This window comes from Bidens hawaiensis, unplaced genomic scaffold (genome assembly GCF_021521415.1).
Source record: "Bidens hawaiensis isolate Kalapana, Puna unplaced genomic scaffold, B.hawaiensis_p1.1 tig00034168_1, whole genome shotgun sequence".
Lineage (NCBI taxonomy): Eukaryota > Viridiplantae > Streptophyta > Magnoliopsida > Asterales > Asteraceae > Bidens > Bidens hawaiensis.
The window spans coordinates 21,054-93,142 of NW_027495886.1; the positions used below are offsets into that span (position 1 = coordinate 21,054).

Sequence of the window (72,089 nt, forward strand, 5' to 3'; positions counted from 1 at the left end):
CCAAACTAGGAATACGACATTTGAAGAGGCTAATGGAAGATAAAGGGCAAAAAAGCTTGAGTGACAAAGCCATTTTCAACACCAAAGTCATGCCCTTTGATTAGGAATTTAACATTTCATCATCATTTCGCATCATCATGAGTAGATAAGTTCTTCATGGTTGCATCAAGGTCTAGATTTAATCTCATTTGATAATTGATCTGAAATGTAAATATACTTATTTCGCTTTAAGTTGTTAAGTGCTTGGCGTTTTTGGTGAACTCATGTGTTTATCACTTTTCTATGTGGAACAATTGTTATCTTGAACACGTTGTATCACTGTTTCCGCTATTTGGTGGTTATCATTAGAGAACAAAGTGGTATAACTGTTAACGTTGAATAATAGTTTAATAGCTGATAAAAACCCCGATCATACAATATGAACCATTCGGTCTAGAATCGTTAGAAGAGTTATTGTTTGATTAAAGAGGCCACTAATTATTCAATATTTGAATGTGTAAAACTTTATTATGTCTATCTAGTGATAAGTATATATGTTACATCAATCATATTGTTAATGTCAAATGTGTTAAATCGAAACTTGGTGTGACTGTATTTTTAATTACTTGAAATCTTATCAGACAATTTTTTCCTTGTTATGCAATTTATTAATTTCAATAAATCAATTTTACATTACGTTTGTCAATCAGTTTAAACTTAGATTGACCAATAACTTTTCATTGTTCAACGCCCTACTTGCATTAGCTAATTAATGTATCTAAGACACATTTCTCTCTATCTTTGATCGGTATTTTAACATCAATCAACCTTTTTTATTTAAAAAAATAAAAACCATAAGGATTCTTCATGTACTTTATTCATACTTCATAATAGTAAAAAAAATGAATAAATCCTAAATCTCCCTTCCCATTCACACCTCCCTCTCAATCACAGTTGATTTGCCCCACCGTCTCGTTTTCGAGTCAGCTTTCAAAAGACTCCAATAACCTATCAAAATACCATCAATTATTAGATTGATGCTTTCCATCTATACAACACCGTAGAAGAAGTTTTAGCTTAACTATATTGTAACAAATAAAAATAATACATAACTCAAATCTGTAACTTTGTAAATTTAGACATCAACTGTGTTGCTACAACAAAATCAAATGAGCTATTTGTGTAATTAACTTGGTAAATTATATAACACTTTAACTCTGTCAACCATAAAATTGTTAGTTTACGTTGTTGTTTCCAAAGCCATATAAACGACGATCGTTGTTATGCAAAGTTTTTGTAACTAAAAACATTCCCAAAATTTAACTTTCACGTTAGACCCTGAAACAGGTAGGGTCACCCTTATATAGCCACTCCAAGCTAAAAATGTAGTTTTATCTAACGCAAGTGTATGTAATTGTACGCTTTCATACACAAACCAAGAGGGATATTGTGGTAACCTACATTATAAAATTTCAATCTTAGATTGACTTACTTAGTTGGTTAGACTTGGTGGTATAGCAAATACACATGTCATGTAGAGTTTAAGGGACATAAGGTCTATCCCCATGTGGTTACAGAGATGTAATATACAAAATAATATGATGCCAACGTAAAGAAAGATAAAAGAAATAGATAAGATTGAATTACTGCCTAACATGACAGACGCAAATAGGCTTATAATGACATGCATTCTTAGTTCCTTATCTTAGTTCCTTACCTATTAGCGTACAAGTTTAATGGTGCGTTTAGACTTTTCAAACCAAAATCAAATTGTTACGAAGTTGAAACTGAACCATTCTGAACCGTACAAAACAAATTGACCTCGGTTTGATTTCACAGTTAGAGTTTATTGGGGATTTAATTAAAAAATTTCAACAAACTTTAAATAACATAAACAAAAAGAAAAGGAAACTATTAATTCATAAATAGGAGTCTGCAAGTGTAAGTAGTTTTTCACTTGTTCATTTAATTGTCTCGTGCATATCATATACCAGAAGAAAAAGAAGTTTCAAAGCATAATATTAGCTCTAAAATATGTTTTAGGGTTTTCTCTAGATTAAATTAGTTTGATGTATCAACATAAGAAACTGACTATTTGAAAACTATAAGGAAACTGAGCACGAAAACATGTTTTACTTGCCATCACCATTTGTCTTACTCAAGTTTCACCTGTTTCCGAATATGCAACTTACATGAAGATTGAGCGTGGTGAAGATTGGATAGTCGAATTACTAAAAATGTTATGTAAAAAAAAAACTTTATAATATATTGAGCATTTCTAATCACAATAAATTAAACGTACATAACAAATCCTAACTTGTATATTTGGCCTAACAATAACTAATAATTTCCATCTAACAGTCTCTCGTAGTCAGAGCGAGAGGAAATCGAATACTCGGAACAGTATGTTTATTTTAAAGATGTTGATACAAGCAAATAATACAATCTCAAAAACACAAAAACTAAACTAAAAACTCTATGGCATCATAAAAAAAGTCCTCTTGTTTTCAATTTTTTTAATTCATTTTTTAAAGTTTTTATTTTCCAATATAATTTATTAAGATTTTCACTCTTTTATTATTTTATGATAGAACGAAATATTCAAAATCTATTTACTTTTTAGAAAATGAGTCTTGGTTGTGTGTGGTGCTTCCTGTTTGCTAGTTTTTGGTGTTTGTACGTTGTTGGTTTTTGACTTTTTTCCATCTTCGTCTTAAAAGTTACTTTAATTAATGAACAGCATACACATAAGATGTTTGAAATCTTCATACCACACAATATATATTTATTTATAGGCCATGAAGACCATCTCGAGGGGGTTCTAAATTAAGTCTCAATCATATTAAACTCTTCAAGTAAATTAGAATTAACAAAATAGCAATCAAAATATGAAATGGTCAAGTAAGAAAGTGGCTATAGTCTTGTTCTTATAATATTTTTTTATTAAAAATTATATAAATGTAATTCTCTTATACGAAAATATTTGCTATTGTCATATGTTATATGTTGTGTTTAAATTTTATACAATTAAAAGTCTCTAGGGAAATCGGCCTTATCGTCCAACGACATAAGATAATGGTTAAGACTTAAAATCCGATTGTTTCAAATTCGAAAAATGATTTAATGAGTTTTCCCATAGTTGTGAGTTTTCTCTAATTTGATGGTGTTACTGAGTGAGTCAAGCCTGAAACATCAAAACTAGTATAGACGGCTGTGACATGTAGTCTCAGAAAGACGCACTCGAGTATTAGGGTAATCTAATCTAACTATACTAATAAAAGAAAATAATGAAGATGATGTGGCAATCCCACATTCATTCTTGACATAATCTCTATTCTCATTCATTTGACTTATCCATAGGTTATGGAGCAAAACCATATTGACAAATGGATTATAATTTTCTTTCTAATTCTCTAATCTCTCATTTAATTCTACCTAACAATCCATGGGTCATGGGTCAAGATAATTTTATCAAATGGGTTATAATTTCATTTCTAATTATCTAATTTTTCATCTTATTTATTCTAACAATCCATAGGTCATGTGACAAAACAATTTTGAGAAATGAGTTATAATTTTATTCTAATTTTCTAATATTTCATCTCATTAATCATAGTTATCCACGGGTAATTGGTCAAAACAATTTATGCAAATAATGTATATAAAAAATCGATTTTATAAATATGAGATTCTAGACTTCTTATTGTTTGTACTATACATTTTATTTTTACCTTTAATTTTGTTCATTTCTTTCAAATAATGAATCTTTTTAATTTATTATTTGACAAATCCCGTGTAATATACGGGTTCAAAAGCTAGTTACAAATATAAAAAAATGAAAGAAATCTTTTAAGGATTCTATAAAGGTTATTTCTTTCATCTAATTGTTGACATGTTTTTGCCTTTTGGGGTTTCTCACCCACGCGTCTTGACCATCATGCCATGGATCTAGTCACGACCAACCACGCCCACAAACGTTTTTGTAGGTCCATGTTTAGGATTAATACGTGGAGATGTGAGTTAAATGTAAACTCGTTTGACACACGTCCATTTTAATATTCATAATTCTTATAGATAAACTTAAAGAATTGCAAGTGTATTTTGTGACATAAATAAAGTACTGAAATGACAAACTTAATCATGAAATCCAATTATGGATCTAACATATCACTAATAATGTTAGTTTGTGATACAAAAACACCACACAAACAAACAATAGGGCAACGACACCCAACCGAAGATACAGATACACCACTACGGTTAGATAATCGGGTCTAAAAACACCACCCAACGCGTCATGGTTGACATAGCATAGATGAATCACCTTCAACTCAAAATCCACTAAGATAAACTTAATACAATATTCTTCATTCATAAACTCACCCCTTATATGGATCTTAAAATCCACTTACTGCTACTTTAAACTCTAAACATGGATTGGCTTTACTAACACATGTAAAAGGAAACAACCGAACAAGAATTTAAAGCACAACTAACGTACACATGCTAGGACTAATGGACTAAACTAAAAATAACATGGGTAATTAAATTGCATAAATAAAAGTAGAAAATAAAACGTTGGATATCTTGTTAATTGTCATGGCTGGTTATGCATGCATGGGTGATATCGGGTCAAACGGGTTGGTGACCCGATATACAACACATTTGGTTTGTGTTTATCTTGTTAATCTTTTTTATATAATGCATATTGTAAGATAATGGTAAAGACCAAATGGTCTAGTATTGAATAATTGATTATGATATTTAATTGAGTAAAGTGTCATTTTCGTTTTTATGTTTTGAAAAATAATGCGAATTTAGTTCAAAAAGATTATTTTTTGTATATGAACCCTCCACGTTTTCCAATTCTTGCTAATTACATTCAAATCACTAACCCTGTTAAATTTATTCGTTAAGTGATGGTTATACATGTCTTTTCACTATTTATTTATTATAATAATTATTTCAGTGAAATGCGGTTTTCGTCCATGTGGTTTGTCCAAATTTGCGGTTTTAATCCAATAGTTTCAAGTTTGCAATTTGCGTCCCTATCAACTTTGCGATTTTTGTCCTTGTAGTTTCGTTTCACTTAAAATTAAACCCAAATTTATTAACCACGTTAAGTCTGGTCGTTAACCTATCTGCGTGGCCCCTCACCTGACGACCAATTTTGTCTTTTTTTCTCTCAAAATAAATCCCAGTCCTAATTCGCTAGCCCCCTGTGTGAGCGCTGGGTGTATTTGGAAAAAAGGACAAAAATGGCCATCACGTGAAGGGCACACTGATGGGTTTAACGACCATACTTAACGAGATTAGTGAATTCGGGTTTAATTGCAAGTGAAATGAAATCATAGAGACGGAAATTGCAAATCTGAAACTACTGGACTATAATAGCATATTTGGACAAACCACATGGACGAAAACCGAAGTTCATTAAAGTAAATATTATAATAAAGAAAGAGTGAAAAGACATGTATACCATTGACTTAACGATTAAATTTAACGGGGTTAGTGATTTGGATGTAATTGACAAGAATTGGGAAACGTGGATGGTCTCATGTGCAAAAAAAATAAATTTTTTGGACTAAATTCACATTATTTATCAAACCAAAAAGACGAAAATGACACTTTACTCTATTTAATTAGTGAATAGAATGCAAACCCTAAATACTTAAGATGGGTTCGTGTGCTAACGCCACCTAATGATTATATAATGCATAAATGCAATACATACTTTTACTCTGGTTAGATGTCTACCACTCACCAGTTGGAAAATACATGTTGATTTTTTAGCTTATGGATAAAAACATTATATGTAATTACCTATAAGAGATGGATAAGTTATTTTGAAACTTTTCTTGTATTTTGTAACATATATGTAAATGCAACGAATGTTCAAGCTAGCATTAACAAAATATAAATGAAAGATAACACCGAATGCATATTGGTTTAGTGGATGTTATGAAAGTTGTCTTAATTACATCCGGTCCTTGATCCATCAAAAAGTTGTTACTCACTAATTTTTCTCACTATTTAATTCTTTGGCAATGCTCACTAAGAAGTAAGAACTTCTCACTATTCAAAGAAACGAACCTTGCTATTCACTAGCTCTCTATCTCTTAACCATCATTATGTTGGTGATTGCAGTATAATCACTATCATTTTTATTACATGGATATACTTATTACCAAAGAGAAATCTGAATAAACAATGATATGATTTAATTAGTAATGAAGAAACATGGATCTAATCCCCAAAGAGGTTAGATCAATGACTCCACAAGGTACGGGTCAAACAATTGCCAAACTAACGATACGAGTCTAATCTCCCAAGTCCAATGACAGAAACCTGCAAGTATTTATAGCCGAAAGGTAAGGGTATGCGATTGGTCCAACTGTCCCTTTCCAGAAGATGCTCTCGTAACAACCTGGGCACGTGTCCGCATATGATAGGACGAGCTATTCTGGCCATGTGCACGGTTATAACAACATTGTCAGCTGTCCTCTATCATTGGCTGTTGAGTTTCGAGCTTCCCAAGGAAAGACCCTTGCAAATCTTTTAGAAAGAAGTTAGTTAATTACAGATGTCCTTCGGACGTCACTTTCTAGTCTCCTTTGCGGGTGGGAACAGTGCCATGTGGATGACTTATGAGGACGCCTGGGTCACTCCGCGGATAGTCTCTGGATTCTTATCTCGTTTCTTCCTCTGACTTAAGTTATGCGGGTGATTTGTACATCCTGCGGGTGACTTCTGAGGGAGTCCTCTTTCACCAGCGGATGACCTTTAAGGATATTTGGGTCTTTTTAGTACCCTACCTCTATAAGTAGGTATGAAGTACTTCTAGTTCGAAACTACTATGATTTCAATACAAACTTTGGGCATTTAAAGGGCAACAACTTATAGCATGGTTCAAGGGGTTGGGTCCATTTGTCTTGAGAACTTGCTTCTAACTAATTGTTTATTCACTATCAGGATATGATCCTTAAGTAGGAACTGAAGCATCATTACAAATTGTTTGATCATTAGTTATTGACTAGTAAAGGTAAAAACAATGGTGGACTCATAAAGTTTTCTCATATGGGTCGGAAAATTTCTCAGTTAACTATCACTATACATTCATAGAAGTTGATCATAACTTTAATACAATAATAGTACTAAAAGTTATTTTTTTTTCACATGGGACAACCAAACCCCATACCACAAAGGTAGGTCTGGCTGTCCTAGTGTAAAAGAAAGCAAATATGCCACTAAAAATTGCCATTCGTATATGTTTCAACCTTCAAATAACACAACCAAACTTTCTGGATGATGACCGTCGTTTGAGTCAATCAAAAACCTAATTATTCTAAATAGTTAGAGCAAGTAGGGTATCGTATCACAAGGAGTATGTGGTCAATGCAATTCGTGTAACAGATTTAATATTATGAAGTGACTGGTTTTTAGTGCTGATCACACAAGCAATTTTTAGTAAATATAGAGAACTAAGCAATGAACAAGTAAACGGATTTCAAACAATTAACAAAGCAAATCACACCCGGGAATTCAAGTAAGCAACCAAACAGTATCTCATGCAACCTAATAGATTTATTATTAACGATTAACTGAAAACTGATCAATCAGACAAAACCTTAGACGTCAACAATCACTTTACACACGACACTGGTTATCAAACGGTCCTTGCCAGTGTGACTCAGTTAAGGGTAATTGTACGTTTTATCATATTCAATCTAACCAAACAGTTATATGACTAATTATCTAGTAACTGGTAACAGATCGTTCAGACCAACGTAAACATAAACCGACCGAACACACAGAAATACTAAACATCAATAATCATATATCAATCTTTCAATAACAAAACATAAGTATTCTTAATCACATGAGAAAAACTGTAAAAGGTTACAAACTATACATCCCGGGTGCGATTCTAGGAGATCAGCCGAGCCGTGACATCGTCAAATCGTCAATATAGATGATATGGATCATATATATGGTCTTGACACGAGCTAGGATGGTGGAATCGCTTATTGAAACTGCTGGAAATCGCCTCTATTCTTCAAAAACGGAGTTAGGGTTTTCAATGATGAAAAAGATGATATTAAACATAATTTCCCGTCTGCACACCCGTCGCGGTACGCGACGGGACCTTCTGGGAGTCTATCGCGTACCGTGGTTGACTGAAAGTCAACCTCATTTAACATCCCATAGCGGTACGCTATGGGGCCTTCAGCAATCTAACAGATTTATTATTAACGATTAATTGAAAACTGATCAATCAGACAAAACCTTAGATGTCAACAATCACTTTACACACGACACTGGTTATCAAACGGTCCTTGACAGTGTGACTTAGTTAAGGATAATTGTACGTTTTATCGTATTCAATCTAACCAAACAGTTATATGACTAATTATCAAACAACTGGTAACAGATTGTTCAGACCAACGTAAACCTAAACGACCGAACACACAGAAATACTAAACATCAATAATCATATATCAATTTTTCAATAACAAAACATAAGTATTCTTAATCACATGAGAAAAACTGTAAAAGGTAACAAACTATACATCCCGGGTGCGATTCTAGGAGATCAGCCGAGCCGTGACATCGTCAAATCGTCAATATAGATGATATGGATCATATATATGGTCTTGACACGAGCTAGGATGGTGGAATCGCTTATTGGAACTGTTGGAAATCGCCTCGATTCTTCAAAAACGGAGTTAGGGTTTTCAATGATGAAAAAGATGATATTAAACATAATTTCCCGTCTGCACACCCGTCGCGGTACGCGACGGGACCTTCTGGGAGTCCATCGCGTACCGTGGTAGACTTTCATTTAACATCCCATAGCGGTACGCGATGGGGCCTTCAGCAATCCCATCGCGTACCGCGATGGGACCCTGCTACAGCAAACTTCAACTATTTCATCGATTCGCGTGCTGGACATCCCGGGTCTTCATTCCGTGTCACAACAGGTCCATATTGAGTACTTTAACGCCTGTGACCTGAAATTCAATAATACACGTATGAAGTATCGATACTTCTAGAGTAAACAATTAAAACTAGATAATAAACGGACTAAAACATATACAAATTAACCGACCATCACATCCCCACACTTATCTTTTGCTTGCCCTCAAGCAAAACTCTAAAGCAAACATCGACCTCCATCATAGGTATGTAGATTATCGCCATTAATACTAGTAATATTTAAGGTCATACCCAGTTTCCCAGACTGACACTGTTTTTAGATTGACATCTCACAGTTACAGTTAAATGTTATAATAAAAACAATAGAGCCGCCCAGACAGGTGTACTTTGTTTCCGGTTATGGCACAGATGCTCATATCACTCGTAATATAACATCTCTCCTCTCGGTTTAATATATGGACTAGCAAAAGATGTGCCAGTATCACTCAGCTCTCAATATCACTCATAAGTACATATTAATCCATCAAACTGCTTTGGCACAAATGCAAATCAAGAGGTCTTTAAAATGGTTGTAACGGGGCCAGGTGTAAGGGTATGAAAGGGAAATATTTAAGTAGCTCAAACGATCCAACCCGGCTTATTTCAAAACATCTAAATAAACGAAACAACTGTACAACTAACTGACTCAATATATACATCAAAATAAGCAAACTATCAACAAACTGATTTCACTTTTTTTTTACTAAGCATAATAACTTGATGCTTAATAATGAGATAAATACAAATACAAAACAAAAGCAAATACAATTACAGATACATATAAACCTAGTAAGCCGGATCGTATCGTAACATAATGTCGGGGTTAAACAAACGAAAAAATGAGTCCAAGAAATGTTTTCTAAGGGACCCAACCCCCTCCCCCCCCGCCCTCACATTAACCACACCTCACATGTGTAATAATGAGGCCCCAACCCCCCAATACCCACACTCACGCTCATCCAGACGAGGCTTAACCTAGTTGCTTCTATCACTTTTGCATTTTACCAACTGTGATCCCGTAATCCATGAACATCAGTGAAAGCACTCAAATGACATGTGTGTACTATATATTATATGTGTATTATATATATTTGGGTCAACTCACACACGTACCGGAGGAATAGGGCTGGCGATATAAACATGTGTACCTGTCCCCATGACTCGTTATTCCCGCCTCAACGACCCCATTTTCAACTTCTCGTTATAAAAACATTTGTGAGTAAGACTAATGAGATGCTGAAAAACCAACCATGACCAGAAACCTATTACTTGGCATTAATGGCAATAATTAACAATTAACAACTTTGGTTTCTGAACACTCTTCGAGGTACTATCGGGCTAAAAATTTTCAAATTCCCCCCATCCCCACACTTGAGGTTTACATTGTCCTCAATGTAAGAATACTTAACATAGTCCTCAAGGTTAAAATAGATAAAACGATTAAAGAATATTTGAGGGATGGAGTTGAAATTGACTTTTTGACTATTAAGCAAGTTTAAAAATTCGGGGCTCAAATGTGGCGGTTCTACTAACAATTATACAATTACACTTTTAACGTTTAAAGTAATAAAAACAAAAATAAATTATGAAACTGAAATCACCTGATATCAACGTGACTGGAGAAGGACCAGTCGGCTGAACTCTCATAACACTCGTATACTCTAATCTCATCCAATTACCAAACTGACAATCGAACCTGTAAAATCTCGAGATGTGTAGAAGCAAGCTTCTCACAAATGTAAGACATAGGTCTTTTAAGAGTTATGAAAATGATTTTCTATTATTTTTATTAAAACAATTACCGAGCCGAATTAAGTCGCTTCATAATAAATTCTGTTAAATTAGTTAAAAATATTAAAAAACTTAACTCACTTTCGTAGAAATCACGATTGCATTTAGCGTATGCAACAAGCCATGTAAACTCCCCGGTAGCCCGGGAGGACGAGTGGGGTCTCGTGAGGGTTTATAGTGAACTACACCCACAAAGTTCCAAATACAACAAAATTTACACGTACACGGATTAACCACAGCAAAAAGAACATGTAAGCACTCTGGATAGCTTAACTGAAACTTCGTTTTCTGATGGTGCGGTATCCTCACACTTAGCTTTTGCTATGATGGTACGCTTGAAATACAATTAGTAATATAAAAACTAAAACAAAATGGAAACTAAAAATATACAAAATGTACTATTACCACCCTTTTGAAACTTGTATGCCATTCAAGGTGGGCGTCTGGCCCGCTCCCGTGCAACCTTCTCATTATAAGCACGCTTTTCTTCAATCATTTGTTGCCAGTCTTCCGATAGGCCAGAATATGTCCCGAACATCCTCAATCTCCATTCTTGATCATTTTGTTTGGGTGGCTGTCTCACTTTCTTCTTTCTTGGTCGGGTACCTTTCTCTTCCACCTTTTCACTCTGTGGTTTCTCAAATCCCTTCTTATCTATCCTGTCAATCACAAAACATTCCTCTTTTCTACGATTCTTGTCCAAGGATACACACTTGTCAACAAGAGGGTTAGTAGAATTTTCAAACAATAATAACCATTTATCACGGTCTCCACACTTGATTCCCAAAACCCCCTTAGCACAATCAATTATTGCATGTGTTGTGGCGAAGAATGGCCTACCCAATATGACTTGTGGTTGTGTATTATTCCCACGTTTAGCATAGTCATGTACAAGAAAGTCAACTGGGTAGAAAAATTCCTCCACCTGAATCATTACATTAGTCACTATGCCCCGGGGAAGTGTATGAGTTTGGTCCGCCAACACCACGGTGGTGTTTACCATTTCTAATAGGCCAAATTCATACTGATCATATAAACTACCGGGCATGATACTAACACATGCTCCAAGATCTAGAAGTGCCCGATCAGTTTTAAATTTCCCGATTTGAATTTATAAAAGCGGCACTCCTGGGTCTTGGAGTTTACTTGAGGTGGTATTATTCTCCACCTCCTCATCTCTCATGTTGGTCAATTTACCATTTAAACATTTTTCACATGTGCAATTTTCACAAAAAGACATTTCATATGTTTTTGGTTCTGATTCATTTTGGAAAATTAATTCATTTTGACCGACACAATCACTCTCACCACTAATATCTTCCACCACCTCCTCAACAAACTGTGGTGGTGAATCCACTTCAACACTAGAAATTTCAAAATGAGGTAAAAGACTTACAACATTGATGTGCACATTGTTTCCCTTCTTGGAGCTTGAGCAGTAATGGTTCGGGTTGACTGTAGTATCACTCGGGAGTTGACCTGCACTCTTTTGCAACTTTGCCATATCTGCTACGAGCTGACCAATCTGCTTTGACATTGCCCCTGCTGACTTATCATGTAACTCAAACTGTTTCTTCGTTTCAGCCTTATGATTTGTCATAAACTTTATCAATGCATCCAACTTTGAGTGCACCGACTCATCCGCATTTCCCGAGGACTCCCTCTGCTGGTCCTGATTACCCGATGAATTTCCACCCCGGTTACCGTCTCTATTATACCCCCGATTCTGATCATACGAACCTAGCTGATAACCGCCCTGGCGGTAATTACTCTACGATCTGTTCTGGCTCGAACCCTGAAAGTTCGGGTTCAAATCCAACTTTGAGTGCACCGACTCATCCGCATTTCCCGAGGACTCCCTCTGCTGGTCCTGATTACCCGATGAATTTCCACCCCGGTTACCGTCTCTATTATACCCCCGATTCTGATCATACGAACCCAGCTGATAACCGCCCTGGCGGTAATTACTCTGCGATCCGTTCTGGCTCGAACCCTGAAAGTTCGGGTTCAACTGAGAAGATGCGTTCCCGTAACGAAAATTCGGGTGATTCCTCAGGCCCGGGTGATATGTGTTAGAATTGAGCCCTTGGCCTTTGGAATCCCCTTAAGCATAACTGACTTCCTCAGTATCATCCTCCTCGTCATCATAAAACTCGGGGCAGTTTTCTGCTTAACTGACTTCCTCAGTATCATCCTCCTCGTCATCATAAAATTCGGGGTAGTTTTCTGCTTTGTGCCCGAGTTCACCACAATCTTCACAAACCGGGAATTTTACTCCAACTTTCCCGACTTCTTTCTTCTTACCCTTTCTGTACCCAGCCAGTTCACGTTCTAACTCAGCAATTCTTTCAGACTCACTCGTGACTGACTTAACCGATCTGGATGAATTAACCCGTCTTCGTCTTTCAGCTGTTGCTTCTACCTTGGAATCCTCACATATGAACTCTAAATATTCCCAATCATCTTCCTCAGGCTGATTCAAAAACTATCTATTACACGAGGCCTTAAGATGCTTTCGGTCCTCGTATGTCAAACCATCAACAAAGCACTTTACCAGTTCCCACAGTTCGATTTGGTGATGTGGGCATTTTCTGATCATATCCTTATACCTGGTAAAAGCTTCATGGAATAACTCACCTGGTAACTGTGAAAAGTGACAAATGTTTGAACAGACATCGGTAGTCTTCGACTGTGAATAAAACTCGTTTAGGAAAACTTGTTGCATCTCGGCCCAGTTTCTGATATTGTGTGTTGGTAACGAGTTAAACCACAATTTTGCTTTGTCTTTTAGGGAAAACTGGAATAATCGCAACCGGACTTCATCCTGATCGTACGTACCATTGCCAATAACCCCGCAAACAGCCGAAAAATCGGGTAAGTGTGAATACGGGTCTTCCGAAGCCATCCCGTTGAAATGAGGAACGATGTTGATGTAAGATGGCCTGGACTTGAAAGTTGGTTGTCCCTGCACTCGTTCCTGTGGAACCAACGGAGCTGCTCCGTCTGAGATAGCCGGTCTGAACCGATTGTTAACACCATGAGCTGGGGCTATGTAATTTCTCCTTTGCCCCCCCCCGGGGTTTCCCATACCGCCCCGGTTAACCGGAATACCACGAACTCTTTCGGGCCGTTCCGCCCGATTTACTCTTTCTTGATCCCTTCTGTGTCTGTTAACTGGTTCAGCCCGTCTTCGATTAACGGGCTCCTCCACTTCATCTTCATAATTATTATAACCCACATCTTCCCGCTCAAAACCCTCGTCCTCGGGCTCAACTTCCCGATTATCTCTAACCCATCTGTCTACCTCATTATCAACCTCGAAACCTTCGTTTCCATTATTATTATTATTATTTCCCCCCTCGTCTTCATCTTCTGTCGGATTACTCGGTTGAACATCATCAAGATCTCTCTAATATCTGCGATTGCGAGTATTTTTTGGAGCTGATGGTCCAGCCTGGTCAAGGTTTTGGTTTCGGTTTAGGTTCTGGTTTCGGGTTCGGGAAGCACGAACTGAGTTGTTTTGGTTATTTTGGTTATTGAAGTTTGGTGGGTCAGGTATGTTGTCTGGGTGAAACATGTTGGTTTGTGGAAGTGGATCTTGGTTTTGGTTTTCGTTCTGGTTTTGGTTCTGGTCTTCCATCTCAGAATTTCTGTTATGTACTCGGTTCTGCCGAGCTAACCTCTCAATTTCGGGCTCGTAAACTAACGGAGACTGTCGGCCCGAATGGCGGGTGCGCATAAACCTGTAATCTGCACAACTAACACAACCCGCGTAAAATGAAAAAATACAAATAAAATAAAGTAAAATAAATTTTAAACTAAAAACTGAAAATTAAATAAAACACAAAAATCAAATAACACGAAAAACACTAAGCGCACTAACTCCCCGGCAACGGCGCCATTTTGATGACCGTCGTTTGAGTCAATCAAAAACCTAATTATTCTAAATAGTTAGAGCAAGTATGGTATCGTATCACAAGGAGTATGTGGTCAATGCAATTCGTGTAACAGATTTAATATAATGAAGTGACTGGTTTTTAGTGCTGATCACACAAGCAATTTTTAGCAAATATAGAGAACTAAGCAATGAACAAGTAAACGGATTTCAAACAATTAACAAAGCAAATCACACCCGGGAATTCAAGTAAGCAACCAAACAGTATCTCATGCAACCTAATAGATTTATTATTAACGATTAACTGAAAACTGATCAATCAGACAAAACCTTAGACGTCAACAATCACTTTACACACGACACTGGTTATCAAACGGTCCTTGCCAGTGTGACTCAGTTAAGGGTAATTGTACGTTTTATCATATTCAATCTAACCAAACAGTTATATGACTAATTATCTAGTAACTGGTAACAGATCGTTCAGACCAACGTAAACATAAACCGACCGAACACACAGAAATACTAAACATCAATAATCATATATCAATCTTTCAATAACAAAACATAAGTATTCTTAATCACATGAGAAAAACTGTAAAAGGTTACAAACTACACATCCCGGGTGCGATTCTAGGAGATCAGCCGAGCCGTGACATCGTCAAATCGTCAATATAGATGATATGGATCATATATATGGTCTTGACACGAGCTAGGATGGTGGAATCGCTTATTGAAACTGCTGGAAATCGCCTCTATTCTTCAAAAACGGAGTTAGGGTTTTCAATGATGAAAAAGATGATATTAAACATAATTTCCCGTCTGCACACCCGTCGCGGTACGCGACGGGACCTTCTGGGAGTCTATCGCGTACCGTGGTTGACTGAAAGTCAACCTCATTTAACATCCCATAGCGGTACGCTATGGGGCCTTCAGCAATCCCATCGCGTACCGCGATGGGACCCTGCTACAGCAAACTTCAACTATTTCATCGATTTGCGTGCTGGACATCCCGGGTTTTCATTCCGTGTCACAACAGGTCCATATTGAGTACTTTAACGCCTGTGACCTGAAATTCAATAATACATGTATGAAGTATCGATACTTCTAGAGTAAACAATTAAAACTAGATAATAAACGAACTAAAATATATACAAATTAACCGACCATCACTGGATACTTGTAAATTTTTAATAGAGCTTTATGGCTTCAAACTTCTTAGAATTAGATGAAAAAGAATATGGCGTACAAATGTGTAATTCTTCTATAATTTATTCTTGTCGTACGTTGGTTTCTATTTGCACATCTTATAGCATATGTAGTCATGTAGAAGAGATCCGTTGACTTGCAGTCTTGTATTATTCCTAACCGGCTCCCCACTACATAGACAAGATGTTGGAATCTTTCAATTGCAAATTTTATTTTAATGGTGAGAATCTTTCTAATTATAAGTACACAAAATTTGTATTTAGTATATTATAGTTTTATTAACTTTTTTGTTTATTGTTTTACATTTGGTTAATTTGTTAGTCATCGGTTTAACGTTTGAGTTGTCAAGGTTGAGATAATATTTATCATATATACAATTACTTTATAAAATTCATATAGTAATATTAGTTCCACTTAAATTTACACTTAGGGACCATGTAGTGGTCGATGTGTTGTGATTGGTACAAATTTAACATTTTATAGACAGAATTACAAATTTTGTCCTTTAAAATAAGACGAATTACGGTTCGTGTCCTTTTCTAAGTTTCCTTGCAGGCGGTGTACTTTAAACTTTTTTTTCCTACAAGTTTTGTCCTTTACGCTAACTGGGTTAGAAAAACTCAGTTAAATACCCTCACGTGAGACGCATGTGAGGGCATTTTTGTCATTTCGTATGTACCTGCAAACTTCATCATCCACCACACCAAAATCAAATCAAAACCCAGATTCAATCTCCATCCAACCATCAAACCCATCTCTCAATTCCCCCAAATCCCCAATTTCTAGGGTTTTTCAAATCTAAATCCTCAAATCTCCAATTCATCCTCCAATTCGATCCAATTCCTCAAATTCAATTAGCCTCGTCAGAGAGGAGGTGGTTTCCGGCGGTGGTGGCGATGGCCGTGAAATGGTGGTGGCGATGGCCGTCAAATTCAAATCTAAATCCTCAAATTCAATATAAGTGTATGTATGTACAGTAAGTTGGTTCATACAAACAAAGCCCAAGTGGCCACTGGTTCGAACCAAGTAGCACAGATGAGTACGGAACCCGGACCCATCAACTGGTTCATTACACCCGTAAGATCCGAACCCAACTGGAAAGGCCGAACAGCTCCGAACCAGCTGTCAATCGACTTGTTTTGAAACCCGTATGCGACCCAACCCGTCCTACGTGAATATACACCGCGACGGCTCGAAATACAATCTGGGGTAGAAACAGATCTGGGAACCTCGTGCGAGTGGAAACTATGCGACTGGGATCCAAACTATTCGCATGCCTATGCGACTCCAATCACCAAACTATTCGCACGGAATGCGATTCAGAATCGTGCGACCCAATTCCAATCGCATCCCATGCGAATACTCTCCAAGCGAATCGTTTGGGTACGAGTCGTTGGTGTGTGAATCGACTGGTGTGCGACTCGTTTGGAGAATCTTCCATGCGACATGATTAGACGCGAATCGATTTGGAGTTTCATGTGGTTCCACCTAGTTCCTGCCCACCGTTGTCAAGTGGCCGGAAATGGAAGGGCCGGCGGCGGTGCAGAGAGTGAAGGAGGAAGAAGGAGACGAGGTGGGGGTGGGGGGCCTTGGGGGACGGGATTTATAGTTAGATATAGGAGGGCATTATGGTAAATACATAATAAGTTTATAATAAAATTACAAAACTTGTAGGAAAAAAGGAGGGATATATTAAAATTACAATTATGCCCATTACATGTCATACTTAACTGAGTTTTTCTAACCCAGTTAGCGTAAAGGACAAAACTTGTAGGAAAAAAAAGTTTAAAGTACACCGCCTGCAAGGAAACTTAGAAAAGGACACGAACCGTAATTTGGCTTTTTTTAAAGGACAAAATTTGTAATTCTGTCCATTTTATATTAAATAAAAAAAATCAATTTCCATAACATCCATAATCTCTATACATTCTCCATACCTTTATAAATCTCCCTACACCTCTAACACGCTAAACGAAATATTTATTTTAAAAAATATGTATTTTTGTGGTTGTTTAATTTTGTTTGATAAAATATATATTTAATAGGAATATTGGATTTAATAATCCCTATTGAATGATATTGGCCGATAATAATTCCTATTCATTTTATCGTCACGGGCGGTCCCAATTCAAAAAAGTTGGTCCCCAATGGTTCCCCGTTAAATATGACTTAACGGCGTTATAGTTTTTTCTGAATTTCAAACTAATGTTTTAGGGCTTTTAATAGTTAGGAGGATACGAGTCGATTGGTGTAAACCTTAGTTCGAAACAGTGCTTCAAAATGTCGAATCAATGCTTCAACTCGGGTGTTTAAACTTACAATTAACCAAAATCAAGTCGTTTGGATCATTGTTTGGAGCAAAGTTTTATATCATTCGACCCGTATCCTCCTAACGATCAAAAGCCCTAAAACATTGGTTTGAAATTAAAAAAAAACTATAACGCCGTTAAGTCATATTTAACGGGGGACCATTGGGGCCCAACTTTTTTGAATATGGGACCGCTAGTGACGATAAAATGAATATGAATTATTATCGATCAATACCATTCAATAGGGATTATTAAAATTCAATATTCCTATTTAATATATTCACCCTATATTATTTTCAAAGATTTCTCTATAAACAAAAGCACTATTCTTTTTATTAAACTAGTTAAAATGTTACTTATTATTTAATGATAAGTTTTATTTAGCTTAAAGAAAAGGTCAAAAAACGGTTGATGTGTTTCCCGGTCTTTTCCGAAGTTGATTTATCCGCTTACTTGTTATTATTATTATTTGGTTTTTGGTTTCATCGAATCATAAGAACCCTAATTCAAGTCTTCTTGTCAATCAACCCTTATAAATAAATAAATTCTCAATCATTACATTTTTTTCTCTCCGTAAGCTGCACTTCAATCATTCTCTTCACGATCATCAACCGATTTTAAGGTATCAACTCTTAATTACATCTCATTCGATATCATTTTATATGTTATCTGATTATTGTTATTATCCTTATATTGTTATTATCATTTTGTGTTAGGGGGTAACAATATTAGGTTTGCATTTTAGGTGTTTGGCTTTAAGTTGACTTTCTGTTTGACTTTTGGAGCACTGTTTCTGAACTAATTTCAATTATAAAGTCTAGGTCAATGAAGGCCCTAATTCTCCCAAATTTCTAGTTATTTCTAATTTCTTCAACCAAAATCGTTGCACTTTTGCTCCGTAAGCTGAAGTTCAATCATTCGTCACGATCAACAAGCAGTTTTGAGGTAACAACTCTTATTTCGTCTCATTTGATCTTGTTTGCCACGATCAGCAAGCGTTCGTTGTTATCAGGCAATGAAGAATGTATTATAATAATTATTATTATTTAATATTATAATTGTAAAATCCCACATCGGTTGAGGAGGAGAACAAAACCTTCTTTATGTGCAGCCGTCACGGACTGTTATAATAATATTGCCTGATTTTATTTGCTAGGATTGATTTTTTTTTTTAGGAATTTCTGTTTGAATTGACTTTTGGAACACTGTTTAAGGAACTAATTTCAATTACAGATTCTAGGTCAACATTATGATCCTTACAGAAGCAAATTATGGTTTAATGACATCAGAATCAGAGCCAGATTTTGTGCACCACATAGCCTTATTTGCAGCACTGCTTTGTGCATGCATTGTAATCGGTCATCTTCTTGAAGAAAGTAGATGGATTAATGAATCTATTACTGCTCTTGCAATTGTGAGTTATGCAATTCATAATTTCATATTTTCATATCCAATTTAAGGCAAGCATTTTATAACTTATGAGAAGATAAAGCTTATGGAATGGTGTTTTGTTGACGAACAGGATGTATTATTTTATTAACTTCTGGTGGTACAAGCTCACATATATTGGAATTCAAGCAGGAGTTTTTCTTTATATATCTTCTTCCGCCAATTATATTCAACGCTGGGTACGTATTTTTTAAAGACTTGAAAAACTGTTATGATTACATACTATCAAATATGGATATTTGGTTAGAATGTAATAATATGTTCCCTTATGTGAGCAAGGCTACCCTGTCTCACAAGCAGTGCAATATTTTCTTTATTGGAGTACATTTTTATATAAAATATCAATATCTCTGTTGTATAGATGTAATTATGTAAATGCCAAATAAAGTGGACATTAGTCTACTTTCTATATCTGCTAAAATGCATATAGTCACAAATTATTATGCTGAATATCTTCAAAGTTTCATACCTAATCTTGTTATGCCTTCTTTCTTAACATTTGTGTTTCAATATATCAAATTGATGCTCTTCTGATCTTGGTTGATTATTTACCAGGTTTCAGGTTAAAAAGAAACGATTTTTTCAAAACTTCACGACTATTACCTTGTTTGGAGCCATTGGTACATTGGTATCCTTTGCCATCATATCTTTCGGTATGTTAAGATGCTTAAAATTTCTTAGATTACAACATTGTTTTTTGTGATTTTATATTGCGAGAATTTATTTTTTGTGATTTTATATTGCGAGAATTTATTTGTTAGATTGGAACTCAACTTTAACTTTCAATTCAGGTGCAACACGTTTGTTTCCTAAACTGGGCATTTTTTATCTTGACATGAAGGATTATCTTGGTATGTTTTCTTTTCTTTTTTGTTTTTTTGTTTTTCATACACGTTTTCTTTCAAACTTCAGAATGGAACTCATGTGGTTGCTCATTCATGCTACAACATCAGTATAATTCACTTATTTGTTAATTTAGATCTTGGTTTGTTAACTTAATTAATTTAAATTGTTGTCTTTTGGTTTAATTATGGGAAGCACTTGGAGCCATATTTTCTGCAACAGATTCTGTTTGCACCTTGCAGGTAAATATGCCTAATTGAAATAGTGATTGTTAATGAGATGGAGAATAAGGACATATATCATTATTTTGATTAGTTTGGCATTTGAACAGGTTCTTAATCAAGAAGAAACACCATTATTATACAGTCTAGTGTTTGGGGAAGGCGTGGTTAATGATGCCACATCTGTTGTTCTTTTCAATGCCATTACAAAATTTGATCTATCAGACATCAACACTTTCACTGCCTTCAAATTTGCTGGAACGTTCTTGTCATTATTCGTATTAAGTACTCTTTTGGGAATTTTGGTAAGTGCCCCCCTCCCTCATCCGTCTTTCTCTCTCTCTCTTTGTCTTGTCAATTTTCGTGTTCGTTCATTTAAATTTAGCTAAACAAACAATCGTACACGAACAGTTTAACGAATGGGGTTTTCTTGTTCGTGTTCGCTCGTTTAACTTCAGCCCAACAAACGATCTTACACGAACTATTTAACGAATGGGCTTTTCTTGTTCGTGTTCGTTGGTTTAACTTCAGAGTTCAGCCCAACAAACGATCTTGCACGAACAATTTAACGAATGGGGTTTTCTTGTTCGCTTAAGAAAATGAGTGTTTTTGTGTTTGTTTATGTTTGTATGTTTATAGCATAAATGAACAGTTCACGAACACAATCTGTCGGGAAAAAACATAACCAAGTGAATACTAATTAATGTTAAACATGAATTTCAATTTGTCGGGAAAAAAATTAACAAAACAAGAATAAATTGTAGCTGGCCTAAAAAATTTAACTGAATTATATAAACAAACTTATCATCATCATCATCATCATCATCATCGTACTCAGTATATCCCACCAATAGCAAAGCTATGGTAGGGTCTGAGGAGGGTAAGATGTAGGCAGCCTTACCTCTACCCCATAGGGATAGAGAGGCTGCTTCCGGTGAGACCCCCGGCTCGATAGTAGTTTTGCATCAAGCCTTGGACATAAGGCACATAGCACTCAATCATCGGGACACCGGCTGATCGGTGCATGTACCCTTATCTTTCAGCTATCAACGCCACTACATGATGCCTGATTAACCGTCCGTCACTTTTAACGTTATTTTCACGAGATTAGTAAAATAACGTCAAAATTAGTGCAATTTCACTTTTGCCCACCCGAGGGTTCACACATATATACATCATATGTGCGCACCGCAAGCAGGGCTATTATATAAACAAACTTAAACGCATGTAAACTAACGAACATAAATGAACGTAAGTGAATGAACATAAACATGACTAAATGGAAAAATATATATGAACGTTCACGAACATAAACAAAAGAGCGAGACATGTGTTCATGTTCATTTGTTTATTAAATAAATGACATACACGAATTTCCTGCCGAATAGATTACGAACGGTTCACTGAACTTTCGGTTTGTTTATAGGCCTATCTCCCTCTATATGTATATCATGTATGTGTATATATATGTTTGTGCATGCGAGTAGATGACACTTTGTTTTTGCATTTATAGGTTGGGTTGCTTTGTTCTTTCGTCATTAGAACACTGTACTTTGGAAGGTATGCAGTTATCTTGTATAACTAACTTTTTTGTCTCAGTATCTTAAATGATTGACTGAAATTCACATGATGTGAATATTTTGGAATTCAACGGATCGTGAAGTCTCTCTTATGATACTCATGGCTTACCTTTCATATGTTTTAGCTGAAGTAAGTGTTCTGTACCAGTTATGGTTCATTTATGACATTTCAAATTTGGTCATGATAATAATGTTATTTTTCCTTCCAGGTTTTTGGATTAAGTGGAATCCTTACTGTATTCTTTTGCGGTATTGTAATGTCACACTATGCTTGGCATAATGTCACAATCAATTCACAAGTAACTACAAAGTGTGTTACATTTGTTCTTACAAAAAAAATGTTTTTTAGGTTTTAATTAAACTGCTCATATGATTTTGTTGATTGCAGACATGCTTTTGCAACAATGTCATTTATTGCTGAAATATCCATCTTCATGTATGTTGGTATGGATGCACTCGATGTTGAAAAATGGAAATTTGTCAACGACAGGTAACCTTTTTCATATAATATTGTTTCCGCGATCATGATAAACACTTTCATTATTTATAACTAAAAAGTTAAATCTGCAGCCCTAGAAAATCTTTTGGTGCAAGTGGTGTACTGTTTGGGCTAATTATGGTTGGTCGAGCATGTTTTGTGTTCCCTATTTCAATAATATCCAACTTAACAACAAAGAATACCGATAACAAAATCGAGTTTAAGCAGCAGGTAACTAACTTTAACTACCTTCTGAAGCTTCTTAGCCCATTAATAATCTTTATATGTATATTATATTAATCAACTTACTTTAATTAATCTCTCACAGATCACGGTTTGGTGGGCTGGTCTAATGCGAGGCGCAGTCTCTGTGGCACTTGCTTATAAAAAGGTAAAAACTAAATTCACTCTTAAATTACGGGCGTGCATGCGTCTGTCTTGGGCTCAAACCGAAACCAAAATCGAAAATTCGGTTTCTGGGTTTTCAAAAACCGTTCGTTTCTATTTTTTCAGTTTTCAGCTTTTGGTTTTCAGAATGGTTTGGTTTTGCTGTTTGGGTTTGAAAATTTTGGGCCGAAAAGAAAGATCTAAAATAATTAAACATTTGGGTCTAAAAATTTTGGGGCTATGCATTTATTTATTTTATAAATTACTTAACATTCAAAATAAGAATTATAATTGATAGATGTAATAACAAAAGTCGGGTTTTTTCGGTTTTTATGGGGTTTCTTGGCTATAACAGTCGGTTCGGAATTTACGGTTTGATTCTATTCTCTTTTATTTTTCCCGGTTTTTTGTATATACAAAACTGAAAGCTAACCAAACCAAAAATTTTCGTTTTCGAGAAAACATAAAACCAAACCATCAGTTTTGGGTTGGGTTCAGTTATGTCCGTTATTTCAATTAGGGATTAGTTATTTCGGTTTCATGCACACCCCTAGGGTGTCAGTCGTGTCGGGTTGAAATGATGAACCTAAACACAACCCATATGTTTAATCGCGTCAAAGACATCAATCCTGGACCACATACACTTACATTTGTGTAACCCAAACACGACTTGTTAATCTGTTTATCTAAACGAGTCAAATGGGCTGTAATAAATGGGCTAGACGGGTTGACCTTTCAAAACACAGACAACCAGAACTTTTATTATTTTAGTATGCTGTCACTGGATTACCGCCCCTAGTCATGATTTATGTTGAAACCAATGCAGTTTACCAGGTCTGATGAACAACATATGGAGCCAGCAAACGCACTTTTAATCACCAGCACCGTTATTATAGTTCTATTCAGCACTGTGGTAATTATCTTAATTTTTCATTTTATTTAATAAATTATCATATTAAACTGTTTGCTGTTTTATTATTTGATAGGTGTTTGGACTGTTGACTAAGCCTATTATAAACTTCCTGTTTCCAAAATCGTCACAACCATCGAGTCCAATGTCAATAATGATGCCACTTATAGGGCATAGACTTGATGTAGAAGGTGAAACAGGAGATGATGATGAAACTAGCTTAGAGACCACAAACAGTTTAAAAGTGATGTTTAGTAATCCTACTAACACAATTCATTATTATTGGAGGAAGTTTGATGATGCCTTCATGCGGCCGGTTTTTGGTGGAAGAGGGTTCATTTCTTTTGTTACTGGTACCCGTGAGGTGGCATTAACATGATGAGTCGGACTATGTTGTACATAGTAAAGATATGTAGGGGGGTTTTTTTGCCTTTTTGGATTAAAATTTTGTCTAGATGAAGATTTTCATTTGTAGTTTAGTTAATGGAGAGGTGTATCCTGTGTATTAAACATGAGTTACCATTATAGAAAAATTAATTGTAGTTAGTTACAAGAATGATTCATGTGTTTAATTTGTTTTACGGAATTATTTATATATTTTTTGTATTTAATACATAAAGTAAATTTGTCAAACCATAACTCTTTTGACATTGAAAAAAAATCCGTGTGAAATATATTTTTCCAAGTGAACTCTAGACTTAGCAGAGTACAAATTGTAACAATGCTTTATACCAAATCCAAGAAAACAGTTTCATGAGCTAACAAGAATTGCTTTAAAGAACCATGTCAAATACATAGCCTTTGCAAAAGACATTTTTTTTCGTACAATATTAACCGTTGAAGTTTTCATCAGACCACAAGCTCTTTCATTTACGTTTATATGAATTTTATGTTAATTTCTGTTGATTCTGTTTCATGGATTTTCTGATGAACAAAGTTATACAAGAAAAAAAAGAAAATGTTACATGAACAAATTCAGTTGTTAAATAAATTACCTAAATTAAGTAAACAAAAATGTGATTCTGTATTCATCTTTTTTATGTTGATAGCCGTTGGGCTGATGATTAATGGGCCTACAATCTCGACCGTTGGCCAATCAAAATGACATGACATAATAAATATTAATTAATTAATTATTATTTAGCTTTTATGCTTCCTTTTTGTCACTATTAACACACACGCTCCTCCACTTTGTACCGTTGTGTGTGTGAAATCAATGTGAACATATGCTGTTGCTGCTTACTTAAATATCACAACTAACTGTTAACAATCATCTTAGAGAGAGCAGCATTAACGTTCTGCATCTGTTCGTCAGGTAAGGTAACTTCCGTTCGCTCAATTCTGTCAGTTTTAAACTTAGCTAGTGATTATTATTAATTTGTATTAAATGTTAGATTAGATTTTGGAGTAACTGTCTGTATCTCCGGTTTTGTTAATTCCTCCAGTTATGGAGTACTTAAGTTATTGATTTCTAATTACGCTTAACTTTACTAAATTGCAACGTTTTTCACCTAATAATATATTCTTTTTGTGAATTTGTATGTAATTAACTTGCATTAAGCTGTAAAAGTAGTGAAATTATAGGTTTTACATGATGACGTCACACTGTTCTGTTTTAGATTAGTAATTTTGATTATTTAAGGGGTGAGCAGTAACCAACAGAAACTGACGAACCTGAACTGAATTAACTGAAAATCGGTTATCTGTTTTCTTTTCTTTTTTTTTTTGGTACCAAAATTAACCAAACTGAACCACTCAATTTCACGTATTTTATGTTTTATACTTTAATTTCATGTATTTACACCTCCATATCATTTAATTGTACCTCTGTTTCATGTATTCTAAAGCTAAAGTTTGTTTTTGGTTATTAAACAAAATTAACTAAACCGAACCGAAAACCTACAAACTATCCGAATAAATTGAACCAAGTAACCAAAAACCAATTAGTTAATAAAATAGATTAATCGACAACTTCGGTTTCAGTTAAGGCTAATAATCTAACCAAACCGTGCATACCCATGAGTTTTAGAGGGAATCAGTTATTATTTTGAGGTTATCGATTATGAAAGTTATTTGATGATGAAGGTGAAGAAGTAATGGAATTGAAGAGCAAGTTATCAGCACAATGGTGGTGGTTTGACAGTCAAAGCAACAGCATCCCTAGAAAATCACCATGGTTACACTCCACTCTTGCAGGTAAATTAGTGTTTGTTGTTATAAAATATTTATAATATATTGTTTGTCATTGATATAAGTTGATCTGAATGTACAAGAAAAGAAAGTCCTAAACTTAAACTATATACTTTTATAGAATTGGATGAGAAGACTGAGGCAATGCTAAAACTAATCGAGGAAGACGCTGATTCATTCGCGAAACGAGCAGAAATGTACTACAAAAAACGACCCGAGCTCATTACCATAGTCGAAGATCTCTACCGGGCTCACCGCTCGTTAGCAGAAAAATATGATCAAGTCAAGTTCGAAAGTGGTAACCGCCACTTGACTCCATGGACATCTTGCCCTTCACCCTTGTCCAAGTTCAGAACTTCCCATTCGGTTAAAGAATCGGAGAAAGGATACGACAGTTATTCCGAGTCTATTGACTTTGATCATGATTATTTTGACTCTGATGATTCTGTGGTGATTGATGATCTTGAACCACAACAAGAACAAGAACAAGAAGACATTAATCAAGTTATCCGATTTTATGAAGAAACTGAAAAAGCTGCGAATTTTGAAGCGGAAATGGTGAAACTGAGGGAAGAAATTGAGAAACTGAAACAAGAAAATAAGATTCAGAAACAAGAGTTGATTCAAAAAGATGAGGAGAAGAAAGAGGCAATAAGACAGTTAAGCTTTTGTGTGGATTTTCTTAAGCAAGAGAATAATAATCTGAAATCAAGAATTGCTAAAGATTCAGCCAAGAAGCAAAACAGCAGCAGCAGTCAGTTTGAGTTCACTAAACTGAAAGGGGTATTTTTGGGAATGTTATTTAATGGTGAAACAACTACTGCTGTGCCTTTATAAGTTTTATACAACTAGTATCACCTACAGGCTACACTTTCAGGTATTCTGTAGTACATTCAGGTATTCTGTGTCATATTCTTTATATTCTTTCATAATAATATGCCCATTTTGTCCCAAAGAAAAGTTCACTTTCACAAATTTTATATTAAAGTATTTAAATTTCATATGTTTGGCACCATTTCTTAATAAATTTGAGTAAAGATTCATTTTGTTTGTTTAAAAAATTGTGAAGTGTGATCTTTTCTTTGATGGGTGGTCATGTTCATGAGTATTTGTGTTCAATCATTTTATGGGTCTTATTTTTCCTTTCGAAGATTGTTATAATTTAAAGTGACGGGGAGGTAGTAGTTTTATTCGTGTTAGAATGGGAATGGTAGTCGTATTCATGTCATTCTTTGTGTCATTATTTTGTATTGTATAATTTATGAATGGATATTTTTTTCAATGGTTCAACTTCAAGGGCTTGTTTTTTTTGCTGTACTTTGAAACTTTCGGGCATCAAAGAAGCAGACATGATTGATAAAGTTATACCACAGCGCAACTTGTTAGTCATTTGCAAAATTTTCATCACAGTGTTTGTAGAGAGATTTAAACCAACAATTTTGACGGTTGCAAAACCCTTAAGCACTACTTTAAAACCTTAATGAGTTAATGGATACCAAATTACCAATCATAACTTCTTTGAGATCCATGGTATAAAATAGGATGACGATTCACAAATGTTACATGAGAGACAGTCACACACATGATTAAATTCTCGTCGTATACTTGTGTGCCAACTTTCCACCATATATCATTAGTAAAATTCAAGTCATGTAAGAATCAGACCTCATGTACTCACCGCAACCTTAACGTATACGGTTACTATTGTCTATTTAATGTGTGAAGTCTACACAGATTTGAAATTATTTTCATGTCTTGTCATTTTAATGAATTTGAAATACATCATCTTCGTCTTACAACAACTAAAGAAGGTTGGTTGGGTAATTTTACTCGACTAATGTCTTTGACAACTTCATGGAAAAGCAAAAGAGTTGGCAGGTCATATATTTTCTTGTATTGCACTTTGTTGTCACCTTATATACATATCCAACTGTTAACTTGTAAGTGTATTTTACAACCTTTTGGAGTATAATGCAACATTAGTAGTCTACGGTTTTGTGACAGAAGACTGGAAAACATTATTTTAGTAATCAGTACTCGTCGCACATAAACACCTAATAAAGTGCTTAATTCGAGTCATTTTTCACCGTCAACTTTTTTATTTCAGTAAATACATGACACAATCAAACATGTTACCAATGTCACATAAATAGTTGGGAAAATTAAAATCGACTAATTAACAACACATGAATAAGACTTTGTGACCAGGGTCACAAGTTCGAATCCCACTTTCAGCACAAAAAATCTTGATGCCATTGAGCTCTCAGGCATAGGCAAGTCAAGGGATTTTACGACTTGTCGGTTTCCTCTTGGAACGGCTTGGCGCCATCCTCAAGTGTCAAATTAACGATGGGCGGTTGAAATCCCGTGTGAGTTACGGACACACCTAGGCTATGAAGAGGAATGTCACTGAGTCTGAATTGTCATCGTCATTCATAAAAAACATGTAACATAAGTTATGGATTCAGATCACATGGGCTTGATTAGTGGGCCTAAATACAGATTTCACGATGACCCGATCGCCCAAAAAATAGAGAGTTGATAAATTGTTATTAGCTTATAACAGTATAACATAACTTAGGTCATGATTAAAAATGCCAAATAAAACTAACATACATTTCTCAAACATAAAAAATTGTGAATCTTGAAAACATACAAAAAACCACACATATTTGATTAGTAGCTACATCATAACTAATTTAGAGGTTTATACTCTCTGCTTCAACCAGTTTTGACCAAATTTCTTTAGCATGTCGTAAACTACGATTTTGAAACACAACACGTTATATCAACCCTGTTGGTTGGTTATGTCAGGTGTACATGCTAAAACAGTTTTGTTTGGTAGATTGGTGGTTTGAATTGTGTTCTAAGAAGAGAAATTTTATATTATTTTTTAATAACATTAAAATTTGTTCACGAATAATATACACATGCAAAATTACATGTTATGAAAAAAATTTAAAAAGATGAATAAAAGAGGCTAACTACAAGTTACAACTTTTAGACTGCTAACTGAACAATAAAACCCGATTTTTTTAAGCGTGAACCGAACATAATAAATCTCAAATCGAAAAACCAACCGATACATCATTATCTAAATCAAAAGGTTGTGGGGGCATTGATGATTTCATTAATGCGGATATTCACTAAACCCCTTGATCATGGTTCGGTCCTCTATGACCCAAAAGGATTAAAGAAATGAGGGAGCTTTGATTTATGTGAAGAAAAAAGAGTGTGGATCTGATTAAAAGGAGGGTAAAATGACAAGTTCGTCCTCGTCTTTTTTAAACAGTGAAAACAGGTCGTCAAGGGAAAGTACATGAACTGTGATAACTTACGTACTGTCGAACTATGGACATTCTTTGTATTTGTTAAAGTTAAAAGACATGATTTGCAAGTCATCCAATGTAAAGGTTAAGTTATCCTATTATACAATCTCCTAAATCTAAGGGCACAGAGACGCAATAAACTGCAAACTATAACACAATGTCGAGCAAAACATAACAAAATGTCGAGCAAAATATATTAGCTGAGTAATATAACGCAATATCGAGGGAAAAAGATACAGTAACGAAAAAAACAAATTAATGTATTTACAATGATCTGCTAAAAAACTCTAAAATCTATAAGCTAGAAATCAAAAAGCGATAACCCAATATCTAATATCGTAGGGTTCAACGAAACGGTTTTAGTGCCACTAGTTTGAGTAAAATCGAAGTCCGTTTGATACCCTTTGTTTGACTTTCTAGTTTAAAAAGACTATGTATTTAAACTCAACTCAAGGACGAAAATGTAATTTACCAGAAAACATATTATAAACCCCACAAACCATAGGCCATATATACCATCGAGGGCTCGAGTGTGTAAGTTGGGTCCCTTGTCACTTTATAATTAGATTGAGATTATTGGGCCTAAATGTATGGTGTAGGGCCTTGAGTTGATTGATATCCACGTTTTGTCACATTTACCTGTCTTGATTCTTTCCTAGACAGACTACAAATATCCCTAGCTGGCGAGCCCCAAAAAGAAATAATAGTTGATCATTTAACTATACCATAACTTTTTAATCACCTCTAATCTAAAATAAAAGTTGTAGAATCTTGATGAACATTACTTAACCAAATGGTCACTTGATCATGGTTTTGAGTATTTATGTATCGTAAAATACATAATATATCAAATCACATTTCTTTAATAAACCTTAAACTAGATTTTCTTGATTTTGTTTCCTATATCTTGAAAAGATTTGCTCCGTCAAACATGATCATGGTTTTCAAATGGAGCAATTGAATCATCTATAGACGTGACCTCAACCGACTTTGACGAAATTTATAGACGAACCTATAAACTAAGATTTTGGAAAACATTTCCTTTTGAGTTGGTTTGGTTGATCATACATTTCTGATTCGTTCGGTTTAGCGGATTGGGGGTTTAAACCGGGTTTAAACAAAATAATAATCATTAATTTGTATTAAAATTCTAAAAATATCGATGATCTTAATAATAATATGCATAACTACATATTCCCAAAATAATTAAATAATAAAGGCAAACAGCTGGTTACAGGTTTCAAACCCTATACCGGACAATTAAACATGATTTTTCAAACTACTTCCCGTGAACATAACCAAATAATTCTCAAACCGATTTACTATGATTCAAACGTTCAACTAATTTTAATGGTTTATTATCAACTCCCCTTAAAACCACGACCCGTATCATTAAACCCCAAAGTTGTAGGGTATTGATGAATAAGTGGATATCCACTAGACCAATGATCACTTGATCATGGGTTTGAACTTCTAGTGCCAAAAGCTAATTGTTCTCTAATCCCAAATGATTAAGACCTAATCATGCTTTTGCTTATTAAGTCCTCTATGTCCCAAGAGTGGATTAAAGAAATGAGGAAGGCTCCTAAAAGCCATGCTTTTTATTTACTTTTATTTGTTCTATAATAAATGTAGTTTTTAAACTACTTTAAAAATAAAAGACAAATCTTATCACATGAACCAGCAAAGTAACATGATCACATGAATCATACAAATATTACAGTAAAATATTTATATACTCCTTGAAAAGACAAGGACAAATTAAATCTACTGAATTACAAAAAAATACAATAAAATAAAACCTTAATTAAAAAAAAAGAAAAAAGAAAATTATTTTCTGCTAACTCCCCCAATGATTCCAACTCCATTCACAACCAAACAAAAGAGTACCTAAACCACCCTCATAATATCTTTGAAATGTCTGAATTGCCCTCAAAGGCAATGACCACCACCACCTTAAACTATGAGGTGAAATGACAAAAATACCCCTAAAGACACAACCATTGAAGTAGTAGCAGTAACTCTTGAAATCCAAGAAGCAGAAGAAGTGGAAATAGGAAGTGAGCCAGAAGGTGATATGGCCATGGTATTGGGCCCAAAAGACGAAATGTCATCAGGGTTAGGTGGGCTTGGGCTAGAAGGAATGGTGGGAAGTGAAGACTCACTAGGTGAAAGTTCACCTCCACTAGGTGAAGGAAACAAGGGAGTGATGTCAGGGGATAAAGCAGGAGAAGGAGAAGATAATGGTGGTGATGATGATGAAGATATTGTTGGTAGCAATGCAGGTGCTGCTGAGATTGTGTTTGCTTCCATTTGTGAATATGGTAATCTGGAAGAAGAAGAAGTTGAGAAGGATAAAAGGAGGCATAAAGCCATCATAAGTAAGAAAAGTGTTGATTGTGCCATTAAATGATGAGTAAAAAATCAAGAAAGTGTGCTTTTGTAGAGAATGTATGTATAAAGAGTAAGGGTGATGAGAATTAAAGAGGTTATATGTAATGAATGTTAGAATGATTTGATCATCAATTATATGGGATTGGAATCTTTTCTCTTTTTAGAGGGAGGGTAGACATGTCCAACAAAGTAAGAGCATTCACATCCCGTTCCTAATCTCCATCTCTATAATTACACTACAAAACACTACATTTCTCTTTTCTCTTTTCTGTTTAATTAAATAATACTTTTATTATTACAGTTTTCCCTCTCCTCTACTCACAACCAATCCAACAAATATTAAAAAATAAATAGGGGCAAACAAAGTTCCCCAAATGTTTCCCCAAATTTACAAAAAATCACTACATTTCTCTCTTCACCCTATAATTTACACTCACAATCATTCAAAACCTCACCCTATAATTTACCAACCCCCTCACATAATTATAGGGGATGGGATGTGAATGCTCTAACATGTTTTATGTACTTTCTCTCTCAAATATTAATCACACTAGTTTTATTTAGTGAATATAATGATTTTTACTTTTATTTTCTTAAATTATGCTATTTATATCTAAAATTTTTTATTTTCAAAAGTAGAAAACTTGCAGTTGTAAAAATGACGTGTTTAACATACAAAGAGTATAAAGTCTTAAATATAATAAGTTGCGTAATGAGTAAATTTTTATGATATACATAATTATTATTTCATGTTTAATTATTGTGCGGAAGGCCTTTATGAAAGAGATTCAAAGAACTTCTCAAGTAAACCAGATAAGTTTTTATATATTTAAATGAGACTCAAAAGAATCAATCTATGTAAAAAGAAATAAAAATTGTAACCCACCAAATACACATAGAAAAGGCATATGTTTCTATAATCTATACATTTATTAGTAAGTTTTGGTGAGGATAAAAAGTGTCACAAGTTGGTTGGCTTAGTTTATGTGAAACCAGGGTGGCAAATAGCAAGTGGTTTAGGAAAGGGACAAGATTGTCCTGGTGTATCATGTGATGGACTCTTGTCTTCTTAGTTCTTACCCTAAACAGAATTATTCAAATATATAAATCATTTAAATCTAACAAAACTACTTTTATTTTACAGTTGGTTTGTTTTATATAATGCCTTGTTTTTAAATCATATAATTTAAAAATATTATCCAAAATTTAAAACTAGAATTACCTAATTAAGAACCCATTAATAAAATCAATTATTGAACTTATGAATATGATCCAATCTTAAAAAAGATTCACTTGAGATGAACACATGATTAAACGCAATTATTTGGATGGAACACTTTTATAAGTTTATAAGTTATGTGACCTTAGATGTGAAAAAAGTGTTTCATAATTCATTACTGCCTTTATGAAAATTATGTAAAGAAATGAGAAAATAGCAACCAAGTCTAATTTGTCAATATGCCCTTTCCAAATACAACCAACTTGTAAAGTAGTTATGTTAAAAAGGCTGATGCATATTTGAATCATAGCATCCGAGACTCTTTTGAGGGATACCTTTTAAGGGATACTAGATCGAGTATTCTTATTGCTAAATCTACACGTTTTGTTCAACACGACATTTAAACTCTCAACCTCATGAAAATGACACATTTCTGATATACATTGATACCATTAAGCTATAAGTCATTTGGTGATGGAATTTTATATAAAGGTACTTATAGAGTTGTAAAAGCCAAAAAGGACTAAAATACACGTTTAACAGAAATGTTGTAACAGGTTGGAAATTATGACTGATGGCCATAAACGATTTGATTAGCTCTCGGACCTACATCCTTCCATCTAGACCCCTTAATTTTGACTTTCAAGATTTGTTATGGTTTATATAGGATTTCAAAAGTTATTTTATAACAAAACTGATACAAATAATCATTTAAAATTGTTCACTAATGGTCCAGTGCATGCGTGGTAAGAAACCATTTGAACTTATGCATATATTTCACACAGTATCTCTTTACATGACACATAAATTATGAAATATACAGACGACTATGCTAACATGGCAAAAAGACTTATTCAGAGTAGTATTAGGGGTGTGTTGCTTGCATATATACTCTTGGTTTTCATAATCCGTTCGAGTCATCGTTAACTGTTACTAAATATGGCTAAGATACACAACTTTTCTCTTGCGTTATATGAATGATATGCTTCTTAAAGGCTCCTCTAGTTATCTGCTAGATATCAATCACTTTCTTTTACCTAAAAGTTTGTCATGAGTGACTTACATTCTCGTTATTTTCTAGCGAGCGCTGCTGCTTGCAATATGTATCTTTCTATCTGAGAAAGAGTATGCTAAAAAATATTTAGATTATGAAAAATGTCCAATGATAAACCAACTACTCCACCAACTCTAAAGTTAGTTTAGGGCCCTTTACTTAAGGACCATATCTATCACTTTTTTGTTGGTGCTCTACAATACCTAACTTTCACTAAACGAGACATCTCGTGTGCAGTTTAACATATCTCCGTACCTATACATGCTCCTCAGAAACCCAAATTTTAATGCTCTCAAATGTTTTTTTCATTTTTATTTTGTTACATCTATCGTATCTTACATCACATGAGATGCAACTGTAGCATAATTAGATAGCCAATTCAAGAGGGTCTTTGTATACCCAACTTTCCCCTTCTGGTTATTGTGTTTTCTATTTGCCTAAAGAGTATGCTTCAATATCTCCTCAGCTTTCTCTCTTTTTTTTACTAAGTAATTTAAATGGTAAGATGGGTGTCTCACAAGTCACAACCAAAAGGAAAATCAGGCCCCAACCCCTTCATTTTTCTTTGCTATGTTCCTTTGTTGTTTATTAAGACAGAATCAACACTATTTTCCTTTTATATAACCCGATCCGATACAACATCAATACATCGATCGGGCATATTGAGATTAATATACACTTTGTTTGCTAACAAAAGCAGTGAAGATTAAGTTGCGCATTCTTCATGTTCATTCAAGCACATAAAAGCCTCCATATTTTATCCAATATTCCTGTTGTAGTTATGTTTAGTCTCAGGTTTGCTATGTTTCCTACTCTACATATTCTTCATTGTATCTCAGCGTGTGATACGCATAAATATTAAAACATCGTTTTGAATAATCAATTCAAAATGCAAAATCTCAAACACCCTTAAGTAGCACAAAAAGAGGGTTGAATTTTTTCCAACCATAAACCCATGTGATAATGGGGATTATAAGCTAACTGAACTAAATGAATTTTGGGTGTTTTCCTATAAATAATTAAAAATAAACTAAAAAAAATCATCAAATAACTAACTCAGTATACAAATACAACAATTTGCTTGCTTGCTGTGACGTTTTCACCCCTGCAAAGCTGCAACTTCTACAATTCTCCAACAGCGCGTTTATGAAAGTTACAAAATTTCATCGATTTGCAGCCGAGCTCGAGTTTAAAAAATATGGCTGCAATATGGGCCGAGGCTTGGATTTGGGCCAGGAAGAGAAATCAAGCCCATTGAAGTCCGTCAAACCCGAAATCTGAATTTGTGACAGGACTGTCACCAAGATCATGGTGCTCGATTACTTGGTTTTCACCAACTGGGTCCACTTATGGTTCTAGAAGGTCAGAAGATCTCTCGGATGGTATGCCATAATCTTTAAGAATGTATGGTGAGGCAGATGAAGAAGCCTCTTGTTCCAAAACCGCAAGATAATTGTCTTCAAATTCAAAAACCAAGTATTTGTCTGTGCATGCTGTCGGAAACAATAACATCATAAGGATCATAAACACCAAATATGTTATCAAGGGAAGCTATGTATCCAAATGGGCTTTTTTTCTTAATCTTTTGGGTTTATTTGGTGAAATAATGTATCCAAACTAGGGGTGTAAACAAGCCAAGCAGCTCGTGAGCCACTTGAGACAGGCTCGCTATAAGCTCGAACTGAGCCCAACTTAAACGAGCTCGAGCTCAAGCTTGAGCCTAATAATAAGCTTCTTTAGTAAAGGAACCCGAGTTTCACTTACCTGAGCTCGAGCTGGATCGTGAGCCTAAACAAGATTATTATTTATATAATAATTCTTACTATATATGTAATTATGATAAAAAATAATAAATAATATATAATATTGTATTTATAAAGTTTAGCTTTATGTGCACTCACAATCGACAAGATGAGCAAGATGGTGAATATTCTGTATTTGCGTTCCATTGAACTTCAGAACCTGTGGCATTATTTTACATAATAAAGTTAGTATTTCTGAGTAAAATAACTATGGAAAGACAATAATAATAATATGAAATAATAATATAGTGATACATTAATGATCAATAAAGATATTACTTGCCTGCTCATTGCTCATATCCTCGTACCCGATGTTAACTTCATTTGCCAACACCTGCAAGTTACATACAAGATCAGTAAAATAACAGTATAACACTTTAAGAAAGCTTTTTAACCGAATGACTTGCTTGACCCATTTGACCCGTTTCTATCTTTTAGTTAAATATCTTACCTGTGATAAGATCACAATCTGTTCTCCTTTGAACCTCGCCATAGAGTACCGTGCCTTTGTCAATAATTTCAACTAAACAAAGAAAAATAACCAAATGAACTTCAAAACTAGCACATTTCCCGGAAAATCACCAACATGATATATAAAAGAAGAAAAAAGAAAAATACACTTACCCCTATGCTGTCTTCACATTCCTCACTGTCAAGAAGAAAATATGAAAAATAGAGAATAAAAGCATTAAATCAATATATATATTTAAATAAATCCTACATCAATTACACTACATGAATACATACTCTATTAGTGGTTCTGATAGAGGAGTAAAAACTAAGCCAGCTACTATCAAGTATGACGGTTGACCACCTTCAATATGATACGGTACCTACAGTGTAAAAGCCATGTCATTAGGTATCAAATTAGTCACACCATGAATTTTCATATTAGCAATTAGCAACTAATTTAGTGATTATGAGGATTACGTACCAAATGATAACGCGGATTCATAGCAGTGTGAACTTTCATAAAAGCCCCTGATCTGATGATTCCAAGCTCTGCCATATCCCCAGTGAATCTGGAAATCATGATGTTTCACATGCAAAACGAGTCGAATTAAGGTTAAAAGGTTGTTAGATATTGAGTTTGAATGCTAGTTTATTAATAGGATTATCGGTTTTGGATTGTTTATTGGTTTAATTAGTTTTGAGTCATAAAAAAAGGCTTTACTTTTGACTGATGAGGTAGCGGAATGCAATGCGTTCGGTTGACCGAAATGGGACTGTCCCTTCTGACCCAACTTCGACACCATCAAAGCTTACAATTACATCCCCCTGAAAAGTAAAAAAAAATTAATATTAGTATTCAAATTTCACTTGTATAATAATTTTCATAATATGGGTATGTTAATAATAGTATACCTCCTTCAAGACATTACTGGCACCAGAAGTGGGCTCCACACGGCGGACAAGTACACCCTCGTTGGATGGCACTTTCAAGCAGGCACGTAAGGCGGGATTCTCTAACTTTTGTAATAATATTCCAAGGGAAGGGAAACCTGAAACTTGAGTATTAATAATATGATGATGAATGAAACAAAAATAGGCGTAATCAGTAACGGAAACAGACTCTCACCGGTATACTTCCAATTTCTCTCGTAATCATCTAAGAAATGAGACACAACCGTTGTTGGAATTACATACCCAATGTTTTCAACATCATCAGACCTGTACACCTAAAAACATAAATAGGTGTAAATAACATAAGATATTAGGTGATAATTTCACACAAGGCTCTTTTCTGATAACATGTGGAGAATATTAAACTCTACTTTACCTGAAATGCTACACCGATGCATTCTCCTTGATCATTGAAAGTGGGACCACCACTATTACCTACAAAATAGCTGGTATAAGCAGTGGTTACCACAGGAAGAAATATAAAGCATAATGACACAATTAATACAAAAGGAAAAATAATTATATATTATCTTAAAAATTAACGAGAAATGTAGATTGTACCAGGATTAATTGCTGCATCGATTTGAATGCCCAACAGTTCAGCTGAACCATGAGCATAAGAGGTAACCTACCATTGAAATCCAAATTCCATCAAAACATGTGTCCATATAGCTGGACTTCTTTATTTTTACCACAAACAACATTATTATGACACATCTTCGTATTCAAATGATAATAAAAAACTGCAAAGCTAAAAGATTGTAGAACAAACCTCTATTCGAGACACAACCCCTTTGGTCACTGAAATGGTGTCTCCACCAAGTGGATACCCTACAACAGTAACTGGATCCTGTAGACGAAAAGTTTGTAGTTACAAACCTAGATCATATAAACTTTTAATTTTGGTTCAGTTACTATTTTCACGTTACATTCTAGAGATTTTATAGATCTAGTCATCTAGAAAATAAACTCCCACTGATTTATATCTTTGTTTTAGGGAGGGAAAAAGTATGTACACAAACCGAACGTTCAGTGAACAGTTTGTGAACCGTTCGGCGGAAAGTTCATCTATGTTTGTTTATATAATAAATGAAAGAACATAAACAAAGAGTCCATTTAGTTAAAGGAACGAACATGAACACATCTCTTATTCTTTCATTTTATTAATTTCGTTTATATTCGTTCATTTATGTTTGTTTAAGTTCGTTAATATATATTTAAAACTTCTGGCCCATAACTCATTAAAGCTTAGTCTAGTTCTAATATCTTTTTAGGCCGACACATTTTTCTTCGCGTTACTTTTAATTGGTTTTAGCTCAGTTATTCGTTCATCTATGTTCAGTTATGTTAGTGAACCGTTAATTTATACTATTAGTGGGCGAACACGAGCATGTTCATTTTCTTAACAAATAAACTCAAACAAGAAAACACAGTTTGTTTAATTATTCGTGTCCGGTCGTTGTTAGGTTAAAGTATACGAACAAACATGCGCCGTTTGTGTTTGGTCGGTTTGTTTGCAAGCCTAGAGGAAAGTGTGCATGGAAATTAACCTGAAGATGGGGCAAATGACCGAACTGAAGTGGCTCAGCTCCTTTCCAGAATTTCTCATTTTCCACCGATAGCAAAGCTATGTCGCTGAAGAAGCGTGTATCGACTTACCTGTATACGATCAACGTTCCTCAGGTACGAGTGTGCTATATCACCGATGGTTTTCCGAGATACGAGTTCTTCCACCTACAAAACGAACAGTACCGTGAGCTTACCCCTCAGAAAGGGACAGAGGGGTCCTCTTTGGGGTAACCCTCCGGTGTGAGAATCAGATATTGTAGGAGAGGATAATCAGGATCTGAAAATGAGTAAAGGACTTAGAATATATTTTCTTGTCTGCCTCCAACTGTGGAGGCGGCTTAGTATTTATAGTGCTAGGGTTTCCAATGATTTGGCTCAGACCCAATTAGGGCCTTTTTAGCCTCCCCCTATTGCTTCGCGCCACGTGTATTTAGGACACCTGGTGCTCTTTCATTGATTATTCTCTGACCAAGGTATTTCACCTGACCCATGTGCCATCACGTGGTAGCCCATGGGCTTTGATGAGTTGTCCACCTTTCATTGGCAGTTGTCAACCTCAGCACATTCTTTATTCCTTAAAAGATACCTTCTGAAAGGTTGTCTGATGAGCACAATCACGGTTGTCCTTATCCTGATTTGGATTAGATTATTGTCTCATTTATGCGCCTATCCTGGGAATGCGCGGGGTCTTCTCTTATTCTCACACTGAGTGTGCGCGCTGTGTGCATATGCGATATGCGCCACGCACAGGTGTTTCGTGCGCTTGCGCATAGGTTTCGGCTTTGTGTCTTCGTGACATCTTGATTTCAAGCTTCTTATCCGTACTTTATGGGTTGACCCGCCCCGCTTGATGTTGGGGCGGGTGCATACCCCTTCAAGCCCCCCAGTCTAATGTGTGTCTTGTCTCGCGCGAGCGAGGTAAGGGAGATATTAGACTCAATGGTTCGCTTTCTTAATAGGGTTTGTCTTTTCTTTTTCATTTCTCATATGTGTGTTGCGCGAAATTCCATCCCTTTGGTTAAAACGAATCGTCAATGCACGTGGTTGGTTGGTGTTGACATGCATCAGAGATGGAGGCGTTATATGTCAGACCTTTCGTGTGCTCGAGGTGCTACAGTGGTCTTTCACGTCTCCTCATACAGTGTCAGGAACACGTGTCGCGCTTATGTTGGCCTACGCCTGCGAGTGGGGGCGCGTGAGCGTAGATCTGATTATTACTTGTTTCTCTTTCTCTCCCCTGGGCCTATAAAACCAAACCTTTTTGAACGGTTTTTCCTTCATCTCCATTGTCACTTTAGAGCTTTACTTGTCTTCTAACCCTTCGATTCAGAGCCTTTATCTTTGCTTCCGGATTCTGTGTTTAAACAATCGGATTGCTCTTATTCTGCAATCGCATGTCTCTTAACCCAGACACTACCGAGTCCCCCAGTAAAGGCCGTGTGAAGTCGATGGTTATCTCTAACTTGAAGAAGACCAGCAAGGGTATTCGGGTTGCCGAGGCTTCGTCGGAGGAGGGGGGAAAGAATAAAACGGCGAAAAGATGGGACTATCCCCTGCAAGTTGAAACAGCCTGAGCTTGATAGTCTCATTATTGCTTCTCAGGGTTTTCTCCCTGAGTATGGTTGTCTGCTCCCGGCAGCCGGGCAGACGGCTGCGGATCCTCCTGCCGGCTATATCTCTCTATATTCTCATTTTTTTACTCACTGTAACCTTCGTCTTCCGATGACAAGGTTTATAGGTGCGCTCCTTCAATTTTATGGGATTCACATATCCCAAGTTCACCCTTTTGGGTTGGTGCGCATGACTCATTTTGAGTTTATGTGCAAAGCTCAGCGCGAAGAGCCTACTCCTCGCCGCTTTCAATATTTCTATAAACCAAAGGTTCAAGATTCTTGGTTTTCGTTTACTCCGCGCAGTCAGAAGGTTAAATGCTGTACTGTCACTTTTAAGAGCCTTCATGACTGGACTGAGAAGTTTTTCTACGTCAAGGCTGGTGTGATTCCAATCCGCATGACTATGCGCGCGATCACTTCTGCGCCCGCAGATGACAATGTTCTTAAGAACCCAACGGGCACATGGGTTAAGAAGTTATCTGCTGAACCATCCCCCGCCAAGGATATTTGCGAGGTAGCGCTGGTGGGGGTTGGTATGAGCAAGAGGTGGACTGACAGCGAGACTGAGCCTGTCATCCGTGTTGATGGCTCAGGTGGGTTGTTTGTTCATTGCATTAATTCTGCGCGAGTATAATTCGTTTTGCTGATATCACTTGTCTTGTTTTATGCAGACAGCAAGGAATACATCCAAGCCGCCTATGACGAGCATATAGAGGGTGGATCTGCTGCGCTGAACCCTGGGGAAACCGCCTTTCCTGATCGTTTTGACGATATGTTTATTCCTGTTGACTTAGAGTTTTGCTTTGACAGCGATGTGCCTGGTAAGCCTTTGTATTTGTGCTTAGGCCCTTAGAATACCAAATTTGGTTTTATCATTTCTGTTGCGCGTATTGTAGATGCGCTCGCTAATTATGAGTTAGAGCCTGTGGAAGAGGAAGGGGAGGAGGCAGAAGCTGAAGCGCAAAAACTCAAGCGCAAGGCTAAAGGCAAAACTGGCGCAGGGGCCAGTAAAAAACAGAAAAAAGATGATGCCTCTGTTGCCCAGAATCTTCCTCCTACTCAAGTGAAGGGACTTGAGAAAACCAAGGGTTTTACTTTCAAGTTTTCCTCGTCTTCTTTGCCTCAAGGTGTGGGCAATCCTCCAGTCCACACGAGGTATGGTGCTGCCACCTCATCTCTGCGCGCGGCGGACAAGGGAAGCGGTGCTGCGCCTGCTGTTTCGTCTTCTCCAACAGGTATACTTTGTTTATATTTTGTGGTTTTATGAGCGTGATTCCGATAGAGTTATTAATGAAGCTTTGTTCACTCAAATGTTTGTAGAGCCGGCAACGTTGGTGACTCAACCTCAGGCGCAGCAAGGTGCCAAGGCTATGCCGAAGGTTGTTTTGAAGTCCTCTGTTTTGCCCTCAAAAAGGGGGAAAATGGACTTCATGGCGATGCTTAATTCGCGGACTGCGGTGCGCCAAGGTATTTATTGCGCTTTGATTGTCTGATTTTTTCCTTTAGTTCAAGTCATGAATCATTTCTCCTTGTTGGTTTTTTCATAGGAATTATAGCTGGCACACAAGCTGCCGGTGGCACTGCTAGCGCTGGCGCCGTTAGTTCTACTCCTGCTCCAACAAGTACTGAATCTCCCCTCATTGGGATCACTAAGGAGCAGGAGACTATTTTTCGCGCTGCTCTAACAGCGTCAAGACCTCCCTCACCTCCTCCTGCGCGCAGCCCTCCTCGTGAGACTATTTTTAATTCTTCCAAGTCGCAGGAGAAGAGACCTGTTATAGAGGATGATAAGGAGGTTAATTTTGAAAATTCTGATGGTGGCCGCGTAAGCCCTATAGCGCCACGAGATTTCGTGGCGCAGCCTTTTTCTCATGGGGCAGGCAGGAGCTCATCAGCTGGCGCTAATCTTTCTGCCGGTTCTCCTCAGGTATAAGTTTATTTTGCTCCGCTGTGCAGACTTTCAAATTAGTGTTTAGATAACTAAAACGTTTCTTTGCGTTGCTTTGTGTTTGTAGGGAGCCGATCACATATACCGCCCGAGCTGGAGTATCACTGAAGAGAGCTCATTCCAATCCTTGGGCGTATGTAAAGACTTTTGGGCTCACTCTGTTCCTCCAGCTGAAAGGAGGTTTCAAGAGGACCGCGCTCGCGTGGATTTGCTTAATGACCACCTTTTTGCTGGGTCTGCGTTTTTTGTTGCCTCCCAAGAGCTTCGCAATGATTATATAAAGGTATGTGATGCCCTTGCGGAGGCCAAGCAAGAGGCTAAGATTTCTGCTTGGAATCTTCTTGATGCCCGAGAGAAAGCTGAGAAACTCCAAGCAGAACTTAGCGAGAACCGGGCAAGTTCCAACGCTGCTTTTGTGAAGCGCGGGCTTGAGCTGCAAGCTGCGCGGGAGAAACTGCAAGTGGCAGAGGCAGATGCGGCCAAGTACGCGCGTCGAGCGCGTGACCTGGAGTTGGCAGTGGAGGCGCATGACCAAACTATTGCGCAGGTTAATACTGAAAAATCTTTATTGGAGAGTGAGGTTGCGCGCCTGAAGAAAGAGCTCGATGCTGCGCGAGCGGAAAAGAATGAAGCCTTGGCGGGCAGCAGCGTCTGACAAAGAAGAGCTAAAACAAGCCAAGGAAACTGTTAAGTTGTTAAACTCTCAAATCCCTGCTCTTGAGACGTCTGTTTCTTCCCTCGCGCAGGACCGTCAATGGCTGATTTCACAGGGTGTGACTCGTTGCGCTTATGCCATGAAATACTCAGACGAGTTTCAGACCCTTGTGATGGACTGTAATGCGGCGTCGCGCTTGGTGGGTCGGGCTGAGGGGTTTAAGGATGGTTATGAATATGGCATGCTAAAGAAGGATTGTGATTGTTTGTTCTGGGAATTTTGGGTTGAGAATCCATTCCTCTGGCGCGTTGTTTGCCACTAGAAGCTTCATTCTCCCCTCTCGAGGTATACATATTACTGCGCATAAATGATCTCGGTACACAAATGTTACTCCTGTTGGTGTTGGGAACCCCAACGCGCCATGCGCTGGTGACGGTATGGCGTTGAATTGGGCAATCGTTCCTCTACCCAAGATCATACTATGGTATGAAGTGGTGGGCAAGACCAGGAAGTTGACAATTTCAGCTCGCTTGTGCTTCTCATCCCCTATAGTTAGATCGAATTGTATCTGACATAGGGGGTGAATAATTTCGTTTGAGACACCCGAGATTGGTGCACTCACAACTTCGAGCCTTGCTTGGTCTGCTGGATCCAACTTCCTGAAACATTGCTCATACATGATGTCTGACTCACTACCGATGTCCACCAGGACTCTTGACACCTCATAATGAGCGATGTGTGCAGTGATGATTAGAGGACTGCTGATAGACGGGCCTCCTCTGATTCTTGCAAAGATTACTTGTTGCTCGCGCCAATCCCCTTGGATTTGCGCGCTTCTCTTCCTCGATCCTTGCCCTTGCCTTCTTCCTTCAGCTACAGATTCTTTTGAATTTTTTACTGGCTGAGGCTCCGTCTGGTCGTTCGTTCTCTGGTCTTGGATTTTTTACCAGGTGAGCCAACTTGCCTGATTTCACATCTTTTTCGATCGCATCATTCAAATGATGGCATGCATCGGTGTTGTGCCCTGTGGATTTGTGAAACTCACAATATTTGCCACTGTTCGGTGGTCCCTTATGGAGTAATGGCCTGGGGTTTTTAAACTGGACATTCTCTGTGCTTAACACTTGCGAAGGCGTTTTGGTGAGGGGAGTCCATATTCTTGGTAGAGGTCTGTTTGGCTCTCTGCCGCCTTCCTTGTCACCTTCTCCGCGATTAAGAATGTCTTTTTGGGGTTGGGGTGAACTTTGTTGCGCTTGCTTTTCTGCAGGAGAATAATTGGTTTGTTGCAACCTGGACCATACGGAGTTTTGTTTGCCCCTCCTTTCATTGTTGCGTGGTGCTTCTGTTTGATGCCCTTTATCTCCTGCTCTGTCTTGGGCAATTTGTTTTTCATTTCGCGCGAAGATTCGCGATGCTTCCATAAGCTTAGCCCAAGTGTTTGGCATGCCTTCTCTGCTCACGAGAGCTCTGCGGAGTTGATCACTTCGCGCACCTTGTATAAAGGCCACGTGCAAGAGTTGTTCAGTGATGCCTCCAATTGCAAGAGATTCCTGATTGAAACGAGTTATGTAGTCTTCAATGGTTTCATCATTCCTGCGTACGCAGTGCATGATGTCATCGGGGTCGCGCGTGTCTGCGCTGCTGTACAAAGTGAGCCTGGAACTTTTCCAATAGCTCTTCGAACCCATCGATTTGTCCTGTCGGCAAGCTTTCGAACCAGACACGCGCTGCACCCGTGAGGCAGCGAGCAAACATGTGACACCATGTTGGCATCGTCCAGCTTTCTAAGTTTCCAGTGTTATAAAAACCTTGTAAGAAATCATCTGGATCTGTTGTACCATCGTACTTGCCTAAACCACTTGGCATCTTGGTTTTGTGTTGAATGGGAGCCTTCGCAATGCGCTCAGCGAATTTTGAATGTTTTACCAAGATGGCTGGCCTATATGGTGTGGTTACGTCCACTTGCCCTTTCGCTTGTGGTTTGTATGGTGTGTATAAATCCATATCAGCTTTGGCTCCATGTGCTATGTGCATGTGTGCGCGAAGCTGTGAACCTCCTGCATGAGTATCTCGCGTCTTCTTCATGCTGTGCACCTCTTCCTCATCACTAATATCAGCTTGTTCGGTGTGAACAGAATGACCGTCTTCCAGCGCGCGCGTCTTTTTTGTTGTTCCCTGAATGGTTTGTTTATCAAATGCGAGCCTTTGTGTTAAATCGGCTAACTTTTTGTGTTTTACCAACTCATTGTATTTGTCCATTAAACGCCGTTCGTTTATGAGCCATTCTTTAGGGTCATTGGTTTCAACTTCCGGACCCATTGGTCCTTTTTGTTTTGTACCAGTCAGATTTTGGAACGTGAGATCGTCTGGGGGAGTTTCAGTTTGACTATGAGGTGTTGTGTTGAAGGGATGGTTACTGGTGGTGCGCGCAGTGTCACGCGGCGCCCTCAGAACCTGATGTCCCTCATTAACATCCTCAAGCTCATTATCCTCCAAAACTTGATCGTTGTTTCGAACACCGGAAACCATGGTGAAGATTTTCAGAGAGAAAATTGATGAAATAGTGGTTTTGTTGCCGTTGTAACAGGTGATGGCGCCAATGAAGAAGCGTGTATCGACTTACTTGTATACGATCAACGTTCCTCGGGTACGAGTGTGCTATATCACCGATGGTTTTCCGAGATACGAGTTCTTCCACCTACAAAACGAACAGTACCGTGAGCTTACCCCTCAGAAAGGGACAGAGGGGTCCTCTTTGGGGTAACCCTCCGGTGTGAGAATCAGATATTGTAGGAGAGGATAATCAGGATCTGAAAATGAGTAAAGGACTTAGAATATATTTACTTGTCTGCCTCCAACTGTGGAGGCGGCTTAGTATTTATAGTGCTAGGGTTTCCAATGATTTGGCTCAGACCCAATTAGGGCCTTTTTAGCCTCCCCCTATTGCTTCGCGCCACGTGTATTTAGGACACCTGGTGCTCTTTCATTGATTATTCTCTGACCAAGGTATTTCACCTGACCCATGTGCCATCACGTGGTAGCACATGGGCTTTGCTGAGTTGTCCACCTTTCATTGGCAGCTGTCAACCTCAGCACATTCTTTATTCCTTAAAAGATACCTTCTGGAAGGTTGTCTGATGAGCACAATCACGGTTGTCCTTATCCTGATTTGGATTAGATTATTGTCTCATTTATGCGCCTATCCTGGGGATGCGCGGGGTCTTCTCTTATTCTCACACTGAGTGTGCGCGCTGTGTGCATATGCGATATGCGCCACGCACAGGTGTTTCGTGCGCTTGCGCATAGGTTTCGGCTTTGTGTCTTCGTGACATCTTGATTTCAAGCTTCTTATCCGTACTTTATGGGTTGACCCGCCCCGCTCGATGTTGGGGCGGGTGCATACCCCTTCAGTCGCATTCCATGCCTTTAGCTAAAACCTGTAAGTGAATTGCTAATAATAACATGAGAAGCAGTATCTACGATGATAAACTTACTTACAAGATACCAATAATAAAGTTAGGGTGTACATAACAGACATAACTGAACCGTAATCACAAAACCCACCCTACAACCGGTGATTTGGTTTTATGTTTCTTAACAAACTGAAAAAAACCAACCACTCCGTAATAACCAAATCGACTTTTTTTTAACCAAACAGAACTTGTAAAACCGAAAATCAACTTTTGTTATTAAATTTATGGACTATAACTTGTAAGCCCAAAACCGATCCAAACCGCACACCCCTAAATAAAATTAATAGTGTGATAATAAGTCATGATAACTTTTGAGATTATATTTACTTTGGCATGATAAGAATGAGTTCTACTCCTCTATTCTATTAATAAGAATACCTTAGCCACATACTTGGTATCATCCCAACTTCTCTTGACTTTGACCTGAAATCAGTGAAAATGCTGGTACTCAACAATAGAAACATATGCATCTTTGTGACGTCAATAACTAAAGCTAAAGAAGTTCTTTTTGTTGTTAAATTATCTTCTTATTTTACATAACCTGGTTTTGAATTAAAGTAATATCATTTTATCAAAAAAGAACAGTGAAATAACCTACTTGTGTGTTATGTTCAACACAATGAGCATTTGTCAAAAGCTTTTCGTCACCAATCATGAAAGCACTGCATCAACAATGAGAAACGACTGTTTTGAGTATTGACATAGAAAATTATTACAATTTTGCATGCACGAAAAGAAATAGATACACGTACCTTCCTGTACTTGTATACTGTCTTTGCTTTTGCCAAGGGAGGGAATAGTCAGGCGCAGTATGAGTACAGTAAACCTAAAAAAAATAAAATAAACAACAATATTGTTAAAAGCTAACCATGGTTAGCAACAATGATGACAAAGATGTTTGCATAAACTGAAACTATATAAATGCAAAAATACACCCTTCATCTCAAATTAAATATGATTCTAATCATTTCTTGGTTCCAAATTAAATGAAACTATGAAGTTTTGGTAGAATGTGATCATCTTCACATTTTACAAACAAGGCCAAAAGATAAGATCTAAGATATCTTTAGAACCTTTCTCTGTAAGCAAAAAATAATATTTATTTTTTCAAACAAAGAGCATAATATAAGAATGTATAATCATTGATGTGGTTTTACTATTATGAAGGGTGCTGTTTAAAATTATCAAGTAGATTCTTTATTATACTTACCTTCACAACAGCGTTCAGAAAAGAAGCATCTTGTATTTTAGCAGTCTCGCCCTGGAAAAGAGAAGGTGGTTAAACTTGCAGTTAACTAAGGGTCACTTTTACAAGTGATGGGTCAAACAATGAAACTGGATGATGCAACTTAGATAAGATGCTAAAAAACACAGGCAAAATCATACAAACTGTGACTGCCTAAATTAGGAGAAATCTATTTGGAATATTAAAAAATTCACACAGAATAATAAATAGCAGAAGATAGCAAAATCATTCATCCTTAAAAACCACACATACCATAGAGTTTAACGAGGCGTATAATGAAATTTATAAAACAGACAGCTAGAAATTATATAATGCAATAGTTTGTCATGAATCCAACTACATGTCAACTGGAATGATCTCTCAGTACCTGTTGATCCTTTATGTTACCCATAAAACCTTTGGCGTTTTTTCTCTGTGTACCAAACGAATTGAAGGCGGTAGACTGAGGTTGTTCTGCATTTTTTGTATCATTGTAATCATCAGCATTTGAATACTGTCTTTCATCTCATGATCTTCTTGAAAGCTTTTGAATATTAGCTTCTTTCTGGACACAAATACACCAACATAAACAAATTACTCAACATATCAATGAAATTTAATTTTAAAGTATCAAAAACAGCAAGCAACAACTAAGAACTTATTGCAATGTTTCCTTGCATTGAGTATTGACCAATGACCATATAGCATATCAATTCTACAACTCTAGAAGAAAATGTCTGTTTTCTCAAAGATCTAGCAGCTAAAATATCTTGTGCAAGTGAGACCCCGATGATAATGAACTGACGACTCGTAAGTTTTCAGTTGCACTGCATCACATATATGAATGAGTTCCATGAGTCGACTTAGCCAAACAGAATGAGCCATAGGAAAGAGCTCAGTCTAGCATCACATTTAGTCTGAAAACTAACTCAACCGCTAGGTCATCTTATTATTTACAGCGCAACATACGCATCAATTATACGATAAAACTAGGTTCAATTAGCCCCAAAATTCTCTACATGTTAACGAGAACAAGCAACAACAGAAGACTTATTACAATGGGAGATGTTTTCTTGAATTAACCATATAGCTCAACATCACTACAACTCCAGAAGAAATTATCTCCTGGCTCAAAATATCTAGCGGCTAAAATATCTTGTGCAGTTGCATTACATCACATATATGAATTGTGTTCCATAAGTCAACTTAGTCAAACAAAATAAGTCATAGATTAGCGCTAAACTTAGCATCACATTTCATCTAAACACTAGCAATCATTCACGCAAAAACAACCACATCAATTAACCAATAAACGATAGAATTAAGTGTAATCACCTCCAAATTTCTCAAAAACCTAAAGTCAACTAACACAATTACACTAACATTCAAAAACCTAAAGTCACCTCCAAAATTAGGTTAAACCAACACAATTACACTAAATTTATCAAAAACCTAAAGTCAATTAACCGATAAACGACGAAATTAGGTTAAATCACCTCCAAATTTCTCAAAAACCTAAAGTCAACTAACCAGGACAAATTACACTAAAATTCAAACTATCACACACATACGCAGCTGAAATGAACTAAAAACAAGCTAATAACTGAATGAATATGAATATACCTGAGGTGATGATTTACGAGGAGTATGTTTCTTCTTCTTGGGATTTTGACTGTCACTGGTGGTGGTAACTGCTGCTTTAGGAATGACTAAACGAGTAGCTGAAATTTGCGGTGAGAAGAATAGACGTTGAGAGGAGCGAGAGGTACTGAAGGAGTTAAACCAGGAAGATGCGACGGCGATCGCCATTGTTCACGGCGGCCGGTGGTGGTGGTGGACTCTGTTGTTGGAGGTGTACTGTAAATTGAACACACTGCCTTATCCGTTCTTTTCAGTCAAGTTTATTTAACATCACTGACAGTGACCACAATAGTCCTTCAACTTGTATCTTGTTTCAAACTTGATATAAAATATACTAACTATGATAGAACGAGTGTTTGTTTAAGTATGGATTAGCGGACAAGACACGGTATGATATTAGTTGATACTTAAGCTCAATTACTCATAAGCATGCATGCATGTTTACCTAGGCCATACTCATAAATATTTTATTTTTATTTTTTTAACATTTTTTTTATTTTTATTTGTCTCACCATCACCACCTAGGGTTCTGAAATATAACCATTTTTTGAAATTTCATGGCAATAGTAATCATAATAGCGCCTACGGATTGTAAAAATAGAAGGATATACTGTCAGAACGAAAGAAGTATAAATTGAAAGGTTATAAACCCACTGCACAAAATAACCAATAAAGAATTAGAATAATTCATATAATGAATTGTTATTATAAAGTACTAGTTTCTTAATTCGCGCTTTGTGTACTCTTTGTTCCTTGTTGGTTATACACTTGTACCAAATGTTGGTTTCTTGGTTTGTATCTTGAGCATTATAGCGTCTTCAATTGGAGATGGAAACGGACGTGGCACCTCACCTACTAACCTTAATTTTTCTTCTCTTTTCTCTCCCCCGCCATTGAAGATCCCTTAATAAACTTGTTGCCTTTTATCTTTTGATTAATGATTTAAATAAATGAAAGCATACGTTATTGTTTGTCATAGATGTGTCTTCGTAAACTGATATATAGTATTTGTGCTACAATTTATTGTTTTTTTTTCCTAATAATTACTCCATATTTATTACCAACACGAGATTATGTTGGATCGTTGATACTCATTTTGACCCATTACCCTATTCCACAGTAGTAGACTTTTGAGTTTTTAGAAGAAAAACACCAAATAACAGGTTTTATGAGTAAAGGATGAGATTTTAGGCATTTTTAAGCTGATTTTGACTGTTACAGAAACAAAGCCTTGATATGATACTCAAGTGCTTATGTGGAGGCAGTTTTGAAGCCTTCTATTGAGAATAGTGTTACACAAGCTGAAAATTTATGCAATAGCTACTTGAAACTTGTGTTCCACATTTAAGATACAGAAAAATAGATATCATAGATTCTAGAACACATCTCATACAAAACCAATTCTAAAACATAAAAATAACAGAATGACAGTGTATAAGACAAAATACAAACCCAGTTCTAGACCAAGAAACATAAGCCATATTAATGGTCAGCTTCCTGAGGTTGGCTACCAGGAGTTGGACTTTCAAAACCTGCAGGCAACGGTGCTGGTCCTGTTGGGCCGGCTTGATACATCCCTGGTGTAAACATCGGCGGTGGTGCACCTGAAGTAGGGGTCCCTGAGCTCCCTGGAGCCATCATTGGGGCACTAATAGTTATGGGCCTTGGCACACCATTGTTGGCCTGACCGGGTATGGCTGGGTTGACCTGACCAGGTATAGGTGCACCAGGTGGTGCCATCATTGGGGGCATGCCAGGATATCCTAGTAGAGCAAAAGGGTAAAAAATGGTTAGACGCGGTTTAACAACAGTCACATATTTATAGCATAGTAAAATAAAATGTTGGGTTCATGTTGATGCATCGCCCAAAATGGCCCGTTTGGTGGTATTTTCCTACTAAACAGGTCAAACAGGTTGAATGTTTTGCAAGTCACCAATACACAAGCATTTGCAAATTCCTAAATTCTATTGAAAAATGGGCCATTATTTGGATACAGCTTTTGTAATCATATTAATTAGGTCTGTAAACAGACCAAACCAAACAGGACCTTGTTCGTGTTCGTTCGTTAAGCTTTAATCGGACAAATGGCTGTTCACAAGCACATTACTGAACAAAATTTTGTGTTCATGTTTGTGTTCATTAAGAAAATGAACTTGTACGTGTTCGTTTGTGTTCGTTCGTTTATTTTTTAAACAAACACAAGCAAACATATATTAATCTGAGATTTTAGGGTTTAAATTTTACTCCAAGTTTAAAGTTAGAGTAAACATATAAGACCACAATCCAACACTACCGAGTGTTCACAAACACAAGTAAACGAGCACGGCCTTTGTTTGTGTTCGTTCTTTTAATTAACGAGCAAAATTCTTTGTTCATGCGAACAAACATAAACAAATTTCCCGTCAGATGGTTCATAAACGGTTCATTGAACGTAGGTTCGTCTACAGCCCTAAATTATTAATACGATAACTCTTTATAAAATTAAAGAGATGGGCAACATACGTTTTTCTTTTTCACTTGCATATGATTTAGCATTTATCGTGTAAATACTTCAAATTCTCGTAGTTACATTAGTCCATCCTTGTTGTCCAAAACTAATTAACTTGAATATAAATCATCAATAAGCTAATAACATTTGTGAACAAAACTGATGTTATTGATGTAACTGTGATGATACAAGTATGCAATTGATAACAACTTTATCTATATTTAAAAATAATAATAATAATAATAATAATAATAATAATTATTATTATTATAATAATAATAATAGTAATAATAATATAAGAAAAGCATAGAGTACCAGGAATAGGTGGTCTGGGCAAAGGGGCAAGTGGCCTCATTCCAGGAGGCATTTGCATCATTGGCATCATAGGAGTCGGTAGAACGGGAAGACGAGGTCTGAGTTGGTTGTAAGCGGCACCAACTTGCTGATACGCAGCGGCTTGACCGAGATGCTCTTTGACTTTTTGGTCGATCAGATATTGATTTTGTTGTGCCTCGTATTGTTGGTAGTAGATTCGAACGTTTGCCTGCAAATAATATCATTATTTGTGTTATTAGAAATTACAAGTTTGTTGTATGTTGTAATTCAAATAATATGTACTTTGTGTTTGTATCCTGCATTGTGCTGCTTCCTTACAGAAGGCTGAAAAAAAAGGTAACTATCGATCAGATAAACATGCTAAAAAAGGTCAAAACTGATATAAAAAAGCATAGCATCAAAATTATTATGACTAAAACAACTATTAATAAAATAATGGTCCAATTTTTTAAATAAAGCAATTTAGGAGATTGAACACACTTCAGTATGTTTTGGGAAACTTTTTTGGATAGGTCTTTAGCTAATGTTCAATTTACCCATTTGAAATCCAATTACCAAAGCAACAAAAGGCAAACCGATTTGACCGGTGTTTATAAATGGGTTAAATTGCTTCCTCCAGAAGCAGGTAGTGTTGCAACTAGCTTCAAGTAACATATGCACCAATAAAGTATCCACCACAGTAAAATCTCCATCTCCAAGGATTTGCTAGACTTGCACTATCCGAGGACATGATCAGGGATAGAAGTTCTTGGATATGTCATATTAGGGTTATGGACTTTTTGGGTAGTCAGTAGATTTGTCTTAGAGAGAGTCGTCTTGGGGCTTTAGCTTTTTTCTGTTCCCTTGGCCTTGGCCATGCATTAGTGTTGTCTTGATGTTTAGACCTTTATTGACGGGGTGTATAGGTACTTTCATAGGGGTCACTATCTCTTTTTCTCGTCTTTTTGCTCTTTTATTTGTAACTACTATAGTTTATTTATCACTATATGTTAATGGTAGTTTACAACTATCATTATTAGTACCTCTTTTGTTGTTATCTCTGCTATAAGTGGGATTATACTAACTACGTTTGTTTTACGAATAGTTTTACAAAAGGTGCAAAGGGTGAGTCGTGGGCCTAGGCAAATCCAAGGCCCTGTAAGCAAGACACATAGCATAAGCATACTGTTTTTGGGAGCTTTAGACATGTTTTAGGCTAGTTTAGGGCTTTAGGCTGGTTCCACGCCATTTTGGATGATTCAAACCAGTTTGTCCGAAACTTGCAAACTTTGCCAAAACATTCAAAATTTGGCAGAAATCTGGACAGAAAGTTGTCAGAGCGCTTGAATGGCAACAAGTCATTGTCCCTGCGCCTCGCCTTGTCATACCCAAAGGGCTTTTGACAACATAGGTTGTATGTTTGTATCAGAAAAAAATCTCCCATCTAATATTAGTGTATCATCCTCTCCTAACCAATAAAATCGAGCATGTCTTTAGTGTTATTGTCCAACTAATGGTATTTTGTCCAGTTCTTGGAATTGCTGTCTAGCTTGGCTTAAAAAGGTTTTCAGACGCTCGAAAGGGTTTGGGTCCAAAAAGTCACTAAACGTACATTATGTACGTAACAAGGTATGCTCTAAGTACAACCAAATAAACTGCTTGTGTCTATCTCGTATGTTTCACTTATCAGCTAAATGTTTCATAATGCCCTCATTCCATTGGTTGTTTTCACAACTGAGCGTCCTACATACCCAAATAATGACCAATTTGACCCAGGCGTGGCAATCCCTTGAGGTGTATTCCAACTCACCGGAGACACAACTTTTAAACCCAGGGTGTCTAGTAATACATGTTGAAAATACTTCAAACCCCATGCAAAGTGTCTAAGTGTCATGCAAGGAACTAGATGCACACGTACAAGAGATGTCAGTTATTTGCTTAGTTGGTTACCGTCTTCTATGGTCATTTAAGTTTATTTTTCCTTGTTTGAATAAGTCACTTATGTTAGTGGGTGTGTGGGTAGTTATTAGCTACTTTCTAGGTAGTCAGTTCATTTGTTTTCCTATTTAAGAAATCTCTGTATGTGTAGTTCATTATCACATGAAATATCAAGTTTTCAATTTCAGTTATTTCATCTTCTACAATTAATTTTCATTAGTGTTCTGAACCATCAGTGGTATCAGTCTAAACCCTAAACCCTAAACCATCAGTAGTATCAGAGCACGGGTTCGTGTTCTCCACCCTTCCTACAACTGATCTCAAAGAAACCGCACCATGGCTGAACCAACTAGTGCAGTTCAAACTCAACCAACTCCTATCCCTATTTTCAAGGGGGATGGGTATGAATACTGGTGTATAAGGATGAAAACAATCCTTCGATCGAGAGACTTATGGGACCTGATAGAGACTGGGGTAAACCTGGCAGATACCGATCAGAACCGGTTGAAGACGGCGGTTAAGAAAGATGCCCATGCCATGGCTATAATCCAGCAAGCTGTTCATGACCAGTTATTTTCTAGAATAGCTGGTGCATCCACTGCGAAAGAAACATGGGATATCCTGAAAATGGAATTCCAAGGAGACGATCAAGTGAAGGCAGTCAAACTACAAGGGTTAAGAAAAGATTTCGAAAATTTGAGCATGAAAGACGGTGAATTGGTTGGTGATTATTTCTCACGTGTAATGGCGATCGTAAGTCAGAACAGATCTTATGGAGAAAATATCACTGACCAGATAATTGTGGAGAAAGTGCTTCGCGGCCTTTCTCCTCGGTTTGATGTCATTGTACCCTCAATCGAAGTGTCGATGGACCTTAGTAAACTTACACCCGTTAATTGATGGGTGCCCTGCAATCTCAAGAGACGAGACTGAACAGTCGGATCACTGATAAAAATGAGAAGGTTGATGACAAAGCTCTCCAAGTAATGATGTCAAATACTAGAATATCGTCACCCCGAGGTCGGGGACGTGGAGCTGGCCGGGGTCGTGGTCCACATCGTGGAAATGCTCCTGATCGTGCCAATATCCCTCAGTGCCATTGTAAAAAATATGGCCATCTCAAACGGGATTGTTGGTACAATGAGGATGCACAGGCTCAGATTGTTGCAGAAGAAACACAAAAAGATGAAGCTGGAGTTGAAGCAAAAGTAGAAGAAAACCCAGAAGAACCTTGCCTACTTATGATGTTCACCGCTGATCAAGATGACCCAGCAAACAATCAGTGGTATTTGGATTCCGGTTGCTCGAATCACATGACCGGAATGAAGGAGTGCTTCACTTTTCTTGATGAAAATGTTAAGTTGAAGGTAAAATTGGGAGATAAGAAAAGGATTCAAGTTGAAGGGAAAGGTACAGTGAGGATAAGCTTGGCAAATGGAAGTTATAGGCTCCTTGAGGATGTGTTTTATGCACCACTTCTAAGGTACAACCTTTTAAGTGTGGGTCAAATGATGCAGAAAGGGTATTCTCTCACGCTTGATCAAGATAAATGTGTTGTCAAACACAACCGTACCGGTGCTGAGTTGATGGCTATCAAAGTGTCAAGCAACAACTTGTTTGTATTTGATGCAACAAAGGTGGAGTACTTGCAGGCCCTCATCACTTCTGTACAAGATGAAGAATCCAAGTTGTGGCATATGAGGTATAGACATCTTAACTTCACTGGTCTAAAATATCTTTATGATAAGAGTATGGTATTTGGCCTCCCACGTATCTCCTATATCCCTTCTTGTGAGGGGTGTATCGTTGGGAAGTTAAGCAAATTACCACACTCCTCTCATTCATGGAGGGCCTCAAAACCACTTGAATTAGTACATGCTGATTTATGTGGAGCTATGCAAGTAAAAAGTCTTGGGGCAGTCTTTATTACTTTCTGCTAGTTGATGACTTCACCAGAATGTGTTGGGTATATTTTTTGAAAAAGAAATCTTAAGCTTTCCAAAAATTTAAAGTGTTTAAATCAATGGTTGAAAATGAAATTGGTCAAACTGTCAAAGTTCTAAGAACAGACCGTGGAGGGGAATTCTGTTCGTTAGAATTTAACCAGTTTTGTGAAGTTCATGGCATAAAAAGAGAACTTACCATTCCTTACACTCCTGAACACAATGGAGTGGTGAAGGAAGAACCAAACTGTTATGGACATGACCCGTAGTATGATAAAAGCAAAAGGTCTGCCTAATGTTTTTTTGGGCAGAAGGGGTGTCAACAGCAGTATATTTAATTAACCGTGCCTCAACAAAAGCCTTAGAAAATAAAACTTCTTATGAGGCATGGTTTAAAAAAAACCTGTTGTCCATCATTTAAAAATATTTGGGTGTATTGCTTTCGGTCATATCCCCTCTCATTTAAGAAGAAAATTGGATGACAGGTCTGAGAAGTGTATTTTTCTGGGGTACTCTCAAGAGAGTAAAGGGTACCGTTTATACAATCCTTGCACAGAGTAACTCATAGTTAAAAGAAATGTAGTGTTTTTGGAGAAAGAATCTAGGCAGTGGGGTAATAATGAAAAGGCAGTACTTGGTGCCTCTTGCACATGGGTGGACCCATTTCCCATTTCTTATGATGAAGAAGTCAACATTGAGGGTGACAATACTATGCAAGATGGGGACCCAACTACTTTAAACGTACCACCTTCACCATCTAGCCTAAACTCTCTTGTCCCATCCACATCAAACATCTCACCTTTAAGTCAACACACTCCTTTTACTACCACCAATACCACGCCTCCTACATCCCCACTCTCACCCTCTCTCTCACCTATTAACAACTCCTTTATAAACCCACCTACTTCTCCAAATAATACAACTCCACTTTCTACCCTACCACCTTTTGTCACTCCTCGTGAACAAAACCCCAACACTCATGCTAGTTCTCAATCTGAAGTAAGAGCCTCAAAAAGGTCCACTAAGGCTCCTACATGGCTATCGGATTATGTGAGTGGAAATGAATTAACTGATGAAGAAGACCAATTTTCGGCCTTTGTTGCTTCTGATCCCACAAAATATTCAGAAGCAGCGAACAAAGTTGAGTGGCAGGAGGGAATGAAAGCTGAACTACAAGCCATTGAGAAACACCACACATGGGAGCTTGTCACTCTTCCTCCTGGAAAGCATGTGGTGTGTCTTAAGTGGTTGTACAAAACCAAATTCGGGGTTGATGGAAAGTTTCTTAGGCATAAGGCAAGGTTGGTCGTAAAGGGGTACTCACAAAAGGAAGGCATAGACTATCAAGAGACGTTTGCTCCTGTTGCACGATTTGAGACTATAAGAGTGATTATCTCTGTGGCTGCTCAACTTGGTTGGGAGCTCCACCAATTGGATGTGAAGACAGCCTTCCTAAATGGTGATCTTGATGAAGAAGTTTATGTTCATCAACCTGAAGGGTTCGAAAAAGTGGGGCACAGTGATAAAGTATACCGTCTCAAGAAGGCCTTGTATGGGCTCAAGCAGGCTCCACGAGCTTGGTACTCTTGCATTGACAGTTATTTCATCAAGAATGGGTATGTTCGAAGTCAGAACGAACCTACTCTCTATGTTAAGAAACGTCATGGTGAATTAATCTATGTATGCTTGTATGTTGATGATATCATCTATACAAGCTCATCATCAAAGCTTCTTCAAGAATTCAAAGAGGGTATGGAAACTGAGTTTGAAATGTCCGACATGGGGCTTCTAAAACTGTTCCTGGGGCTGGAAGTACGGCAGTCAAGTGATGGTGTGTTTATCTCTCAAGAAAAATATGCTCGTGATCTGGTGGGTAAGTTTGGAATGTCTGGGTGTAAGGTGGAGAACACACCTATGAACACTAATGAGAAGCTCAAAGTGGAAGATATGGCAGGAAAGACAGACGAAGTTCGATTCAGGAGCTTGGTTGGAGGATTAATTTACCTTACTCATACTAGGCCAGACTTGGCTCACTCGGTAAGTTTAATCTCTCGTTTTATGCAACGACCATCCAAACTTCATTTTGGTGCAGCAAAGCGTATACTGAGGTATGTTGCTAGCACAACTGGGTATGGTATTTGGTACAAAAGGGGTGAAGCTATCAAGTTGACTGGATTCACGGATAGTGATTGGGGTAGCTCTCCAGATGATAGAAAAAGTATCTCGGCTAATGTATTCACATTAGGAAGTGGAGTAGTTACTTGGAGTTCAAAGAAACAAAAGACTGTAGCGCTCTCAAGTTCGGAGGCAGAGTACATTGCAGCCGCTTCAGCTACATGTCAAGCAATCTGGTTGAGGTGCATTTTGGATGATCTGGGTTTGGGTGATGATTCACCTACTGTTATTTACTGTGATAATCGGTCTGCAATTAACCTATCAAAAAATCCAATTATGCACAGTCGTTCGAAACATATTGAATTAAAACATCACTTTGTTCGTGACATGGTTACTGAGCGGGAGGTCAAGCTTGAGCATTGCAGTACTGAAGATCAATGGGCTGATATCTTGACTAAGGCAGTGGGTAGAGAGAAATTTGGTCGTATATGTAACTTACTTGGAGTGAAGGAGTTTGAAGTACGGGGGATGTTGAAAATACTTCAAACCCCATGCAAAGTGGCTAAGTGTCATGCAAGGAACTAGATGCACACGTACAAGAGATGTCAGTTATTTGCTTAGTTGGTTACCGTCTTCTATGGTCATTTAAGTTTATTTTTCCTTGTTTGAATGTGTAGTTCATTATCACATGAAATATCAAGTTTTCAATTTCAGTTATTTCATCTTCTACAATTAATTTTCATTAGTGTTCTGAACCATCAATACAGAACACTTTAACCTAAAGGAGTTCGAATATTACTATCTATTAGGCATAACCCATTACCCATCACCCAATGTACTCAGCTAAAGTGTAACTAAAAGATATTATTAGTTTAAATATATAAACACAGATTGCAATAGAACAATGATCAGTATAAAAAAAGGTAGAAAGTAGATAACAGATGGCTTACAGAGTCATGTGTTAAGTAAGTATCACAGTAATCACAGTAATACCTGCAAATTTGGGATAATTAGGTCAAGCAATTCATATCATGATGTGCATCACTTCACATATATCAAATTCAATTAAAAAAAACTCACCGAGGCATGATGGAGTTTAAATATTCTGCAAATTAAATTAATGTTTGTGTATTAGAATTTGAAGCATCGTGTATAATCGTTTGCATAAATAAGACTTAGAAAAGAAATTGATTAGAAATGGTATGATCTAAAACGAATACATGAGCTTACGTGGACGGTTGAGGATACGCTAAAACCCTAGCTTGCTCGGGGAAGACGATGAATCAGATTATTATTATTCGTACATAGTTCGACCCGAGTCAGAGAAATAAGCTCTACAAATTGCAGGTGGGCGTCTTGTGGGTTGACCCGAAAAAACTGAGGATAGACGGAACCGGGACCCACAAAGTTATTTTAGTAGGTTCGGCCCTCGGTCTTAGCTTTCTTGGGAATTAGGTTTTGGGCCGGTTCGGTCTTGTCACGGAAAAACCTGAAGCAATCCGGGAAGAAAAATTGAATCGTTATATATTCTTATCCATTGATCAATCAATGTATCGAGTTAAAAAAATTCATGTAAATATCAAACCAATTTAACAAAGTTAGCGTGTGGCTTGTTAGTTTTTAGGTTTGTGTTGGCAAAATCGGAGCAGTGAGTGGTGATTGGAGCGGTAACAACACTAGATTACTCGAGTGGATAGGATGACCAAACGGGGTTATATATCTATATATTTTTATTTTTGAAAATTTATCTGATGGGTATTGTAATCATATTCAACAAATTTAAGCCCCAAGCGTGTTACATGTTAGTAAACAACTAAAACTAATTGTGTAACTTTTGAATATTAGAATTTCAATTGCTAATATCTATGTTGATTACATATATAAAAGTAAATCGGCCATCTTAGAAGTATTAGATATCGGTCCCTAAGTACTTGATATGTGTTTGTTTGATACAGGAAGTCTTTTTACCATAAAGATAAAACTATGTCTTCATTTAGGATGATCCCTTTGTCTAACCATTCTAAAGCCGGATACTCATAAAAATTTGCTTAAATTGGATATTTTAAAGCTCTATATGAAAAATCAAAACGTAAACTCTTGTATGGCAAAGTTATCACAATCACGTTGGCGTGTTCCAACACATTGTGCACATTTTGGTGATTCATAAGACTCAAAACAATTAGTATAATCAAATCAATCAATGATACGTGAGAATCAATAATGGATGAAGGCCATCTATAAAAGTTTTCCTTCTTTAAGAGCATCGTGTGGCATAAGTCATAACCTACTAATAAATATTTATAATGAATAGTGATTAGTGAATTGTACTCGTCATTAAAGCATGAGTACTTTAGGCTAATACCTGTCATTGCTATGTAATACGAGGCTTGTGATAACATTTTTTAGAGTATTCTTAACACATTTCTTATAAATATGTGAGTGGATTTTGTAAATTATAAGATATGATTACGAGTGGTTGTGAATGTAGGAGAAAGAAAACGTTATGCAAGAATTTGGGTTTATATCGTATAATTTTTCAATATATTCTGAAAGCGATTGTGAGTAGATAATAGAAAAGATAGTGATAGATGTATTAGAAAATAATACTTAATTGAAAAAAAATATAAAATATATTTTTTAGTGTAATTATATGTTATGAAATGTTTTGAAATACTTGAATTAAGTAATACTTTCATTTAACTATTATTAGGCTTTCTATTCATTTATCTGTATTGAGTAAATTCCATTTAATTATCAGGCTTTCTATTCATTTATATTCATTCATTTGTTTTGTATTGAGTAAATTCCATATAACTATAGGCTTTCTATTCATTTATTATTTTCAAGTGTGTAATTTATAAAAAAATGTTTTGTTTATACTTAAATTTTGATAAAAGACGTACAATTGGAATCAAATGAGTCCAAACTAAAAATCGATCCACTATTACAATAAAAAGAAAATAATAATGTGCTGCAAATTACTACTAGAAGTTGGATCTTGTGTTGTTTTTCCTTACCACATACATCGGTATAGTAAATAGTGGCTCGCACATGCGCAAATTCCAATGTGTAAAGAGGTTAGGCGTGGTGGTTATCAAACATGTGTTTATGCTGATGATGTATTTCTTTTGGGAGAATGGTCATGTATGAACTTCAATAATATTGCTCCTATTACGAGTCATTTTTTATGGTTTTAGGTCTAAAGGTGAATTGTAAAAAGGCAACCTTTCCAGATTTGAGTTCGAAACTGAAATTGATTGTTCGCCCCTATTTATTTTTTAATATTTGTTGAAAGTGGGTGTAACGATTTTTAACTTTTATTAATATATGCTATTTCGTTGGTCATTTAAAAAATTAAGTTGATGAGAAAGAAAGTGTAACGACAAATATATAAAAAAATATTATTAAATTAAAACTGAGAAAAAATTTAGTGATTTATAATGTATTACAAAGATAGAGATAACGCGGAATGGAGTGATGCTCTGCAAATAGAATTTCATCAAACTTGGCGGCAGAGAACATACACAAATAATTAAACTATGTGTAGTGGAGGGCTATAAAATAAGGGGGTTTTCGACATGTGACACCACGTCAGTAGATGAACTATTTTCATTTTAGGGGTGTAGTGATGTGTAGGTCAACCCCCCCCCCCCCCACCACTTGTTTTATTATTATTTTCATTCACACAACCGACGACAAAAGATATGCGCCCCTCCCCTCACTTATGGCCCTTTTGTCACACACGGGGCGGTATTGTAACCTCATATCACCCAAAAAACCAACAACATGTCACCCACTACGTTCATTCTCAGAAGCATATATGTAGATTTCATAATTCCTGAAATTCTGAATTAAAGAGATTATGGACTGTTTTATGGAAGTAGGTAGATTTGGAGAAAATGAAAAATGACGCGTGAAAGTGAACTATTTTGATAGTTAATTCATTTTCAAATTTATGAGGGCACCACTGATCGAATGACCCACTAATTTACTAATTGATATTTAGTATCACAAACTAGTCGATTCACATGAAACTTCTAGTCAACTAATTTATTGTTAACATCAATTTAATCAGTTATAAAACAAGTGTAATAAACTTTTTTATTTTATTTTTACTTCTTTTATGAATATTTGTATATTGACGAATTTATTTAATTGAATTTCGACGTGTATCCAATGATTTAAAAACAACCAACCGGTTAATTAGGTAATCTGTATATAACTGTAGAGGTAGAGTATCAAAAAGACCTAAATACCTTTAAGTACTACCCGCGGGTCAACAAGAAGCCTCCTTCAAGCCACCCGCGGAACATATGGATCACTCGCTTAACCGCCTAAGGAAGAAACGCCCATATGACGTATGCGGAAGCATCCTGGCACCCTCAGAAGTCGTCCGCAGGACGAAGTTCTCATCCGCATAAATGACCAATAGGTAATGCCCCAGGACATCTGTCATTTGCTAATTACTTTCTAGAAGATTTACCAATATGCTTTCTTGGGCAATACGTGATCTCTCGGCTAATGAATAGAGGACACCTGACAAGGCCGTTATAATTGTGCACATGACCAGGGTTATCTACCATCCTATCTCATAAGGACACGCGTCCAAGTTGTTATACATGCACATGCAACGTATAGTTGAACATATCATTTGAGGACACGTGTCTAGGTGGTTACGCTAGCATCTTCTAAAAAGGACAGCTGGCCCAATCACCTTCCCACACCCTTCGGCTATAAACACCCTCTTAATCTTCATGAGGTATTTATTCACTCTCTCTACTCTTTCCATATACTTAAGTATTTATCTTCGTCAGGATTGTACTTATTCTCACGCCGGAGGGTGGTTACGGGAAGACCCCCCCCCTCTTGTCCTTCCCGTAACGAGCTCACGGTGTCTGTTTTGCAGGTTCATGTCACTGGACTTCAGGGAATTGGGTTTGTATCGTGCTGGTTGTTATCCGTATCCTACCCTGTAGACTCATCGGATCTAGGACCCGTCAAGGGGAGTAGATATGTGTTTCTTCAATACCGTAACATGATTAGGCTATATTAACAATGTAACTAGGTTTAAAACCCGCCACGTTGCGGCGACTTGACACAAATTCGGTCGTTATTGGTTAAGTTCACCACGACACCTACACTAAATAAAAAAAATATGTATGTGAACACCCGAAATAGTGTCAGCACACGTACAACTTATGATCAAAGCAGCATACGGTCGGTATCGGTTAGGTTTGTCCAGTACCAACGCTGATTAGAAAAACAAAATACTAAACATATAGCTTATGATACAAAAAATAATATATATAAAACGATGTTTATCCGGTTGAAAAAATACAGACGTTGTGGCAAGAATTCAGTCGGTATCGATAGGTTCGCCACGGAACTTGACTAAACCCAAAAAATATTTTCGAAAAATTAACATACTTGAAACAAAAAAAAACACTAGTGTTTCAGAGGCGAATCGGCACACATTCGGTCGGTATCAGTTAGGTTCGTTATCGTACCAGAAGTAAACATTAAAAATAATTTCGTTATTGGCTAGGTTCGTTACGGCACTGAAATAAAGAAACAAAATCGGGAGTTTTGACGATGAGTCGATGCATATTTAGTTGGTATTGCGTAGTTTCGTTACGATACCGAAACTAAATCTAAAACTTAACTTCGTCAAATTATAATACTCAAATAAAACTAAATAAAGCCTTTAAAAGAAGAATCTAAATTCAAATATATTTAAGAAAAACATGATGTCCGATAAATAGATAAAAAAGATGCCTATGTCAATAGTCAACAGCAAAGCGAAGTATCGAACCAGGGCAACTTAATACTGCAAATGCAATTATTTAACAAAATCAACTTCAGCCAACTTGCCATGGCTAACAATATCGTTAGAATGATGAAACTTAAATCTTAAATGGTAAAACAATTAGTATTCTGTGGCACCAGCTGTTGACGTTTATCTCTATATATATATAATATTACAATTAGTTACATCATGTTTGACAAGCTTTATGTAAACGTTACGGCATGTTAAAAGTTGCATAACTTCATATCTTGTTATAGTAAAACTTTGTAGCTAAAATGTTTTCTCACACATAAAAATATATATGAAAATTTCACTTTCTCATATTTCAACATCCAAAAGAATATTACATGGGCTATCATTAAGATTGTAATAATGTTTCAATAACATTTTAAATAAATATTAAATAACATTTTAAATGTGGGTAAAAATCAACATCTCACAACATTGTACTATTGATTGTAATAATGTGTCAATAACATTTTAAATAAATATTAAATAACATTTTAAATATGGGTAAAAATCAACCTCTCACGACTTTGTACAATTTATATAACATATATATAAAAAAATTATTACATAACATTTTAAATTTTAAATAAATAATAAAGAAATAAAAAGTTTGACCTATTTGACTATTTCATTCTATGCTTTTTGAAAGATGTATTTACTTGTTTCTTTGTTTGTTCATTTACTATCGGTAAAAAGTACAAAGTATTAGTTAGGTTTTGTCAATAAAAAAAGCTCCCCTTCAAATTTATAATAATATTAACTTTAACACATGACAATAATTTTCGAGTTCTTATATGACTTGGAAATTGTTTTAAGGACCGATTGATTCCTTCAACCAACTTAATTAAATTATGTGAAACCTCATTAAAAAACCCCTTTTGTTTTTTGAGAAGCCAAACAGCAGCAACCACATCATCATCTGTCTAAATTACCGATCTGACAGCTAAAAATACCACTTTTTTATATTCTCTTACAAAAATCAGTCTGACCCATCATTGAACACAAATGGGCCATCAAAACACATCAAAAAAGCACATCCATATAAAAAACATTCAAAAAACTAACGTGACATGTTCTGACCAAAATTAAATGAGTAGTTAACCATGTCACCGTACCAAACTAATACATCCCAATGACAATGATGTATTCCCCTAATTCGAAGACTTAAAACCCAAAATTGTGCATGTTTGGTGGCGTTGATGATAACCAACAAAAGTAAAGTAGCCAAATAGGTATCGTCGCTCAAATAAAAGTTGAGCCGACCAGACGAACATAATAAAATAAGAAAGAGATATATATGTATAGTAGAGGGGTGATATATGAATAATAATTTATTAAAAACCTCCCTCTATTTTCTGAAAACAGGAATCCAAATCCAACTCAACTCTAGAGAGAGAAACAGAGGGAGTCAAACCGAGATCACTCAAGCAACAACCACGGCATTAATGGCGGAAGGTCCAAAACCACGACAACACAGCGACGAAAGCGTTAAGCTCTTCGTCGGCCAAGTCCCCAAACACATGACCGAACAACAACTCACTTCAATGTTCAACGAATTCGCTCAAATTGACGAAGTCAACATCATCAAAGACAAAGCCACGCGCCTGTCGCGAGGTAGTTAATTTAATTATTACATCACATTTAATTAAGCAATGTTACCTTCCAGATCACTAATTCGTTGTTTCTTATTATGTAATTGTTACTGATTTATTTACATTGTTGTGGTTGTAAATAATATGAGTGCGTTTGTAAACCCTAATTTGGTAGTTATTGTTTGGTATCAGGTTGTTGTTTTGTTATATGTCCGAGTCGAGAGGAAGCGGACAAGGCTGTGGATGCGTGTCATAATAAGAAGACTCTCCCTGGGGTGAGTGTTGTTGCAGATCTTTGATTTGAATAATATTGTTAAACTTGTTTCGGTTTGTACGGGACAGCATGGGATACTAACTATTCGAATATGTACTTTCGAGTAACAATTGGAATTGTTACTGGTTTAATTGAAATCTGATAGTCACTGTAGAACAAGTTCAGTTAGGCATTTGTAATATTTTTAAACATTTATATTGGTTTATGAAGAGAAGCATACACGGTACACTTAACTAGAGTAATTATGCTAACACTAGAGTAGTTATTATTACCATGGTTGCAAATGTCGCACTTAGGTGCAGAGTAGTATCCCTGAGCACTCCCCGACTAGGCTGAGTACTCAACGAGTAATTCCGTTGTACTTCCTGACTAGGCTGAGTACTCGCAACTCCACAGTCGACCGACCTGGCAGTGCCGAACGACTTCTGAAACTGAACTAGCGTAATCATTATTACGTTACTTCAAAATTGTAGTGTAATAATAATCGTAGTTCAAGCATAATTACTTTAGTTATTTGTACGCTTTTCATGTTAAGATCTATATGTACTAGATCTCACCTCATGATTTGTAATGGTTTTCTGTTTGGAAAATGTGATATAATAATAATATGTCTTTTGTTGTGTATCAGGCAACTTGTCCATTGCAAGTGAAATATGCAGATGGCGAGTTGGAAAGACTAGGTATGACATGTCACATGCTATTTATCGTATTTAATATTACTAACTTTGTGTGTTTCAATTCTACTTATAATTATAAACTTTCACTTAATATATCTGATTATCGTTCAAGAGCACAAACTATTCATTGGCATGCTTCCAAAGAATGTTTCCGAGAGTGAACTTTCAGAATTGCTTACTCAATATGGAACCCTGAAAGACCTACTAATCTTGAGAGGCTCACAACAAACAAGCAAAGGTGCAGTATAACATATTTTATGCAATGTAACAATAACAAGTTATAACTTACATGTAAAGTTTTTATTAATGTTTTAGAAACAATGGTAACAGGTTGTGCTTTTGTAAAGTATGAGACAAAAGAGCAAGCGGTTGCAGCTATAGAAGGCCTTAATGGGAAGCACAAAATGGAGGTTGTGTATATGTAATTAATAACTTAACTTTGTATGTTATATACCAATATGCTAATAATTGTGCAAATAGGGTTCAACCGTCCCTCTGGTGGTCAAATGGGCCGATACTGAAAAGGAAAGATTAGCTAGAAAAGCCCAAAAAGCACAATCATGGGCTTCTAATTTTGCAAATGCTGACATGACACATCCGTCTTTATTTGGAGCTATGCCGATGGGTTACGTTTCACCGTATAATAACTATGGATACCAGGTTTGTTGGTTAATTTTGATAAAATAATTAATGGTTTTATCAACGGTTCAAATGTTAATGGGTTTATTTAAAAGTTGGTTTTGTATGTAGGCTACTGGAAATTATGGGTACATGCAGTATCGGCTTCCACCGGGCCAGAATCAACCTTCTCCAAGAAATTATCCTGTGCAAGGTTATCCGCCTGTTCCTATGGCGTACCCTCGGGGCATGATGAGTGGGCCACCTAGTCCAGTTGTGAACAACCTCCCTGCAACATCTTCAAGCGGTGGTGCGAGTCCTGCTGATCATGTTGAAGGTTTAAGATCTTTATGACATAAATACCCTTCCTTTATGCAAAGATGTAGTTTATGAGAGTTTTAAGTGGGATTGTAAACGAACTGAACGAACACAAATGGAGTGTGTTCGTGTTTGCTCATTTAACTTTAATCAAATCGTCGAACAATTAAATGAAGAGGGTTTTTTTGTTCACGTTCATTCAATGAGAAAATGAGAATGTTTGTGTTCGTTTATGTTCGTTCGTTAACAATATAAGTGAACAATGAATATAACTGAAAATATGAACGTACATAACTGAAATAAAACTAGTTAAAAGTAATGTGAAGAACAATGTGTTGGGCCTCAAATTATTTAAATCATACCAAGTTGTGATTGGCCAAAAAATTAAACGTTTTCGAATACACTTAAATATACATAAACTAACAAACATAAATGAACGTTTACGGTCATAAATGAACGAAAAGGGCATGCATGTATAACCCATCGAACGCTTCACGAACCGTTCACTGAACGTTTGGTTCGTATACAAGCCTAGTTCTAAGTGTGAAATTACATATTTACCCCCATGGACTCAAATCTGTGTTTGATGCAATGGGTGAATAAGAAGTTTTAAGTGTTTTGCTTTAACAAACATGATATTATGTAAGTTTTCAGGGGTATATATGGAATTACTGCTATTCCATCATTATTTTTTAACAGTCCGTTTGTTATACAGGTCCACCTGGTGCCAATCTATTTATTTACCATATTCCTCAAGAATTTAATGATGAAGAACTTGCAAATGCTTTTAAGGAATTTGGAAGAGTTTTGAGTGCTAAGGTTTTTGTAGACAAAGCAACTGGTGTTAGCAAATGCTATGGTATGAATTACATTATTATACAACAATTACAATCAATTTGTTATATTTTCTCCAACTTTTAATTATATTCTTGCTTTCAGGCTTTGTAAGTTATGACACGTCAGCTGCTGCAGAATCTGCAATAAATAAGATGAATGGATACCAATTAGGTGGTAAAAAATTGAAGGTTCAACTCAAAAGAGACAACAAACAAAATCAACCTACATCAGTCTAAGTTTAAACACGTATATGTTTCTGGAATCGGGCTACTGTGGGGCGGATTTGGGGAAGTAAATGACTATGCTGCCCCTGTTCCATCCCACGTGTAACCGATTCATGAGATCGAAACCACCACTGACACTTGTAACATTTAGTTGATTGTGTTGTAATTTATAATTGTGCAACATTGGACGAGACTCGTATAGTCATTGACTTTCAATTGATTTATTGATTCTTATATGTTGCCTTTAGTTGTGTGATTTATTATTTTATTGATAATTTACCTAAGCTTGGTTATTTTAAATCTTTCATTTGTCGCTTAATTCTCATAATCACCAAGATAAAGTTATAATTATAATCAAGTATTTTTGTTAACACTAAGTGTAGGTCTTTAAGCTTGAAATAACCTTTAAACGCTTCTTAGAAGCATTAAACCATCATCGAAGTTTTCTAGGCCCATATGGTCTGTATTACACTTCATACGACGTGTATCATGAACCTTTCCATACAACTCCTTTTATCTTCATACGACTCGTTTAGCTGGTTGCACAGTTAAAGCAAAGGCATTATTTGAACGACCTAGAAAGTCGATAACCTCATGATAATCAATGGAAACACTTGGTTTTTGAAGTCAAGGGATGATGGTGTGATAATATTTGAAGTGTAGAACCATGGTGAACCTCATATGTACATGTGAAACTCTTGGATTTTATTTTATTTTATTATTATTATTATTATTATTATTATTTAGTTTTGGAAAATACTTGGTATCCTAGATGGTTAAGAGGAGTACTTTGGTAGCATCATCACGTCTACAAAAGGTTTTATGAATTTTTAAATTAGACAACATTCTCCTTTATTCGATAGCAAAATACAACATGATCATAAGTAATCTATTAAACATGCATGCTATTGTTTTTGTTGATACCGAAATCGGTGAACAATCAAATCTTTAAATGATTTGTAGATTGGGCAGACCAAAGCCTTTTTCACCTTTATTTAATGGCCACAATTATATTAAAAAACCAATCTAGTAAGAAATTAGACAGAACGAGACACAACTACAAACTAATCCAGTAAAACACCCTCAGACACCAAACAAGACTAGAAAGTCATGATCCCCGAGAATAGTTTATAGTCTAATAAATGGTTAAACCAAGTGACATTGCATCTTACCCAAGATCCAATCATATTTTTTATTCAAATTAACTAAACAAATTATCAGGTCGGTCTTCTTATGTCACAGAGTTACTTCTTGGACTCTCGTGAGGCACTTAGATTGCTTCTAAAAAAGACTTAGTGGTCGGATGTTGGTGAGTTTTGTAGCGGAAGACTTGTTAGCGACTTGTGATTCAAGAGATACGATAAGGGAATACTAGATTGGTAGTACACGAGAAATATGCGTTGTATTGCTCTAATTGTAGTACAAGTAGTTGATATGATTAGGAACTTACATGCCTATTTATACTAGTCTTGACCAGCAACTTCTTGAGGTGTATCTTGGCATTCTCATGATGGTCCAGCCCATTATGGCGATTGCGGTAACATTCTGGCTGGTCCGAAATGTACATCAGCAGCCTGGAAAATTCCAGAAGCTCGTGTTGCGTTATGTATTTTAGGCGGGAAGTGACACTTAGATGTAGTTCTAAAAATAATGTATATACTACAAAAGACTGAAAATTAAGTTACAGTGGGCTTAAGATTATCAGCAGCTCGTATTTGGACTAATTAGATAAAGACAATTAATTGAGTTAGAAAAGGCGCGACTTGAAAATGGACGTAATGTTTGCTTCGTCTTGAGTGACTAGGCTTATAAGACATAAATGAAACGTCCCAACATATCCAAATCGCTCCGTCTTGAGTGACATGGCTTAAAAGAACATGAAGGAAACGTCCCAACGGTTCCAAATTCCTACATCTGGTGCTAAAATCGACTTGAAGATTTTCCTCATTCTTGTTAATATTTGAATTTCTTTGCGGTTGTAAAAGGCAAATAATTTGAAATGTAACCTTGACACCGATTTGGTTGTTCATTTTAGCCTTGCCCATTAATTTATATTTCATTCTTTTCATATCATACTGATTACTTGTGACGTTCAAGAGTGCCCTGAATTTTAAAAGAGTACAATTTATGATAAACGTATTACCTTGTTTGAACTTGAAAAGCATGACGTTAATGAAAATACTCTAGTGACGGAATCATACACCATTGGCCATGTGATCCAATAGAATGGGGGTGATGATTGAGACTTGGGGATTTTTATAGTGTTAGGTTCGAAACCTGACTCAATAAGGTTTTTTCGCAATAGTGAATTTCCTTTTTGATGGCGATCCGGGTGAGTCATGTCTGAAACGTCAAAATCAATACGAATTGTTGAAATCATGTTTAAGTGGTTATTCATGTGTTGAGGGCAGTTTGGTCCAAACGTTGATAAGACAAAAACAAACAAAATCATAAAGGATGGCTTGCAGTCTCCACAACCAAAGTGGCACATGTATTCCTAATCAAGTGTGGTTAATTCCAAAATCATATAGCCATGTGATGGTAAGATTACATAGAACAAAGAGTGAAGAGTACACCATGTTTTAAAGGTGCCGTCACACAATTGGATATTCCATTCAAATCCACAATTTCAATGAATTGATACGAAAGGACGGAAAAGTGAAAACAATTAAATAAATATTGAAATCTAACAAGAAAGGGTTGAAAAAGACATAATATAAGGGTGGTTGGAGCGGTCATAATATCCCATTCGACATTAATCAACTTTATATTTTCACACTGTTTTTCGTCTGTATTAACGTCACATCATTCCATTACATAACATACCTAAACCTTTGTAACCATCTAAACTATTCAAATCCATCTTTCAACCATAATCAAGTTTACATTTTATTTTTTTATTTGGTTAAATCAACTAAATTGTTTTTAAATTAAAAAACATAAATATAATATAATTTAAGAAAACACTCTACTAATTATAAAAAATACAAGACTTAAAAAAACATAGATAAAGTTAAAAACAAAATAAAATTAAATATAAATGACGTGACATCTGAAACCCTCGTCTAAAAATATCTTCATTGAATTTTGGATTTTCAACAAAGTAATCTCTCATTATTGTTCGTGTCCGGATTCGTGATCTCTGTTTATATAACCTCTTGTTTCTTTGGGTTCAGGAATTGTTGTTGTCCGACTAAACCAACGAATTTAATGACCGTTTGTTCGTCATTGCTGGAATCTAATAAGCCGGACAACAGAATACAAAAAATATCAACTTTTTAATTTTTAATAATGTGGGTAGAGAATTTTTGTAGATAGAGTAGAGATTTTGATGTGAAGAAAGAGTTTGGTTGGTTTAAATATAAATAAATTATTAAATTAATGTTTTACAATA

The 72,089-nt window shown here is 36.4% G+C and overlaps 4 protein-coding genes and 2 pseudogenes across 6 annotated transcripts; 3 read left to right on the forward strand and 3 right to left on the reverse strand.

Moving 5' to 3' along the window:
• Positions 1-18,902: 18,902 nt before the first annotated feature.
• LOC143585769 (sodium/hydrogen exchanger 2-like) lies at positions 18,903-24,601 on the forward strand (annotated as a pseudogene). The gene is made up of 15 exons (XR_013144596.1): positions 18,903-19,101; positions 19,390-19,571; positions 19,667-19,784; positions 20,161-20,258; positions 20,397-20,456; positions 20,644-20,690; positions 20,780-20,974; positions 22,183-22,231; positions 22,315-22,379; positions 22,459-22,559; positions 22,638-22,739; positions 22,820-22,958; positions 23,056-23,118; positions 23,941-24,027; positions 24,101-24,601. The product of XR_013144596.1 is annotated as a sodium/hydrogen exchanger 2-like (transcript).
• A 1,434-nt stretch (positions 24,602-26,035) lies between these two features.
• On the forward strand, positions 26,036-27,051 carry LOC143585783 (protein NETWORKED 3C-like). Its single transcript, XM_077067483.1, has 2 exons — positions 26,036-26,220; positions 26,336-27,051. Exons 1-2 carry the CDS (start codon positions 26,121-26,123, stop codon positions 27,049-27,051), a joined length of 816 nt encoding a protein of 271 aa, XP_076923598.1. The 5' UTR covers positions 26,036-26,120.
• A 4,130-nt stretch (positions 27,052-31,181) lies between these two features.
• LOC143585784 (uncharacterized) lies at positions 31,182-31,967 on the reverse strand (the record flags this gene model as incomplete). Its single annotated transcript, XM_077067484.1, has 1 exon — positions 31,182-31,967. A coding segment is annotated over one exon (468 nt), but the record flags the coding sequence as incomplete, so codon positions are not given.
• Positions 31,968-35,105: 3,138 nt separating this feature from the next.
• Positions 35,106-49,729, reverse strand: LOC143585770 (protease Do-like 2, chloroplastic; annotated as a pseudogene). Its single transcript, XR_013144597.1, has 21 exons — positions 49,523-49,729; positions 48,288-48,464; positions 47,885-47,935; positions 47,427-47,500; positions 47,273-47,336; positions 47,053-47,097; positions 46,605-46,638; positions 38,967-39,043; positions 38,189-38,266; positions 37,978-38,044; positions 37,793-37,851; positions 37,592-37,691; positions 37,378-37,514; positions 37,187-37,290; positions 36,947-37,034; positions 36,760-36,845; positions 36,637-36,661; positions 36,464-36,535; positions 36,296-36,346; positions 36,112-36,172; positions 35,106-35,703 (listed from the first exon to the last, which is right to left on the reverse strand). The product of XR_013144597.1 is annotated as a protease Do-like 2, chloroplastic (transcript).
• Positions 49,730-50,890: 1,161 nt separating this feature from the next.
• On the reverse strand, positions 50,891-59,575 carry LOC143585785 (U1 small nuclear ribonucleoprotein C-like). Its single transcript, XM_077067485.1, has 6 exons — positions 59,561-59,575; positions 59,421-59,445; positions 59,291-59,333; positions 52,648-52,689; positions 52,345-52,573; positions 50,891-51,303 (listed from the first exon to the last, which is right to left on the reverse strand). Exons 2-6 carry the CDS (start codon positions 59,426-59,428, stop codon positions 51,023-51,025), a joined length of 603 nt encoding a protein of 200 aa, XP_076923600.1. The 5' UTR covers positions 59,429-59,445; positions 59,561-59,575; the 3' UTR covers positions 50,891-51,022.
• A 5,883-nt stretch (positions 59,576-65,458) lies between these two features.
• Positions 65,459-68,930, forward strand: LOC143585786 (RNA-binding protein BRN1-like). Its single transcript, XM_077067486.1, has 9 exons — positions 65,459-65,769; positions 65,940-66,022; positions 66,650-66,701; positions 66,811-66,936; positions 67,029-67,108; positions 67,179-67,358; positions 67,449-67,653; positions 68,350-68,493; positions 68,574-68,930. The coding sequence occupies exons 1-9, from the start codon at positions 65,475-65,477 to the stop codon at positions 68,705-68,707; spliced, it is 1,299 nt and encodes a 432-aa protein (XP_076923601.1). The 5' UTR covers positions 65,459-65,474; the 3' UTR covers positions 68,708-68,930.
• The last annotated feature ends 3,159 nt before the right edge of the window (positions 68,931-72,089 follow it).

What these genes read in the sequence shown, in the direction of transcription:
- LOC143585783 (XM_077067483.1), top strand. Translation starts at nt 26,121, where the DNA reads ATGGAATTGAAGAGCAAGTTATCAGCACAATGGTGGTGGTTTGACAGT. An exon ending in GTTACACTCCACTCTTGCAG is followed by an intron (nt 26,221 to 26,335) that starts GTAAATTAGTGT and finishes ATACTTTTATAG; the next exon opens with AATTGGATGAGAAGACTGAG.
- LOC143585785 (XM_077067485.1), bottom strand. An exon ending in CTTACTTAACACATGACTCT is followed by an intron (nt 52,690 to 59,290) that starts GTAAGCCATCTG and finishes CTTTTTTTTCAG; the next exon opens with CCTTCTGTAAGGAAGCAGCA. An exon ending in ATGCAGGATACAAACACAAA is followed by an intron (nt 52,574 to 52,647) that starts GTACATATTATT and finishes TATTATTTGCAG; the next exon opens with GCAAACGTTCGAATCTACTA.
- LOC143585786 (XM_077067486.1), top strand. Translation starts at nt 65,475, where the DNA reads ATGAATAATAATTTATTAAAAACCTCCCTCTATTTTCTGAAAACAGGA. An exon ending in CTCACAACAAACAAGCAAAG is followed by an intron (nt 66,937 to 67,028) that starts GTGCAGTATAAC and finishes CAATGGTAACAG; the next exon opens with GTTGTGCTTTTGTAAAGTAT. An exon ending in ATAATAACTATGGATACCAG is followed by an intron (nt 67,359 to 67,448) that starts GTTTGTTGGTTA and finishes TTTTGTATGTAG; the next exon opens with GCTACTGGAAATTATGGGTA.